This window comes from Phyllostomus hastatus, unplaced genomic scaffold (genome assembly GCF_019186645.2).
Source record: "Phyllostomus hastatus isolate PE091 unplaced genomic scaffold, TTU_PhHast_1.1 phas_contig_80, whole genome shotgun sequence".
Classification (NCBI taxonomy): domain Eukaryota; kingdom Metazoa; phylum Chordata; class Mammalia; order Chiroptera; family Phyllostomidae; genus Phyllostomus; species Phyllostomus hastatus.
In genome coordinates this window covers 29698443-29753010 of record NW_025333960.1, presented here as the reverse complement: position 1 = coordinate 29753010, position 54568 = coordinate 29698443, and the positions used below count along the sequence as shown (strand labels likewise).

The following is a 54568-nucleotide window of genomic DNA, read 5'->3' as shown; positions in this document are numbered from 1 at the left end:
ATAAGACATGGGGGAGAGCTGGCTTGCAAAATGAAAATCACCAATTTGATTCCAGGTCAGGGAACATGGTACATGGTCCCCAGCTGGGGGCATGAGAAGCAACAGATCAGAGATTGATGTTTCTCTCCCTCTTTTTCTCCCTCCACCCACTCTAAAAATAAATAAAATCTTTTTAAAAAGACATGGGGGAAAGAGGTTCATGAGTGTTCCTTATCTTCTGCTACTATACTTTTGATATATGTTTAACATTTCTTCATTAAAAAAAGTCTCTAATTTCAAACATTCTCAAATGTTACCAATAATCATTAGTCAACAGATAAAGCCAAAATACAAAGGCAACATATATACTTTACGAGGTGGCTAACCAGAGTAGATATCCACTAGCGAGAGGAACCAAAATCTGTCACCCCAAATATGACTTTTGGAATATTAATTTTAAGCTAGTTATTAAAAAGCCAAAAACTCAGAAAGAACATTTGATCCTCCACCCTTACCTGCCTAAAGGAATTCAGAAAAGGGAGGGGGCATCATCTAAATGCAGCAAATGGAGAATCGAGCAAAGCCCGTTTGTTGGACTCCCTGCTGTGTCCTATTATTTCAGGTGGCCCGACAAGAATTTGTGTACCACCTGTTTGTGCTTTCTCATTACCTGTGAACTTCCTACTTTACCTTGGAAGTCCCGGGCCCTGCCTCCCTTTCCTCTGTCTAGAAAAGCATATAAACCTCAACTGCCCAATCTGTCTTCCAGTGCCATGTTTTTAAGGAACCTCCACATGCATATATGTAATAAATTTGGACAGTCTTTTGTTAACCTGTCTCATGTTAATTTGACTATTAGTCCAGCCAGAAGAACTTGGAAAGATGGGAGGAAAATATTTTTCACTTCCACACCAGAAACTGGCCAACCACACTCAGAGGGAGCAGACAGTCACTATACTATAGCTACCAGCACCGCTACTGCCAGCTTGGATAACAAACAAGAATGTAAGATACCACAGTCTCTTGGCTCTGGGCTAGGGATAAGACCAAAAACAATCTGCAGACTAAATGGAAAACTCTGTTGTCATTCCCTTTTCCTTATTTTTCTTTCTCCTTGCATTCCCCAGAGTGCAGGGCCATACTTTTCCTCCTCCACAGCTGAATCATCTTAGAAGAGAGAAGAAAAATATCAAAGGACAATAGTATCCTAAGAGGAAGTTTACTTGTCTTTTACAGTTGCAAACTAGAAGGTTCTTTTGAGAACTACACTTCACTGAAAACACTGTGTGATGTTACTTGGATATTAACTGAAGCGACATTTTGAAATCTAAAAGTTTTAAATTTTGCTCAACAGACCAAATAAAAGCAGAAAGTTAGGATGGGGGTATATTTCTGGCCCTAGTAATAACCTGGAATATTTAATTACCATGTGAAACAAAACAAAACAAAACAAACCATTGTTCACTTATTAGTATATTCTGGAAAGATAGTGCTGTAGTTGATCATGAACTCCACTGCTTAGATTTATCACAGGTACCACACACTGCACAGCACTCGTCATTTTCTTGCCATAACTAGTCAGCAACTTGGTACATCCGCTTTTGTTTTCACCACCCCTCCTTTTGTTTTCACCACCCCTCCTTTTGTTTTCACCACCCCTCCCCCACCTCCAATTCGGTTTCTCTCTTTTTGGTTTCACCTTAATGCCACTCAACTTCTTTTCTTAGCTTATAATTTTAGAGGTTGTTCTGCATTCTGTCCTGCTGATCTTATTCAACCTTCTGGCTAGTTGCCTTTTATTTCTGCGGATGGCTTAAGCTTCATTTCCTAAATTCAGTTTTCCCCGGGTCTCAGAATGCCTCTGCATTAATAAGAGGTAAAATCCATACTAAATGATAACATCCTGAGTGCCTTTTCTGGGAATTTTTTATGCTCTTTAGGAGATTATAGGATTTGTTTCCAGCTCTCAGAATAAAAAAACACCACTGCAATTAGGATGTTAACAATGTAATGGAAAATTAGCAAGTAAATTGTTTAAAAAGTCCCTAAAATAATCCTGCTATTTAATTCACATCATCAATGCGAAACATTTCTTCTGCATTATTTTTTTAATTCCACCTAATTCTCAAAAATTGCAATCTGCTAAAACCTCTCAACACTGGGGTTATCCCTCCTTTCCTTCTCACTTGTGATAAACAGGGGCACGGTTGTCTTTATCACCAATGGAAACATAACCAAAAGAAAAATTGTTTTGCAAATGGTGTTTCTCCACTTCAGCTTTAGAGAATTTAAAAATTAAGTTCACAAGCAAATTATCCAACATACATACTACGTTACAGCCTAGATTTAGCTTCCTTTTTATAACCATAAATTCAAGAGGCATAATTATGAAATATTTAAGATACTACATTTTAACAGTATCAAAGAGCATATACTGTTTAAGAAATATCTAATTTTACAGCTCTAAGGAAAAGTCCTAACAGTACTGAAGGGGCAGTTTCATTTAACTGTAACTTTCAGTTTTGCATTTTGCTGTGCTGTTTGTAGTTCTGCCCTGTACACAGTATGTGCTGATTACCAAAAAAAAGAGCAAAGCAGTCTTAAAGGAGATGAAACCTTTATCTGACATAGCAAAGTTTATTGTTTTATTATAAAGAACCCTGATCTTCAGGGAGAGTTAAATTTTAAAAAATAGAAAGGGGGAAAAGGGAAAGAAATATAATAAAATCTAGCTATTGTTTTATTTCTTCATAAGAATAAATTTTTCATAGAAACCAAAGGTACTGTGTAGCTTTAAGTTTTGAATCTACAAGCCAATAAAAAAGATACTTCTGGGACCAAGGGGGAATCTGACTATGGACTGGGTATCAGATGATACTAAGGAATTATTGTTAGTTTTATCAGGAATTATAACAGCATTATGGCTGTGTGCTCATATTTAAGACTCATGCCGAAGAGTGTTAGAGGTAAAATGACATAATGTCTTGTGTTGCTTTAAAATACTTTGGCTTGGAGGTTGAGGAGGAGATGAAGTATGCATGCCAAATCTTAAACTTTGTTGAATCTGGAAGATGGATACAGGATTAAGAGGGCTGATTTTACCATTTCCTCTACTTTTATATATGTTAAACATTTTTGAAGTACAAAGTTAAGTTTCAGAGAGCTGAAAGCTAAATTAGAATTACAAATGACTTAAACATCCTTCTTTTGCAGGCCAAATATTGCAAACACTGGTGTTTTGTCAACAAAATCAAGGCATACATTCATTCACTTAATTTCAGTTTTGTAAGTAGACCTATTCACTATATGGCAAGCATTTCACCAGACCTTGGGGGAACAAAGATGAGTTCGGCAATGTCACTGGCCTTAGAGAGGACACAGATGATAATACAAATGTCTGTGCAAAGGAGCCTAGGTGGTCAGACAGAAAGGTACAGAGAACAGCAGACACAGCGGAAGATGCAGGAAGCAACTGCACAAAGTCTGTGATGTACCGCAGACATTACGTTCACGTACCACTGCTGCCCGGCGAAAGAGGAACTACTCATCAAGTTTCGTGGGGTTTTTCATCCAGACCCCACCCAGCATAAACAAATCACAATCTATGGATATGGGGTTCTTCCTTCTATGGATGAGTATGCATTAGAAAATTTTATCCTAACTGCCCTTTACAGTTTTTTCTTATCTTCCTTTCTCAGCTGAAGAAACTGAAGAGTCCTAAGTTTTAGAGGCGGCTGAACTTCAACATTTAGAGAACTGACAGGTCTTAGAAGTCAGAGAAGAATCTGGGGAATGGCACATAAGCCCAAAAGGGGACAAAGTGCTGAGAAAGAACCTCTCCACAATGCTAAAGGCTACAAAGAAAGGGTCAAGTGACCCTCAAAGCTACCTTAGACAAGCATTTGTAAGCCACAGTTGAGTCTGATGATTTACACATGGCACAGACATCAGGGCTCACGAAACTGTGCTAGGTAAAAGAAACTAAACATTACTCCAGACTTCAAGGTGAGGACATTTCTAGCCTTACTACTAGCCACATTAGCCATGTGCAATGCAAGGCCGGGTTTTAAAAACCCAGAGTTCTCAAAGCGGGAAAGCTATCCTTTTAGTAGGGATACAAATTAAAGGAGGAGAATGAAAGTGCAGCAACAACTACTGAGCCCTTACTATGTGCTAAGCACTTTTAGGGACACCACACAACATAATCCTCCCAATGAACCAATGAGCTGGGTAATATAATGTTCATCATCTTGCAGATAAGAAAACTGACACTTTAAAAAGTTGGTTGATTGGCCACACAGACTTTGTAAAGGCCAGAATTCAAAATTAGTCAAGTCCTAGTAACCTTGGTAAACACCCATAAATATGTATTCTCCTGCTATATTTTTAACTCAACATTATGTTTTTGAGACTCATCCATGTTGATGTATTAACATATGGTTTAAAACTATACTTGAGCTACAAAAGCAAAGTTGAGTAATTACCACAGGGACTGTATGGCTTGCAAAACCTAAAAAATTTACTATCTGGTCTTTCTCAGAAAGTTTGCTGACCACTGCCACAAAGTATTACAGTGGTATATTAGCATATGTTTGTCAAAGTAGTTTTAATTTGCATTTCCCTGTTGACTATTATTTAGTGGCTATTCATTTTTCTTCTGTGAAATGGCTTTTCCTTTCTATTGCCCATTTATCTTTTCCACACTGATGCATGTGTATTACTGACATATATACATATGCATATATATAACTGTGATTTAAAATCCTTTGCCAATTGTATGTGTTAAAAAGTATCTTCTCAGTTTCAGACTTCTAGCCAAGATGGAGGCGTAGGTAGACATGCTTTGCTTCCTCACACAACCGTAAATAAGAAGGATCATAACTAACATCAAAACAAAAAGTAATCAGGACTGCCAGAAAATCAAACTGTATGGAAGTCTGAAAACCAAGGATTTAAAGAAGAAGTATTTATCCACACTGGTAGGAGGGGCAGCGATGGGGGTGGAAAGGACAAGGTGTGGCAGTGGCGAGGCAGCCGCAAGGCAGCAGTGGTGGCCAGCAGAAAGGGCAGCCCCATATTCAAGTGTGGTGGATGAAAACTAAGAGGGACACCTGGGGAGCAAACAATCCCAGCCCCAGGCCAGACCACGCAGCCCAGGGTTCCTGTGCTGGGAAATAAAGCCTCATAACTTCTGGCTGCAAAAACCAGCAGGCGTTGGGGTGGTGGAAGAAACTGCCAGTCTCTCAGGAAGATCTGTTTAAAGGACCTGCACAGTCCTAGAACATACACAAACCCAGCTGCTCTGGGATTCAACACCAGGGCAGCAACAAGAAGGATACCAGTCACATACAGGAAGTGGGGGGAAGTGACTGGAAATGGGGCAAGAGCCAAGCAAGTGGAATTGTTTCCTCTCCAACCCCTCCCCCACACACAGAGCCACAAGGTGGTGAAGCAGGTTGCCACACCGTGGTGAATACCTAAGGCTCCACCCCTTACAATATAACAGGTGCCCCATGACAGGACATCAAAGGAGCTCTACCTAATAACACAGAAACACACACAGGAAGCTGCCAAACAGGAGACAAGGAAATAAGGCCCAAATGAAAGAACAGATCAAAACTCTAGAAAAAGAACTAAGCAAAATGAAGGTAGCCAACCTATCAGATGTAGAGTTCAAAACAGTGGTGATAAGGATGCTCAGGGAACTCATTAAGTATGGCAAATGCATAAGAGAAGAAATGAAGGCTACACTAAGTGAAATAAAAATTTATAGGGAACCGCCATTGAAGGGATGGAAGCTGGAGTTTGGATCAATGATTTGGAGCATAAGGACGAAATAAACAGTCAACCAGTACAGAATGAATAAACTAGAATTCAAAAAAACAAGGAGAGAATAAGAAGACTCTGGGGCATCTACAAACATGCCAACATACCAAAAATCAGAACAACAAGAACAAAAAAAAAGAACCCCCCAAAATGAGGGGAGTATAAGCAACCTCTGAGACAACTTCAAATGTACCAATATCCACAGCAAACGGATTCCAGAAGGAGAAGAGGGCAAAAAATTGTAAATCTATTTGAAAAAATAACGAAAGAAAACTTCCCTAATTTGGTGAAGGAAATAGACGTGCAAGTCCAGGAAGCACAGAGAGTCCCAATCCAGGTGGACCCGAAAAGGACCACAGCAGAACACATCATAATTAAAATGCCAAGGGTTAAACATAAAGAGAGAATCTTACAAGCAGCAAGAGAAAAGCAGAGAGTTACCTACAAAGGAGTTCCCATGAGACTGTCAGCTGATTTCTCAAAAGAAACTGTGCAGACTCGAAGGGACTGGCAATTAGTACACAAAGCAATGAAAAACAAGAACCTACAACCAAGATTACTCTATCCAGCAAAGCTATCATTTAGAATGGAAGAGCAGACAAAATGCTTCCCAGACAAGGTGAAACTAAAGGAGTTCATCATCACTAAGCCCTTACTATATGAAATGTTAAAGGGATTTATTTAAGAAAAAGATGATCAAAACTATGAACAATAAAATGACAACAAACTCACAACTACAACAACTGAATCTAAAAGAACAAAAACAAACTAAGCAAACAACTAGAACAGCATCAGAATCATAGAAATGGAAATCACATGGAAGGTTATCAGGAGGCAGGGGGAAGGAAGGAAATGGGGGGAAAGGCACAGGGAATAAGAAATAAGAAATGGTAGGTACAAAATAGACGGGGGGGGTGTTAAGAATAGTATGGGAAATGTAGTAGCCAAAGAACTTACATGCACAACCCATGGACATGAACTAAGTGCAGGGATTGCTGGAGGGAAGAGGGGCATCAGGCAGAGGGAGGCAAAAGGGAAAAAGATTGGATAACTGTAAAAGCATAATCAATAAAATATTCCTAAAAAAATCTTCTATGTGTGACTAGTCTCTACACTTTTTAAAAAATGTGTGAACAGTAATTTTTAAAATGTTTACTTACTGACTTTTAGAGAGAGACTGATTTGTTGTTCCACCCATCAACTCACTGGTATGCGTCCTGAGTGGGGATGGAAGCCACAACCTTAACATACAAGGACGATGCTCTAACCAACTGAGATAACTGGCCTGGGCTGTATACTTGCTTTTTGTTATAAACAACACACAAAATATCTTACTTTTAATATAGCCAAATTTATTAACCTTTTCATCAACAACTGCTTTTGGTATCTAGTTAAAAAACATAAGGTCAATAAAATACTCTAAAATTTATTACAAAGGCTTAAGTTTTGCCTTTTACAATTAAGTTTTTAATCCCTCTGGAATTATAAAGTGAGGTAAGAAACCATTTTTCTTTCAATTTGGTTAAATATTAATCTCAACACTTTACAGAGTATTCCATTCCCTTATTTAAATTATAACACTAGCTCTGTCATATGATCAGACTTTCATGTATATACAGTTGTTTTTCACCTCAATTTTCTTCCATTATCTATGTGTCTATTAAAGTTTTACATTAACTTAAAATCTGGTAGGACAGTCTTCAGAAATATCTTGGCTACTCTTGGCCTTTATCCTTTCCAAATAAATTTGAGAAGTAACTTGTCAAGTTCCACAAAAACAAACAAAATGATACCTTGTAGGGTTTTTACTGAAACAGCAATGAATTTGATAGGTTAATTGGCATAGTTACAAGAAATAGTCTTTCTCCCTTAAACATGGTATGTCCCTACATTTATTTAGGTCTTTAAGGTTTCCAAAACATTTTTATAACTTTTTATACAAAGATCCTGACATCTTTTTGCATTTTATTTAATTGTATTTTTTTCATTACCAATAATCCCCTTTATACGCTCTTTGACCTCCACCCATGTCCGCCCCCAATCACCACTGTCTGTGTCCATCAGTTCTTTCATTTTTGCAAGATCCCTCCACACTCAACCTCCCAGCAGGCACCTCTTTTCATATTTATTCATAGGCAGCATTTTTTTTTACTGTTGTGAAATATTTTTAATACATTTTTTATTGTGAGCTGCTAGGTTCGAGTAATGGGACTGATTTTACTACGTTTATCTTATATTCAGCAACTTACTATTATAAATCCTAAAACTGTATCTACAGGCTTGAATTTTATATGCAAATGTTAATACTGACTCTAAAGATAACCGTTTTGTTCACACCTTACAGCCTCATAACTTTTCTTCCCATATTGACCAACTAGTAGCTCCAGTGCAATGCTGGAGAGATGGGTTAAACAAGGAACATGCTGATATGGTTGCTAACTTTTTTTTTTTATCCTCAATTGAGGTTATGTTCACTGATTTTAGGGAGAGAGGAAAGGAGAGGGAGGAAGAGAGCGAGAGCGAGAGAGAGAGAGAAAAACATCAATAGGTTGCCTCCAGTATACATTCCCAACCCGACCGGGGATAGAACCTGAAACCTAGGCATGTGCACAATGAACTGGGAATTGAACCCTTGACCTTTTGGTATACAGAATGATGCTCCAAACAGCTGAGCCATCTGAACTGGGCTTGCTGCTGATTTTTAAAGGAATATTTTTAATGTGGAACTATTGAATATGATGTTTGCCATAGGTTTTTTGTAGATGTCCTTTATCAGGTTATAGAATTTCTCTCCTATCCTTAGTTTGGTATGAGTTTGTGTCCTAAAAGAGTGTTAAATTTAAATAAATGCTTTTTCTGTGTCTTTTAGATGATACAGGGTTTTTTTGTTTTGTGGTTTTAAGCTATTCATGTGGATAATTACATTAATAGATTTTCTAATGCAAACAAAGTTTGTCTGCCTAGAATAAACCCTTTGTTCAACATGTAGTATTTCCTTTACACATTGTTGAATTCAGCTTGCCTGCTTTGTTTTTTCCGGTTCTTCCCTCCCACCCCCAATTACAGTTGGCATTCAATATCAGCTTACCTAATTATTTGTGATAGCCTCTTTCTCCATTGACATATTTTATACTCTTTGAACATATTAAACACTTATTTTATATTCTGTATCTGGCAACTAGAATATTTGTAGTTTCTGAATGTCTGACCAAATGGTTTCCTAATTTTGCTGATTATCTCATTATGATTTATTTGAAGTGTTTTTGATTTTTTTTTAAGTGTGAGTTCATGTTCCTAGAAATTTTACCTGTGCCTATTCTCTAAGGTCCATGTTCCTGTATTTCCCCAGGAGGATTTGGTTTCTCAGTCCTAACAGCCTCGGGCCCCTTTTCACTCAATTTTTGTCTTGGGTTTTTTTTTGTGAATGTGCATACTATTCAGGTAGTATGATCCAGTGAGAGTAGACTTCTAGTTATAATTTCTCAGGAAAGATCATTTTACCTTTCCGTGAAAGACAAGCTGAGATGGGCAACCCTCCTTACCTCACTTCTACCCAGCCCACCCACCCCTGCACTGGGTAACAGGTTTACAGTTTTTTTCCTAGTCTGCCTACCGACCTCTTTGAAGCAGCTTCAGCTTTATCAAGGGTCTCTGGATCTTTTCATCTTGCTTGATCCCTAGGCTCAGTCTACTACTCCACAGTCACCCTACAAAATCCAAAGCCCTAGGATTCCAGAGATAGCAGCACCCCCAGCACAGCAACCAGTTTCACCATTAGCTCACCTCCCTGGATTCAATATAGCTTGTTTTTCAGCTCGGATAAGTGTCCTTACTTGCTTGTCAGCTCAACTAGGCACTTGAAAGATATTTTGACTATTTGGTCCAGTATTTTTAATGTTGATAAAGGAAGATTTAAAAAAAATTTCTAATCTGCCACACTGTCAGAAATGGAAGCCTCTTAACATTTAGAATAGTCTGTTAGGTAAGTATTTTTTCCCCAGAAGAAATGTACCTTGACTTCTAAAAGTCAAAAGAAAAATGGCTCATTTGGTCAACAAATATGTGCCAAACACATTCTAGGCTCTTGGTATAGATCACTAACTAAACAAGAATCAATGCATTCAAAGACCTTACATGGGAGGAGAGGTGCAGACAGCAAACAATAAACGTAGGTAAATTGAACTGTATCACAGAAGCTAGTAAGAGCAATGGAAGGAAAGAAGAAACAGTCAGGTAAAAAGACCAAGAATCGGGGCAAGGGATCTGCTATCTTAAGTAAGGTAGCTATTACTGAAACATTACGTATTTCCCCACAACATAATACAAGTTAATTTGTATTAAACATAAAATTATTAGAAAATATAAGTATTTTCCTTTTTTGGTGTGAAGTAGGATGCCCGGCAGTCTGCAGACATATTAACACTACGTGACTGCATTCACTTCAAAGAACAGGAGGAGCACACTCTAATAACTGAAGATGTTGCTCAAGAAGTTATGATGCTACCTATTCAAAAAGATAAAATGAATGAAATGTAAAGTTATGGTGAGATCAAAGTAGGCCTTTAAATATTTACTGGAAAAATGGTTAAATAAGAATTATCTATCCTACTTCTAAAAATAATTAGAAGTTAATTGGTATCACTATTAGGCAGATCTTTTGAATGTTAAACTTAATCAAGAAGGCAATTTGTCCAATTATATCTCATTCTATCTTTTATGAAGATATGCCCTATTTATAACTCTTTAAAATAGGTTGTTCTGTTTTTATAAGAAGAATCTTTTATGAAGTTGAGTTATTAAATCACACCTTAAAGTATGTAACTACAAATTTAAGATAATACTTTTCAGTCCTGTAATTATTTTCATTGCTTTTCTCTGTATCCCTCAATTTTTCCTTCCATCTCTTAAAAGGCAGACAATATAGCTAGTTTATAGTCTATATAAACACTGTTCTAATTACATAAATAGATGATCTTTTTAATGATACAGGTAATAAATAACGATGATAATTAATTAAAGTTCTAGCATAGCCACTTTACGATGTCTGTCAGATAAAAGTCCCAAAGGAAAGGGCCTACAAAACTTAGAGACAGGATTTACTTGTGAAAAACAATTAGAAACATGTAGGAACAAAATAAACCAACTAGGGAATGTTTCCTTAGGCAGACGATGGACTGTATTTTAACACAGCAGCATAACTGAAATCAGCTAGTGGATGATGCTTAGGAGCACTGTCTAAGCTCTAGTCTTACTCTTGCCAGCTACCATTCTCCTCCACTCTACAGACCCCGAGAACTCCTCCTGCACTTGACAAGTAGAATTAGACTGCTTCTCCCTCCTTACTTTTGCCTGATTACATATTGAGCCTTGACTGAATTTTATTTTGCATACTATCAGATGTGCAAAGAGAATGAACTGTCTTTTGAAAAAGCAAGTTAGGTAATGTTTAATGACAAAACTACAAGGTTCTATAAAGGTTGCCTCAAATTTCAGTAAATTTTCTTACATACAAAAGTGGAAAAGTATACCACAGGAACAAAATTAGGTCTCTGGTTGCAATGAAATCTTTTCTTTTTTAATGAAAGTAAAGCAGTAATCACACACTTAAGGGAAAATAGCCTTTAAAAAATACTAACATTAGTATTTCGATGCTTTAAATGTAGTAAACTTTAATACATTAAAAGGCCATTAAACAAAATACTGAAAGTTACAACTATGGTACAGACTGGAGAACCCCCACAAGATGCTCTCTCTCATACACAGTATTCCCAACTGTGGAAGTATTAATCCCTTGGCCAGTTTAGCAGCTTAATCAAAGGACTAAGAAAGGGTAAAAGCAGGGCTCGAGGGACCTAACCCCCAACACATACACACTTTAACCAAACAGCTCCACCTTTAACTGTTTTATAGATTGGAGCTTTGTAGAAAGTATTATTTGAAAACATTACTCCCGCTACTAAAAAGTTTGAAAACCATCCACCTATGATCTTAGAATGGTAGCACAGGGACCCCTTAAAAGCATCATGAGGACCTGAAAGGGTTCTTTTAAGGAGTCTGCAAGGGCAAAACTATTTTATACTAATACCAAGCCATTGTATGCCTTTTCACTTTCATTCCATCATGAGTGTTAGCTGAGTTCCAGAGGCTACATGTGATATAAAAGACTGAATACAAAAGATTTGAGAATCTAGCTAGAGAAAGCCACACATTAATAAAAACTGCACAAATGTAAAAATCAATGTCATTACTTACTAATTTTTTTGTTTTGGAAAGCAGTTATTTTTCATAAAATATATTTAAATTAACATATTATGGATTTATTACTATTAAGTAAATTAATTTTTTAAATGTCTAGGTTTTTATCTTTAATATGACAAATATCAATGGACATAAACCACAAAGCAAAAACTCTTGGAGGTTCAATAATTTTTAAGTATAAAGGGGCCTACAGAATAATAATATTGAGAACAACTGGCCTTTAAGATAAAATCAAAAATTCACAGTGAAAAAATCCACACTTACATTCATTCCACAAACATTTATTAAATGTCAGCTTTATGATAGATTCTAGTTACTGGGGACACAGCAATAAACATGACAGACCAGGTTCCTGCTCTCGCGGAACTGTAGTCAAGTGGTGGGATCTAGACAACACACAAAAATAAAGTGCCAGCTAGTAAGGAGCACTCCATAAATAAAGGAGAAGGAGAGGTGGAATGTCAGCAAAGGTCTGGGCAGTTCCTTTACTCTGCGTGATCGGGAAACTTGCTCTAAGGCAGGCTCACTGAGGAGGAGACTGGGAGGAGGGCCAGGAGCCAGCCTCAGAAGGATGCAATGGAAGAGCATTCCAGGCAGGGCCTTTGGGACTCTGCCGAGCATAACCCTGACCCCACTTCAGCTTCCACTCTGCACCTCCCTCAGGTGCCCTGCTCTTTAGTCGCATCCTACCACCCCTACTTTCCAACATGGCATGCTGTCTCTTGCTTCCATGTCTCCATGTGTTGTTCCCTCTGTCTGAAATGGCCTCTGCTTGTCCATCTGCCAAACTCATACAAGACAGACAAAAGCTCTGAGAAGGCAGAGGTCTTGCACCCCCAGAACCCAGGGTTGTGCCTGCTGTCACACTGCTGGGGCTCAAGAAACATTACCTCTCCTTAACTCCTTAGACACCTCCCTCTACACCATCCACCTCTCATGTCATCTTGCAGTTGTTTTTTTATGCCAAGTTTAGGCACTTGACCGTGAGTGCTGGAAGGCATTTTTGAATTCACACTGCCAAGCACAGTGCCGGTTCATAGCAGTAGGTGTTTAAAAATCATCACATGACTAAATCCTTGAACCACATTTTTTTTATTCTAACTATAATTACTTTTAATTTAATCTCTTTAACACAGAAATTATGTATAATTTTTCTATCACCCACTGAGTCTAACACCGAGACTTATCCACTACACATACTCCATACATGTTCATCAAATTACTGGGCTAAATTTCATCTGTAAAGCAATTTATAAGCATAAGAGTCATTTTGTAAAGGGTAACATTCTCACACAGGAATATGCCCTGTTGTTTCAATGCTAATGTACAAGAGGAGGCTAGCATTCACATTATTGTTCTCAGCTCCCAGGTCAGTATTTGAGGGAAGCAAAGACTCCTGGTTGGACGCTGGACTTTAGTAAAAGTCAGCCAAAACCTGAAAGTTAAGTAAAGTGGATTCAGCATCTAGCTGGCAACTCCACATACAAGCAAAATAGTAAAAGATGAGCCCCTAAATTATTTAATTTAGAAGAGGGTTAGCTCTTACTGTTTCTCATCAACTGAGCTGATTTCTGTTATGTGTGAGGCAGCTCTACTATATAGTAGCTCTACATTATAAACTCTCTTAACCCCATCTTGTTCTTAATTTTCACGTGCTTTGAATAGTTTGTTTACTCAAACTTTTGTAGTAGTTCTCTTCAGTTGGTTATCCAGTGTATCTACAATGCTAAAACAGCAGGTCTAATTTGCACCACATTGTCTGAGTTAAACTACCATACAAAATTGGGTAAGCTAACAAAACAAGACACAGAATGCCCCTCCCCTAAGCAGCTATCAGAAAGCCAACAGTCATGTTTTAAAGTGACTTAACCATGAATCATGTGTGGGTAACTAGCTGCTTCTGTTTATTTCTATCAGCAGTCATAATTAATTTTGAAAAAAAAAAAAACACCAAAAAACAAAAAACAAAAAATTACTAGATAATAAAAGTAATTACATTAATTTAAAAACTATCATGACAGGGGTGGATATATACAGCAGGTTTTCAATAATAAATGAAGAATGCCTGCTATTCTTCCATGTGCCTACCGGCAACAGGGTATCTTCCACACTCACACAGGCTCCATGCTCGGTTTGTAAAGGGCTTATTCTCTACACTGTAGATTATAAGGGCCCTTTGGTTCTCATCATTCCCCTTCCTCTTGGTCCTTTCAAGGTTCATTAGAGCTCTTAGAGAACTTAGGGAAAATTGTCCCGACCACCGACCAGCAGTGACCACGGAACGCTGCGGATGGCTCGTCGACACACAAGAAAAACATACAGAGACAACCAGGTCCTGTGGGGAAGTAGGAATGGAGAGGCCACTCTCTCTGGTGGGGAGAGCACTCCGTTCCCCCTCCAGAGAGGCTTTTTATTGGTTTCCTTTGCATAAGAATCCAGGTAAAGCTCATTACTCACTGCTAGAAAGTAAGGATCAAACAATAGATAACAAGGAAGTATGAGGGCCTATTTTGAGTCAGGGTCAAAGAGCTGTAAAACTTTAAGGAACAAACTTACTTCTTCCTTGGACTCTCATCATTCAACCGAGAGCATTCTAAACAAAGCAGGTTTCACAGGATTTTACATATTCTTTCTTAGGCCTGATCACCCAGGGAACCCGCCCTTTCCAGTACAGAGCTGCACCATCCTGTCATTGTTTCAGGCTTAGGTGGAGCACGGGAACTAAGGCAACCAAGAGATAAGGAGATTTTCTCCCAGGCGATGAGGACTCAGGCTATGTCAAAGCCGAGGGGCGAGGGTCCATCACCCCCTTTTGCTGTAGCCCCCAAAGTCCTTTCTTGGGGGCCTCCCACATGATCGTGCCTGTCTTAGGTTGTTCCCCCCTTGGGGAATCTTACCCGTCATTGGCTAACTGACCAGTGGTCAGTTAGCCAATTCAAGCACTGGGGGTCAGTTATGAATGAAGCAGCAGAAGCAGCGCTCCTGCCAGAGAGATAAGCTTTTGTCTCCTTGCTGGCTTACGGTCCAAGGCCACTCCCTCAGCCTTAGCCTTGGCGGGGGTTACAGCTTCTAATACCAAGCAGAGCGGTTCCCAACAGAAAACAAAGAAATTTAAACTGAAGCCAATAAACTTTGTAGCAGGACAGAAACTACAACAAAGTTTTTTTTTTTCAACCATTGTTAGAGGGAAAAGTGGGAAATAATTTGGATAAAATTCTTTGGGATTATTTCAACTACCCATGCCATTATTTTTATGACCACTAGGAATAACTAATAGTAATTTTAAATTACAAAGACTAAATACGCCTACAGATTTGTAGGTAGTAAAAATTAAAACCTTCCGAATGCCCCTTTTTAAAAAAGATTTTATTTTTTAGATAGAGGGAAAGGAATGGAGAAATAGAGGGAGAGAAACAGTGATCAGTTGTCTCTCACACACCCCCATCTAGGGACCTGGCCTGGAACCCAGGCATGCGTCCCACCCAGGAACTGAACTGGTCACCCTTTGGTTTGTAGGCCAGTGCTCACTGAGCCACATCAGCTAGGGCAGAATACCCACTTTTTTAATATTGAGGGCTTGGTCCTGCTTTACAGTAATAACTTATCAACATCTAGCTGCATGTAAATGTTACATATCCTCATCTGCAAATGGAAGGTCCTGTATTAAATGAACCAACCCTAAGATTTTTTCTGAAGGGCAGGTTTCATGGAACTGTGACCTGTGCAGTCACAAGACTCCACACTTAGAAGGGCCCCCCACTTGCTTAAATGCTCCACTGTCAGCATCATGAAATTCTCATTCGTTTTTAAATAAGAGGCCCCACATTTTCACTTTGCACTGAAATGACAATATACAGCTGGTCCTATTCCCTGAAACTCTGACATTCATAAGTCTATAAAAGCATACCTCCAGGGCTCCAGGCACAGTGAAGACTGAAAAACCAAAGCTGAGTTGACCAATGTTCCGTTAGTTTCAGAATGACTTCCAGAACAATTTTCTACCTCTATCAGAAAGTATCAAATGTACATTGAAAATAATTCAAATGTAAGGGACTGATTTCATTTTTAAATATAAAAAATATTAAGTATATGGGATGTCATTATTACAATTCATGTCTTCAAAGCAGAGAATCTAAAAGGATTAATACTAAGCAAAGAGAAAGCAGATGACTATAATCAGTATAAAAAAAAATAATTCACTTTGTCTCCTAGTCATGACTCTCAAATGCTCCTATGTGTCTTTCCCACCTTCCACTTCTTTAATAATTCTCTTAGAGGAAAACTTTTTTTTCCCTGAGAGCCTTAATAATATCTATGTTGTAAAGAATTAAAACAATATGTAGAGCTGTAATTAACCCAAATAAGCTTATGTGCAGCAATGCTTTCAACTCATACATTTAACACAGGGGTTCCCAACCCTTCCCACCAGGCCACACAGCTGGAGGTAAGTGGCTAGCAAGCAACTGAAACTTCATCTGTATTTACAGCCGCTCCCCATCGCTCACATTACCTCCTGAGCTCTGCTTCCTATCAGATCAGCAGCAGCATTAGAGTTTCACAGGAGTGGGAACCCTGCTGTTAACTGTGCAGGCGAGGGACCTAGGGTGCATGCTCCTTATGAGAATCTACTGCCTAGTGATCTGAGGTGGAGCTGAGGCGGTGGTGCTAGTGCTAGGGAGTGGCTGCAAATACAGATCACCATTAGCAGAGAGGTGTGATGCACAGAGACCATAATAAATCCATTGCTTGCAGACTGATGTCAAAACCCTATCAGAGTGGCAAGTGACAATTAAGCTGCATCTTGTGGCAGGCTTTATAGTGGCGAGTTGATGCACTTCAATTGTAGAGCTTTAAGTCAGGATCCAACGCTTATTTTAGTCCATGCATGGCCTGCCCATTATTTTATTTACCACTTCTATCTGTGCCTCTTTCTCTCACTGCGTACTTGTCTCAGGTATGGTTTTGGTAAGCCCACAAGATAACCCAAGCCAAAATCAGTAAAAAATGAACGTCACTGAAGAACTTTGAATATGGGGAAAGACCCAATGATGAGACAGCAGAAGACTCTAAGATTGCCACAAAAAAGGAGGCTGCATTTAAAATAAAATACCAAGAGTCCTACTTAAATTATGGGTTTGTTGCAACAGGTGATTCACATTCTCCAATCCCACTTCGTATAATATGTGGCGACCAGCTACCCAACGAAGCCATAAAAATTTCAAAACTGCTTCACCATATGGAGACCAAGCACCCTGCCTTAAAAGACAAGCCTTTGGAGTTTTTCAAAAGACAAAACAAAACAAAACAAAACAAAGACCAGAAGCAACTATTGAAGGCTACCAATTCATCAAATGTGTCTGCATTGAGAGCACCATTCTTAATGGCTAACCACATTGCTAAAGCTAAGAAGCCCTTTACTATTGGTGAAGAGTTGATTCTGTCTGCTGCTGAGGACGTTTGTCATGAACTTTGAGGACAGGCTGCAGTTCAAAAGATGGCACATGTTCCTCTTTCAGCTAGCACCATAACTGGACGAGCTGATGAAATAGCACAGGATATTGCAGCACAATTTTCAGGATTAATGGGTCACTATGGTCCACAATCCAGGTTCATGAGCCTACCGATGCTGACAACAGGGCATCAATGCTTGTTTTTGTGCGATAAGTTTTCAGGAGGATGTGCATGAGGATGTGTTATGTGCATGCACTTTTGTTGCCAGCAATACCACAGCTGCAGAACTATTCAAGTCTTCAAATGATTACGTATCAGGAAAACTAAATTGGTCATTTTGTGTTGGTACATGCACAGATGGAGTGGTTGCCATGACTGGACAGCTTTCTGGTTTCACTACTGGGGTCAAAGAGGTTGCTTCTGAATGGGAGTCCACACACTGTGTCATCCATAGAGAAACGCCGGCTAGCTGACAAATGTCACCTTAACTTAACAACATTTTGCAGGATGTGGTTAAAATTATCAACCATATTAAAGTACATGCCCTTCACTCACATCTGTTCCCGCAGCTCTGTGACGAGATGGACACAGAGCACACGCATCCTCTCTTACACACAGAAATGAGATGGCCTTCCAAAAGTGGATCACTGGCCAGAGTTTTTGAGTTCTGAGAGCCACTCCAGAGATTTCTTTTAGAAAAACAGTCACCACTGGCAGCACATTTCAGTGACACAGAATAGGTCACAAAACTTGCTTACTTGTGTGACATATTCAACCTGCTCAACGAACTCAACCTATCACTTCAGGGGAGAACGACAACTGTGCTCACGTCAGCAGACAAAGAGGCTGCATTCAAAGCCAAACTGGAATTATGGGGGTGATGAGTGATTTCTGGGATTTCTGACATGTTTCAAACAGCAGAGATTTCGAAAGAGGCTGAGCAAGGGCCTTCTTTCTCCCAGATGGTGCATAATCACCTGTCCTAGCTTTCAGAAGAGTCTGAGCATTACTTCCCCACCACAAAAGACTCCTGAACTGGAAAGGAATGGATCCACAACCCATCTGTGAATAAGCCAGGTGAACTGACTTTGTCTGCACTAGAAGAGGATCAATTGCTTAGTATCACAAATGACGGTGGCCTTAAAAGTATTTAAGACAACTTAAAATCTCTCTACATTCTGGATGGATTCAAGTCAAGCCAGAATATCCTGAGATTGCCACAAAAGTGCTGAAAAGCCTGCTTCCACTTCCAACATCCTATCTTTGTCAAGCAGAGTGTTCTGCAGTGACAGCAACCAAAACAAGATTACAGAGTAGACTGGACATAAGCAACACACTTCAGGAGTCACTGTCTCCCATCACCCCCAAGTGGGACCACCTAGTTGCAGGAAAACAAGCTCAGGGTTCCCACTGATTCTGCATTATGGTGAGTTGTATAATTATTTCATTATATATCATAACATAGTAATAATAGAAATAAAGTACACCATAAATATAATGTGACTGAATCATCCTGAAACCATTTCCCAAATCCCACCAGGTCCATGGAAAAACTGTCTTCCACAAAACCAATCCCTGGTGCCAAACAGGTTAGGGACTGCTGATTTAACACATGCTCTGACAGAGCAAAGAGAAAAGAGTCTCAATGGTAGCAACAGGCTCCAGGTAAAAATACCCAAAGAGAAAACCCCATTTCAAAGAAAAGTTATGAAAAACAAAGCCATTTCCACATCCCGAGACATGGGCCACAGGAACAATGCCTTATTAATCTCATGTTCCCCACATATATTCATACCGCCTTAACTGACCTGAATTTTACATAAAAATTCAATTTTGACCTAACCTTATTGTGTAGATATCCCCTAAAGTACCAAAGATCAGCTTTCTAAAGAAAGATGCAGGAAAAAATACATGAGGATAAAAGTTAAAAGTAAGACAAAACAGCACTGATTAAGTCAGTCAATGCACACAGACTACCACATAAAAAATATACAGCCCTGGCTGGTGTGGCTCAGTAGACTGAGCGAGCACTGGCCTGAGAACCAGAGGGTGGCTGGTTCAATTCCCAGTCAGGGCACACGCCTGGGTTGCACACTGGGTCCCTAGCTGGGGGGCACACAAGAGGCAACCACACATTGATGTTTCTCTCCCTCTCTTTCTCCCTTCTTTCCCCCTCTTTAAAAAATAAATAAAATCTTTTTTAAAGTGTACAAATGAAAGTCTTAGTTTTGATAAAAATAGGTAACTGGATTTTTGAGAAACTGGGGTTTGTAATGAGTAGACTGTTATATGACACAACATTATACATATAGTTATATGTTGTATATTCTATGTTATACATATACTGGGTTGGTCAAAAACTCCATTATTATCTTTCCCATAAAATAAAAGACACATTTTTCATTTTTATCAATAACTTTATTGACTGGGATATTTTGAGTATGTTGGCTATCTCCTATATGGCATAATTGATTTTTCTCAATTAATGTCTCAATTTGATCACTATCAACGTCAGCTGGTCTACCCAACTGTGGAGCATTATCCAGGGAGAAATCCCCAGCACAAAACCTCACAAACCACTTTTGACACATTTGGTCAGCCACAGCCCCTTCTCCATACTCTACACAAATTTTTTTTTTTTGCATTTCAGTTGCATTTTTACCTTTCTTGAAATAGTAAGGCATAATATGCTGAAAATGTTGCATATTTTCTTCCATTCTCAATATTAAAATGGCTACACAAAAATTCACCAGTTTTGATGTGTTTTTTTTAAATGCACGCTGATATGACAGCTATTACAATGCAATCTAACAAAATTGTTTCAATTGAAGTTTCAATTGAAGAAAGACAACTAAGCACTACTACAGCCATATTATGGAAAAAACAAAACAAAACTTGTTTTAACCAACCCAATATATTGCTCTTGAATGTGATAGGTACATTCAGGGATTTGCTTCTACAAAGCTTTTATTCTGTTTACTGACCAGAAGAACTGGGAAGTTCTTGTAAGAAAGACTACCTGAATCTGGACTGGCCATGCTCCTACCATGTTCAATGCGTCCTTTGGGCAGGGGCAGGGGCCTTCATCTCCTGTGTCTTGAAGATGCTGCCAGCATTCTTCTCTGTCATCCCTTGCAGCGCTGTTCTAGTTGATATGAGAGAAGACTTGTGCACAACTTCTAGGAGTACCTAAAAAAGGACCAGAGCATGTCCCTTCTTCCCTATGCTGCTGTGTACGTAGAATATGAATCTAAGGGTTTAAGCTCCCTTTTAGGCCACGAAGATGAAGACTAGAACCTGAGATGACAGATAAGAAGAAAGCTAGAACTACCAAGATTCTAGAAAATCATGGAGCCACCATACCAGCTATGAGCTTACACTTACTCCGAGTCTTGTAATCCTGTCCTATGTAACACATACAAGGAACCCAGGAATCCCAAGGCAAGGAGAGTAGAAATCACCACACAGTCAGGCCTCACAAAGGAAAGCAGAAATGCAAAGGCTCTGGGAAAAAAGGGACCCCAGCAGCAGGAACTAACAGGGCGTACTTCAGGGACTCTGTGATGACACAGAGGACACAGTTCTCCAGAAGCCTGCTTCTCCCTTCCAATGCCCAACCAACCCACTCTGCTCTGTCACTTTCACTGCCTCAGAAGTCCTCAGAATGCCTACGACTGATCACAACTTTTTACTCTTTCATGGCACTGTGTTCGACTCCATGCCCTGTCTCAGTCTTGGCAGTTAAATTCTTGGGAAGAGAGAAGAGCTAGTTAACCTTACTTATCTTTTCAAGCCAAGTCATATCCCAGTAGCTGCCACAGGCCTGCCTGGCTACCATAGGTCCTGTGCACACTTCTGAGGGGTACAAAATCTGACCAACCAAGAGTACAGAAACTGCTGGGGTCACGCAGTTTCCTCTGGAAGATGATATAAATATGGTCAGTGCTGTGACTGATCTCTCTCATACAGGGTGGTTAGAATCTGCTTAAACTGCAACTTCCAAATGCAAAAGACACAAACATATGTGATCCAAAATTCTGAACCCCACTTGATACGTTCCGAGGGTATGACCTGGGATTTTACCCATGTCAGAATTCAAATCCAAAACACTACTTTAAAAAGGATGAGGAGCCAAAATGAGGAAGGGCATCCTCTAATGGAAAGTAAAGAAGCTAAAGTTACCCTGCCCTCCCCTGGAGCACTGCATCACCTGAGAGAGAGAAGAAACATCTGTGTTCCAGAAGAAAACAGGGGTCCGATCCAGAAACTGGCATGTCCTCTCTTGAGAACCTTTTCTAATTAACTAGTCTAAAACAGAGCTAAGACAGTAACAAGATTCATTTTAACACTATTACCTCTATTTGTTCTATAAGAGTTAAAAAGTTTTGAAGCCTTAGCTGTTACACGTAAAGTTGAAAGGCAGATGAGACTTTATCACAATATTGTGATAGTCTCAGTGCTATCCACCAAATATTTCTGGTTCTCTTCACAGGCACATGGTAGATTTACACTTTTCCATCCCCTTGAAGAACGGCTTCACTATGTGACTTGCTTTGGCCAATGACGTGTGAACAAAACGACGCCTTATTCCACACAGAAGCTGTGAGAGACTGCATAATCTCCCCTGCTCTGTTTTTATCTCTGACAGTGCTGGCAACCTTCAGGACAGTAAATGCCCCCTCAGCGTGGGTCCCAGAGGGTCTGAGGCAGAGCAGATTCCACAGTCAACCAGTAACGTAGCCAACAAGTTGCGTGGTTTTAAGCCACTCGGATTCGGGGACTGCAAGTAGTACAGCATAACACATCCTGCCTTGACATGTACAAATATGAATGCCTAAATATTCACTATTGTTTGACCACAACTACTAATATAAATACTTGTTTTCAGTTTAACTTCTTTTGATGTTAACAAAAATAGCAGTAAACTGCAACCTTAAAACAAAGGAGACCTGATTTAGCTCTGCAGTTTAGCTGGAAAAAGTCTGTCTAGAAGAGCCAAATGTAAGCACTAAGAAACTACTTGTTTTAAGATTGCCAAAATGTGGATAAGCACTGAGGTGAGAAGGTGAGGATATGGGAGTTAATTACACAATTTTCTCTACTTCTATACATATTTGAAGCTTTCCACAACAAAAAGTTAAAGAAACAGAGAGACACACACACAAAGGACAATCTGAAAAATCTTAAAGAAACCAAAAGGTTTTTTTAAAGTGCGACTGGTTTTAAGCCCTCAGAAAGAAAAAAGTTTTAAAAACAGTTAAAACATTTTACCAGACTACTTACAGACAAGCTGTAGAGATGAAGTGTTTGGGGGCCATCAGAATACAGCAAAAATCTAAGACGGCTCACTGTTTTTCAAAAACCATCCCCTTAATTCCTGATTAGGTTTAACCAGATATTTTCCATGGGTTCTAAAAGTAAAGGGTATTTTAGAGGAAAGGTACGTTACAGCTCATTTGGGGCAACCTTGTTATTACTGGTAGGGACATTTAGGTCTGGTGACATAGGCAAAGTAGAAACTAAATCCCAGGTCCTCTGACTCTAATTCATGCGGCTTCTACCCTGCCAGGTTAGGCCACTAGCCTATTTAACAACACTGATTTTACTTTGAACATCCATCCAGCAGAAGGAAGTTCTCTCTTCTCACTGTAATTCTGCTTTACGACATCAGTTGGGATACTGTTAGCTGTAAGTGAAAAGAGATCACACATCAAACTCCTTAAGTATGTGGAAATTTTCTGACTCATACACCTGTTAGTCAAGCAGTACTGTGGAATTCAGGGTTGGCCCAACCTAGCAGCTCCAACTCCACCCCTCTGTAATTTTCTCAGCTCTGCCACCTTCCTGAGCTGGTCTCCTCCTTGGGTTTGATAACAAGATTACTGCCGCAGCTCAGAGCCTCACATTCACGTTCGACAATGTCTACACAAAAAGAGGTGGCCTCAGACAAGGAAAACAGTCTTTCCCTGAAACTTCTGCACACCTTCCTCAGCCTAAAATGGTAACATGTCTACTTCTAAATCAATCCTTAGCAAGGGGGATGAAACTACAATGATTCCCTTGGATGGTCCACCACTGACTGTCACACAGGAGGGAAGAAGAGAGGCCATGATTGGGAGGAACCACATGTCGCCACAAGGACAGGCAGTGTCCCTAAGCAACAGCCTAAAGAGCCTTGGGAAGTTGAGAAGTTACCTCACTAACTCTTTCTGAATAAATTACAGAATTGGTGTGTGTATGAGAGAGAAAGACATGGTGCTATCATTTAAAATATGCACAGATATTCTAAAATTAATAAAAGGCCAAACCTAGTTAAGAGTATTCTTAATAATTTTTATTTTTTAAGTATTTTTTATTGATTATGCTATTACAGTTTTCCCAACTTTTTCTCTCTTTATCCCCCCTCTACCATGGCCCCCCAACCCTCCAGCATTCCCCCCTTAGTTCATATCCATGGGCTGTACATATAAGTTCTTTGAGTCCTCTATTTCCTATACCATTTTTATCTCTTCCCATCTATATTATGCCTACTAATTATGCTTCTTCCCTGTACCTTTTCCCCCTTATTACTCCCTTCCCACTCCCCACTGAAGTCTCTCCACGTTCTCTCATTTCTCTCATTGTTTCTGTTCTAGTTGTTTGCTTAGTTTTTGTCTTGTTTTTCTTTACTTTTAGGTTCATTTGTTGATAGCTATGAGTTTGTTGTCATTTTACTGTTCACATTTTTTATTTTTAAGATAAGTCCCTTTAACATTTTATATAATAATGACTTGGTGATGATGAACTCCTTTAGCTTAACCTTATCTGGGAAGCGCTTTATCTGCCCTTCCATTCTAAATGATAGCTTTGCTGGATAGAGTAATCTTGGATGTAGGTCCTTGCCTTTCATGACTTCAAACTTCTTTCCAGCCCCTTCTTGCCTGTAAAGTTTCTTTTGAGAAATCAGCTGATAGCCTTATGGGAACTCCTTTGTAGGTAACTCTCTCCTTTTCTCTAGCTTCTTTTAGAATTTTCTCTTTATCTTTAATCTTGGGTAAGTTAATGATGATGTGCCTTGGTGTGTTCCTCTTTGGGTCCAACTTCTTTGGGACTCTCTGGGCTTCATGGACTTCCTGGAAGTCTATTTCCTTCGCCAAATTGGGAAGTTTTCCTTCATTATTTGTTCAAGTAAGTTTTCAATTTCTTGCTGTTGTTGTTCTTTTCCTTCGGGCATCCCTATAATTTGGATGTTGGAACAGTTCAGGTTGTCCCAGAGGTTTGTAAGACTCTCTTCACTTTTTTGAATTCTTGTTTCTTCATTCTGTTCCATTTGGATGTTTATTTTTTTCCTTTTGTTCCAAATCGTTGCTGTGAGTACTGGTTTCCTTCTGTCACTGTTGGTTCCCTGAATTTTTTGCTTTATTTCATTTTGGGTATCTTTCATTCATTTTTTTCATTTTTTGACCAAGCTCAATCAGATCTATGAGCATTTTGATTACCAGGACTTTAAATTCTCCATCAGATAGGTTGGCTATGTCCTCATCACTTAGGTCTCTTTGTGAGGTTTTGCTCCATTCTTTCATTTGGGCCATATTTCTTTGTCTTGGCACAGCTGGTGAGTTGTAAGGGGGCAGAGCTTTACATATTCACCTAGGCAGGGCAACCCTTTTTGCTGCGCTGCCTGTGGGGGAGGGGCGGAGAGGGAACAGTGCGTCTCACCTGCTGATCTCTAGTGCACTTTCACACAGACTCTTGTGTGCGACTCGGAGTTTCTCCCACCATGGCGACCGCCATAGTCCACTTTCCCCTTCAGTCAGCCTTGCCTGGGCAGCCTGCCACCTCGCAGTGGTTTTTCTCAGCTGGCCAGCCTGAGTGGGGCGCGGTCCACCGCCTTACTGGTCTGGTTGTTCTGACTGATTTTTTTCTTTAATTCCTTGGTTGTCAGAGTTCCATGCAGTTTGATTTTCTGGTGCTTCCGGTTGTTGATTGATTTTAGATTGGTTGTGCAAGGAAGCAAAGGGTTTCTACCTATGCCTCCATCTTGGCCAGAACTCTAATTCTTAATAATTTTTTAGAAGATTTCATTTTTAAAGAGAGGGGAAGAGAGGGAGAAAAAGAGAGAAAGAACCATCGATATGTGAGAGAAACACTGACCATTAATCATACGCCCCTCACACATCCCTAACCCAGGGCCTGGCCTGCAACCCAGGCATGTGCACCATCTGAGAATTGAACCAGTGACCCTTTGAGTTGCAGCATGATGCCCAACCCACTGAGCCACATTAGTCAGGGCTACTTCATAATAATTTTTTTAAACAGCATAGGGCAATGCAGTACCAGACTACCTGGGTTTGTTCTTGGCTTTGACACTTACTAGCAGGTAGAGGTTCATCCAAGTGGTTACCTATATCATGAGATAATTATCACAAATAGCATGTAAATGGATGAGATGAGACACAGTATAAATTGTATCGACTGGTTGAGTGAAGCACTAAATAAATTCCGGCTATTATTTGTCTCACACAAGTAAATTATGATGTGGAGAAATTTTTGATGTTGAAAAAAAATGACCTTTCTTTTTAGCTACCCAACAACCATCTATTCCTCCTTCCTAATTTCCTTTTAGGAAATTACCTCTCTCTTGCCTTATGTAATCTTGCTGCAACTGTAAACTGATGTATCTACCTTTGCACTATGGAGGCCAAAAGGATTCCTAGAGGTTCCTGAAACTAAATCCCTGGTACATGTACCATGACTCATGCTTACCCAGTCAGATGTGCTCTCCAGGAGTCTCCTGAGCAAGTAATTTGCAAAGATGAAAGAAATGGGAAGTCCATTCATTCCAATGGTGATATCCTGATCAGATCATTCTTATAATTCTGCTTTCCAGCTCCCCAAAGCTACCTTAAGTTTCCACCTATTTCCAAGCTTGGTTCCCTAATAGTTGGGATAGTTCTGTAAGTTTCCAATTCCTCTCCAATAAATTACCTCCTGCTTAAACTAAAAGAGCTGAATTCTACTACCTACAACCAAAGAACCAAATAAGAAGTAAACTAAGATCAGTCACTGAAGGTACTGTTCTGGGACTCGAGAATGAAACAGGGGCTCTGTGAAGATGAGAAAGGTAAGTCTTACAAAGACATTTAGCCCTGGCTGGCGTAGCTCAGTGGATTGAGCGTGGGCTGCGAACCAAAGTATCACAGGTTTGATTCCCAGTCAGGGTACATGCCTGGGTTGCAGGCCATGACCCCCAGCAACCGCACACTGATGTTTCTCTCTCTCCTTCTCCCTCCCTTCCTTCTCTAAAAATAAATAAAATAAAATCTTTAAAAAAAAGAAATTCCTTTGAAAAAAAAAGAAATTTTAGGAAGTACAGGGAAAAGCCAGAAGGCTAAAATGTGATAAGAAATGGGGTAAGGTTTATTATTCCAGTGTTTAGATTTAAATGAGCTGCCCCTCAAAGATCTGGGGAACCATGATATGAGGGGTAAGTTACATGGGAAGAAGACAGCCCACCTACTTCTCACTGAAACTTCTGCCTGGTGAAATTCTAGGGCAAGTGTTTTTATGAGACCTCTTTCAAAGAATTCTGTGACATAAAGGGTTCAACCTCAAGTTCACTACTGTGATCTATACAAGAGTACAAAAAGGCAGACCTTCCCCATCTTACTCTCAGTTTCTGATAGAAATCCTTTTACCTACTTCAGTAGCATATAGAAGGTACAAGTTCATAATGAAACTCTATTAGAGCTTGACAGTACTTAAGGGCAGAGATTAACCAGAGATGAGAGAACAGTATAAAAGTTATCAGATGGCTTGGTTCAGGTTTAAGGTCCTCAACAACTTTGTCCAGGAATTCTATTTTTACTACCCCAGTCCACATCACTAGATCCCAATCTAAGTTAACTTGTCTACCCATTTGCACCTTCCCACCCAGTCTGGATCAAGCTACTGTTTTTGTCTCTCACTTTGAGTCTGCAGAAAAGAAGTTTTTCCAGTTCAAAGCTCACATAAACGCATTACCTGATCTCATGCCTTTCTCTGCTCTGACATAACCTAACCTAACCTCTCTCTACATCTAACACCCAGTTTCCTAACTTCTTCCCAAACTCTCTCCTGTTTTCCCTGGTTGTCACAGTACCCTCTCTCTCCAAATACACATTCCCTAGCTTCTTCCATTTCTCAAAATGTACCAGAAAATTAACTTTTTAAAAATGCCTACCAGCAAATCACATGCAACTGGTGGTTTCTTTCCCTTCTAGCTTAGTAATTATAACCCTTCATAATATTTTTTAAAGATTTTATTTACTTATTTTTATATAAAGGGGGAAGAGGGAGAAAGGGGGAGGGGGAGCATCGATGTGAGAGAGAAGCATCGATTGGTTGCCTCCCATATGCACCCTGACCAAGGACTGAACCTGCAACCTAGGCATGTGCCCTGACCAGGAATCGAACTGGTGACCTTTCACTTTGCAGGACAATACCCAACCAACTAAGCCACACTGCTGGTCAGGGATTCCTTCATAATATTCTAATTCACACTCTCTCTCTCTCTCTCTCTCTCTCACACACACACACACACGTGCGCGCGCGCACATGCACACACGCACACACACCTGAAACTACTTTCTTCTGATCCAGAAATATCTGTGTCTCCATTTACATAAAAAAAAATACTGGGATGGAAGAATTACTTTTCACTGTATACTTTTTGGTATTGTCAGAATATGTTACCAAACACACATTTCTTTTTCTATTAAAAAAAATCCCACCATTACTCTACTTACTCTCTAGATAGTATTTTTTTTTTAATTTTAAGATTTTATTTTTAGAGAGGGTAAGAGAGAGAGGGAAATAAATATCAATGTGCAGTTGCCTCTCATGTGCCCCCTACTGGGGATGTGGCCTGCAACCCAGTCATGTGCCCTGACTGGGAATCAAACCAGTGACCCTTTGCTTTGCAGGCTGGTGCTCAATCCACTGAACCACACCAGCCAGGGCTGGATAGTATTTTTATGCATGTGAATATCAGATGGGAAGACAGCATCCCTAAATTCCAATTGTTTTTGTTTAGTTTTTTGGAAGACGGTGAACAGAAGGCAGTAGCTTGTTGCTGTAGGTTTATGGTCTGGTTACTACACAAAATGGTCTCTTCCACTGCTGAAAGCTTAAGGGAAATCTGAGGACCTTTTTCAAGCTACTGACCCCTCAAAAAGTGGTACCACACATACTTCTACATTCCCAGGTACAGCATGACTAGGTTAGTCACTGCCACTTCTAACAAGTCTGGGAGTTGCTGGTAAATCAGAGCAGAAAAGATCAGGACTGCAATTGAGCATCTCTGTGGGTGTGGGTGAAGTGAATCAATCCCAGGGGGGCTCCAGCCTGCCTGCTCTAAGCAAAATAGATCAGTCCAAATCTTTTTACATATTATTTTATTATTTGTTGCTAAATATGAAAGTGTTTTACATACGATATTTTCCGTAATATTATAATGTAATGTTGTAATAGTTAAATTTCAATTATGGATTAATCAAAATCTACTTCATTTAGGTCCCACACCCAAAAGATTTATCCTTATATTCTGAGACTGATGTTTAGGCACTTTCCAACCTTCTCCAGCATTGGATCCACCATCTCCCTCCTCACCTCCAACCCCCCTCAATCCCCTGTTGGCTGCAACTCTTAAGCTGCTTTCTAACACTGTTACTGTCTTCAGCAGCCCAGAACCTGGTGATCTGTCTTCTGTCTCAGGGCCCAGTACCAACTTGCCTACGGAGATACCTTAAACTGACACTTGAGTCCAAATCAAAGCCAGACGCAAACCAGCCATGATGCCTGACCATATGCTACTTGATTCCCTCATTCTGACAAACCTACTCTTTTCCACCTGTCTCCACGTCACCTTCTGTTCTCCCACCTAGGCACGTTTCTGCTTTCAAAGGCTTAGCTCCCAACCTAGAAATCACACACAAAAAAACCTCACCTATTGGACCTTTCAGCTTTTCAATCCCTTAACCCTAGACAAGTCCCATTATTCACTTTTTCTGCTTCAAGTTCCAGGACATTAACATTACAGAGAAAGTTCTGAAACAAGGCTGGCCGGAGTCCAATATAAACCTATGCTAACTGGCCTGACGGAGCCCTTACTATTCTTTACAGTTCTCCTTGGGTACCCCCCCTAAACTCCTCACTTCACACATACACACTCTCACTGACCACATGGCATAATCCTGTCCCCTGACTCCCAAAAGTCTCCCCTCCTCGAACACATGCTCCCTCCACCACATTCCCTTTGCTCCTCTCTCTGAGTCCTTCCTCCTGTTCAAGGAACATGCCCTCCACTTGTACATTTAATCGCATCCCTTTCTATAGCTTTGGAAGCCTTGTTCCACAAACACTCCTCTCCTCCCCTCCCTCACCGCCCAACGCCACCAGTCCTTCCTCCCAAAGTAACCTTCAAGTCAAACTGTGCCCAGAGATGAGGGTTTTGCCCCTCCTCTCTACACACAAAAACCCATAGAATTTGAACTGCCGACATTTAAAAAGTAGGATATTTCACTTGAATAATCACGATTTCTGATTAATCTAGTAAAACAGAATCCTTCTGCCATCAGCAAGTGAGCATACCCGAACAGCAAAATCCTAGGAGCTCATTATGGTCACCGCCTTTCAGGGGGGCATTCGCCATCACCAGGTTGCCACAACAGCCTCTCCTTGTCCCCTTTCAAACCCACACTGACTCTCATCCATCTGACAGCCCTGCCTCTCACTGGCCACATCCTACTGCTTAAAGATAAGAGGGTCTGCTCCTTCCTACTCTAAAACACACTTCCCTCAATTACCCCCAATGCAAGCTACACCCTTCTCCTTCCTCCTCTCCACAATACTTCAAGGAACAGTCTGCATTTACTGTCAGCACTTATCACCATGCACTCACTGCTGCCCCCCCGTAATATGATTTCTGCTGTTACCTCCCTGTTGAAAGTATAGAGAACAGAGATAGAAAAAAAATATAAAGGAAGAAATCTCCTCACACTCCTGCCTGCTCAGCAGCATTGGATATCAAAGCCTGTCATTCTTCATAAGGTTTCCTCCCTTGGGTTTCCTAACTTTACCCTCTTCTAATTCTCCTGCTGAGAAAATCACATAAACTCTCTCCAAAGGCTGGACACCTGCAAACACCTCTGAATACCATACAAGTCCCAAACAATCAGCATATCCTCCCTTCTAACACTGCTATCAGCCGACTCATGTCTTGGAGATTCTTCTGGGGGATGGCGGGGGGGCGGGGGAGGGGGCGCAGGGAGAAACAACAAGAAAAGATTCAGTCTAAAAAGTGACCAGAGTCTTGCACCTCTGAAGGTAAGTACACTGATTTATTCATTTACTGATCATTCCTCAGGTGGTAAGCACTGGAGCTTAAGAGGCCAGTAAGAGAAAGTCTCTACCCTGCCAAAGGCATCCAGTCTAGAAGGGACACAGGTGTATGAACTGACATGTCAACATGGTACCATGATCTGATAGAGAAAAAAAAAAGCTGCCTAAGGGGAAGACCAGGAACGATGGCACAGCGCGCCGTGAAACACCAGAGCTGTCCTCAGCCTCACACAGATGCACTGCCACCATGTTAGTCCAGACCTCCTGGAAGAGTCTCCTGGTTGGGCTCCATGTCTCCCTTTTACCCATCCTACTCTCACCGAAATCCATTCTCCACACTGCAGTAGGAGTGACCTGATCAAAATCTGAAACAGAGTTCTCTCTTGCTCAAAACCTTTCAATAGCCCTGAGAATAAGGTACTGCATCATCTGTGCCATAATGACTTTTCTTCCATCATCTCACTCCACTTGCCCTTGCACCATTGGTCTTTCAGCCACACTGATCTCTTATTTCCTTTAAGCAGAATGAGTTTTCTGCTACATGGCCCCTGCACATACTATTCTTTTTACCTGGAATCGTCTTGCCCCTATTCTTCGTAAAATGCTTTTGACCTCTCTAGGTCTCAGCTGAAATGTCATTTCCCCCATTTACTTATCTCTATTTTTGTCTGCCCCATTGGTTGTATCATTAACACAACAGGTACTATGTCTCTTTTGTTCACTTTGTATACACAGTACCTGGCACACAGCAGACACTCAAATATATTACTCAATGAGGATGTAAAAAATTACTTCCTCCTCTAGGGTCCTAACTGTAAATATCACCTCAGGTTTATTGTTCGATCCTCTTTACTACTCCCAGTTTTCATCATCTCACTGCTGACTCCCAAGATTGAGTTCCACAACGATGACACCTGCAGGTGAGTCAGCCGAACAGGTCCAAGACACACTCATTAACTATCCTTAAACAAACTCTTCTGTTTTTTTTCCATTGCTGTTAATGATGCATCTTCTTGGAGGTTGAGCAACTGATTTCCTTCTTTCCTTTATCCATTGAAAGAAATATGTGATTCCATCTTTAAAAACGCACCTGTATGTTTTTCAGTACACAGTCAACTGAACTAGTAGGTTAGCCTCATTTCCTACACGTAGTTTTTTAAAACAACAATCATCCACCTAGATGTGCACTAAAGCTTAATTCTGATCGTAACAATCAATACTCTTACCAAAATCCTTCAATGGGCCCTTGCCGGTGTGGCTCAGTTGACTGGAGTGTTGTCCTATAAACTGGAAGGTTGTGGGTTTGATTCCTGGTCAAGGCACATGCCTAGGTTGCAGGTTAGGTCCCTGGTCGGGGTGCATTCCAGAGACACGCAACTAACATTTCTCCGCCCCCCCCCCCAATATCAATAAGCATGTCCTCAGGTGAGGAGAAGGAAGAAGGGAGGGAGGAGAGGGGAGGGAAGAAGGATCCTTCAACAGCTGCCTACTGCCTTCCAAATAACATCCATAATCTTCTGTTTGTTATTCAAAGCCCTAGCAATCTTGCCAAAACTATCCTAGCAAGTCCATCTAATCTGGTGGTGAAGAACATAAACTCCGGAAACCAGACTGGCATGTTACATACACAGACAGGGACAGGCTTCACGTAGATCCATGCTTCACCACTTAACCTCTCTGTGCGCCAGTTCCCTCATGTGTACAATGAGGATCATGAAAAGAGAATATTGTTATAAAGATTAACTAACATACGTAGAATACTTAGAATAGTGTACTGGTCATTGCTATACACACTGTTTTGTAGCTCCATCCCCATTATCAATGGCCTATATCCCACCCAGTCTGTCAGAACCCCTCACTGTTCTGCTGAAACTCCTCAAACTTTCCCTTCTGATGCAAGAGCCCACAACAGGGGAAGCACGAGCTGATAAGCTGTCAATATTGCACTCCCGCCACCAACTCAAGGGTATTTCCAGCCAAAAGCTGTGCCATAAAGCTCCTTTTTCTCCAGGAGTGTTTTTATATCTTACGCACTAAAATGACCCAGAGGTTACTCGGCAAAGGATTCCCAGCCCTACTCAAAGATTCAGTCTACAAGTTACTACCTTCTTCTTCCCTGTACTTTCTCATTCCCTCTCAAGTTTCAGTTCAGAGACCATCATACCACTTTCTACACTGAGTTCTCCCATGCCTTTAATCTGGGTAAATGATGAAACTCTCATGGGAATTCTCCCTACAACAGCCCTATTATTTCAGATAATGTTCCCTTTGCATGGAAACACTTAAAAGAATTAAAATTAACTGTGCAGTCTTATTATAAACAGAATGTGGAATTCAATCTGTCAAGTGGTCGGGCCTCACACTATGACAACGCTACCTTTTCACCCTTTAGAAACCCCTGCTGCGCACAGGGACTTGTAAAAACTGTTATTAAAGTGTTTGTTTATTGAGAAACATACTAATTCATAGGGATGGAGAAATATGTTACAACATTCCCAGAAATTTTCACTCACTGGGAAGATAAATTATAAAACATAATGTGTAATTTTCAAAGAACAATCCAATCATTTAGCACGTGGCTCTACCAAAGCAATGCAAATTCTATTCCTTTTTATAACTGAACTGATACTTTTAAAAAACTTTTAATGGGAAACAAGTCATAACTATCAAAGACACAGAATTCTAGCAAGAACCATGACACTTAAATCTAAGGAACTGTCTTCAAGTCACCCCACGGCCCCAGAGGTTTTGCTCAGTGCCCCTCAGCATCTGCCCCGTAACCAAGGGTGCCCACCAAAGAATAGCATACCAGAGGCCTACACCTGCATGTCTTCACAGAACCAAAAGCAATTGTATGTTCTCCATGTAACGTTAGAAGTCACTCAAATACAAAGACTGTAAAGGACTCTTAGAAAAACCTGTAAGAATTTGTTTTATAATTTTTAACAATGTACAGAAATTCTAACACTTAAAGGAGAAATGAATCACAAAATCAGAGGTGCACTCTCAAATCTCATCACTGTTGCTGCAGCCTTAATAGATCAACAATGATATTAAATGTAAATGCTCTAAAAGCATCAATGAAAAGACACAGATTGGCAGAATGGATTTAAAAACATGACCCAACTATATGCTGTCTACAGGAAACTTACTTAAAATATAACAATATAGGCAGGTTGAAACTAAAGGGATAAAAAAGAATGTATTATACGAACAATTAAATGAGCAATCAAAGGGAAAAGAGAAGTAGCTATGTCAGTATCAGGTAAAGTAGACTTCAGAGCAAAATAAATTACGAGACAGAGGACATCCTATAATGATAGAAAGGGTCAATCTACCAAAACACAACCCTTAACCGTGTGTGTACCAAACAGAGAGCTGCAAACTACGTAAACCAAAAAATGGGTATATCAAAAGGAGAAACAGACGAATGCACAAACTAGCTGGAAACTTCAAAACCCTTCCTCAACAGCTGACAGGGTACCCAGGCAGAAAACAAGCAAGGGTACAGAAGCACTCAACACCATCAAGGATCTAATCAGCAGTTATAGAATACTCCACTCAACAACAGCAGAAAACGCATACTGTTCAAGTGTCCACAGAACATACACCAAGACAGACCATATACTGAACCATAAAGCAGGCTCAACCAATTTAAAGGAATTAAAATCATGCAGTGTGTCCTTCAAGCAGAATGAAATCAAACTAGAAACCAAAAACAGAAAGATAACAGGAATATCTTCAAACATCTGCAAACTAAACACAATTCTAATTATTCTATGGGTCCAAGTCTCAAGGGAGATAAAAATATACATTGAACTGAATGAAAATAAAAATACAGCATATCAAAATCTGTGGAACACAGCTGAAACAATGCTGAGAAGGAAATTTATAGTGCTAAATGCTCCCCTAAGTATAAATGCAAAAACTCCTTAACCAAACATTAATAAGTAGAATTCAGTAATATATAAAAAGAATTATATACCATGACCAAGTGAGGTTTACTTCACGGATGCAAGACTAGCTCAATTCAAAAATCAATCAGTATAATCCATCATATTAAATAGGCTAAAGCAGAAAAATCATGCCATTTCCATATGTTGAGAGCAACTGGGTCAAGGGTACACGGGATCTTGCTGAATTATTTCTTGTAACTCCATGTGAATCTACAATTATTTCACAAAAATGTTTTTGAAAAACGGGACTCTCACTGACTGCTGCTCTAAGTAAGGCTCATGGCCCAAATGTTAACATTTCAGAAGGGACTGGCCCTCTTCACAGCCCTTCACCAATCCTGGCTTTGTGCTGGGCTGATACACCCAGACAAACGGAACTTATCCCTACCCTCAAACACAATATGCCCAAGTGGACTGCCAAACACAAGCACAAATCAGCAGTGAAGGACTTCACAAAGGAGATGAGATTTGAGTAAATCCTTGAACAACAGGTAGCACTTCCACAAGGGGAGGTGAATGCATGGACATCTTGGGAAGAAATTATATACAAAGACAGCTAGAAATAAGCACACCGCCTATGGAGGAAGAGGCACCTGTGTGCTGTGAAACAACAGAAGTGTGGAGGATGCCCAAAAGCCAGAGATGAGTTCAAATGTCACTCACAGAAGCCTTCATCCACAATCCAGCCAACCAAAGGCAGCAGCTCCTCCCACTCACACTCTCTCCAGCACTCTTTATTTTTTCTTTATAGAGCTCATCACAATAACTATTATGTACTTATCTGCATGTTCATTTGTTTAGTGCTATCCCACCTCCCGTTATCTTGAGTATTTAGCACTGGGTCTGGCCCACCATAAGGACTCAATAAAGTATTAACTGAATAAATGAACAAATGATAAGTAACCACTCCTACTTCTCTTCTATGCAGCTGCCCCACTCCTCTTCCTCCATTATCTGTCACTCCATTCACCTTGGTCCCTCTCTGATCTACTGCCTGTTTTAGCTCATCTCTCCTTTTCCCTTGTTTCTCTACCTCAGCCCAGCTATTAACCCATCATAAAAATAAAAACTCTATTTTAAAGCAGTAGTTCACAGCTGGAATGTTGTAACACTTTTCTGAATCACAAGCAATTAGCAACTGTATCCCAAGAAATCAGTTACTACAAAGTATTAAAGTTGCATGTTATTCCATAAGCATAATAGATGTATACATTACATGAACAAACAGAAAATAGTTATTCCTGTTGCCTTACTTCCCTGAATACGAGCCTTTTCCCCTAACTGAAAGATCCTAGGTGGCTGTCTATCAAAGAGAGCCAGGAGAGTACTCAAGGCCACCAAAGTCATAGAAAACAAGGGAAGACTGAGAAACTGTCACAAAATAAAGACTTGGGAAGACACAATGACTAAATGCAATGTAATGCCTTGGATTGGATCCTGGGACACAAAAAACATATTGATGGCAAAACTGGTGAAATCTAAATAAAGTCTGTAATTTAGTTAAAAATATGTATGGCAGTAAAAATGATTATGATTAAAATTTATTAATATTTTATATTATTAAGAAGAGAAAGAGGGAGGACATGCACATGAGCCAGGAGTACAACTCAGGCCAGGGTAGCCGGGTGTGAAGATGAAAAGCACATAGAGATCTAACTTCCTTTTAGCTCTGTTCCATGTTCCTATCTAATGTCATGAGAATTACCTTGCCTACAACTGCTTGAGAATAAACAGCTTTGACTTCCTAGCATACTCATTTACACACAATCATGTGTTGACTAAGGATGGGGTCATGTTCTGAGAAACGTGTCCCTAGGGGATTTTGTCACATGTGAACATTATAGGGTACACTTGCACAAACCTACATGATAGAGCCTACTACACACCTAGGCTGTATAATAAAGCCCTCTGCTCCTAGGCTACATGCCTCTACAGCATGTTACTGCACAAAACATGAGATTAAATCAAGCACAAGAGAAAACGATGAACAAGAGGCTCAGTGAACACGAGATGTATGAGGCTGCTGCCAGCTTAATAGAGCACACTATCTTACAGCAGACTTTTTGTAACTAGAAAAAGTGCACTCTAAAATAACAATTAAAAAGTATAGTGCAGTAACTATATAGACCAGTAACACAGTTGTTTATTATCAAGTATTATGTGCTGTACATAATTGTATGTGCTGTACGTTGACACGACTGACAGCGGTTTCCTTACACCAGCAGCACCACAAACATATGAATAACACATTGTGCTATAATTTCCGAGGGCCACGACTTACGAGGGTTATGACTTCACTAAGCAATAGGAAGTTTTCTGCTCCATTATAATGTTACGGGATCACCACCACATACACGGTCCATTGTTGACTAAAACTTCATTATATGGCACATGACTGTACTCAACAAGCATTTATTGAACGCCTACTGCCTAACAGGCACTTTGAAGTTTTGGGGATACATGGCTAGAAAAGGAAGGCACAATCTCTGCTCTCATAAAGCTTACACACTGTTGGGGCAGCCAGGCATTTAACAAGCATTTGCACAAACGGTGAATGTCCCCCAAAGTTTTACTGCCTGCTTCATAAAAGCCCTACCCAACAACCCATCGGAACATTTATTAAATCTAATTACCACTGGTATTCTGAATAAGGTTTTCAATGTGAACACAAATGAGCTCAGTTGCATCTGTGATCCGTCACCTGCGATCTGTGAAGCCACTTGAACAGATACTAGTTCAGCTAACGTGGTCTGGAACCTGAGATTCTCCATTTCTTTGGAACTCCCAGATGACAGGGATGGCTGCTGCTAGTTCACAAACCACACTTTGAATCAGCAAGGCTCTGAAGTACCACGGAAACACCCTTCAAACTATCATGCAAAATGCAGGCTCCATAAAGATAAGGGCTTTTTGTCTCTCTTTTTCGCCATAGTACACCCAGGACTTAAAGCTGTGCCTCATCAACATAAGACACTCAATAAATACTTACGGAATAAATAAATGGACATGTGGTCTAGACAAGCACTGCTCAACAGTAAGCACTGATCACACTTGGCTACTGGACAATTGAAATATGGCTAGTTCAAGTAAGGAGCTCAATTTTTTTCAAATTTAATTTTAATTAATTTAAACAGCCATATATGATTAGTGCCTACAACAGACGATCCAGGTCTAGACGCAGATGTGATGTCAAGAGTGCCGGACTAACAAGGCCTAGGTTTGAATCCCAACTCTGTTGTTTAGCTTGTGACCTGTAAAGTTAAACTTCTTAGGACCCTGACTTCTGCTGCGAAAGGAGGACAAGATACCCTCCCCGCCTCCCACACCTCTCAGGATTCTTGACAGGAAGTTTCATAAATGTATGTATTAAGCATAAGGTATGATTAAGGTAACACTCTCTGCCCCCAAAAAACAACTCACAATCACCAAGACTACTCTGCCTATTGCCCACACTTGCCAGAAAATGCGAGGCGCGTTGTGTTGAAGGTTTGGTTAGCTCCATGGCTTTGAGAATCAGGCCAAGGTCATAACTTTGGAGGAGGGGGAACCCTCACTTAGCAAGGCTGACCAGGTAAGAGCGGCAGTGACAATGCAAATCATCACCATTCCTGGCAAATCTTTAGAAAGGCGATATATTGATTATGGATGAGTAAATGACATTTCATTCATTCATTCGTTCATTCGTTCGTTCATTCATTCTCCTAGGACGGACTGCCACATTACCTAAAGCCCACGACTTCCCATCCACAGACGTTTGCTAATCCAGAGCCGGGTCCTCTCCGCGCGCAGTGGGCTGGGAAGACCCTGACCGGCCGCCCGCGTGTTTCCCCTCCCCCGTCGCGCCGACCCGGCGAGGGTCAGTCTGACACCGGGCTGCGAGCACCACACGGCCGGGCCAAACCCAGGAGCCATATTTAGCTGTATTTTTGGTCAATAAAACAAACTTCCGTCTTCTAAAGAAAAACGGTTCTAACTCAATGTCAAACTAGGACGGAAACTCGCTGCTCGCCGCAGTTGCCAACCAGAGACGCCGCGTGTCCAGCAGCCTCGGACTCCCGGACCGTGACCCGGTGCCCAGAGCGCTCGCGCCTGGGTCACGGCAGCACCGGCCACAAAGGGCCGGGGAAGCGGACGCGGACGGGCCTCCTCCCCGTCCTCCTCCAGCCGCACGCACGCGAGCGGCCACGGCTCCGGGACGCCCGGGCGCGGGGGTGCACTCACCTCGGTCCGCGCGGCGCGGCGGCGGCAGCGGCGGCGGGAGCTCCAGGGGCCGCCCGGGCGGTCGCAGCGCGGTCCCGCGGGCCGCAGCGCGGGCACTCTTCTCGGGCCGCCGTCCGCCGCGCCGCCTCCTCGGCCACTGCCGGCGGCTCCCCTGGCGGGCGGGCGGGCGGGCGGGCGGGCCCGGAGTGGGCCCCGCCTCCGCCGCTCCCGCCCCCGCCTCCACGCCGGGCCTCGCGGGCTGGGCGCGCTACTCCGGGCCGCTCCGCATGCCGCTGTCGCCGCCGCTCGCTCGGGGCCGCCTCGGGGTGGCCGACCGGGGCGCAGGGCCGCCCGCGCAGACTCCCGGGCGTGGTCCTCGCAGCGCTCGGCGCAGTCGGCGGCGGAGGCGGCGGCCCGTGCGGCTGCGCGGGGGAGGCGGGGGCGCCGCGCGCTCACCCGGATGCGCCGCCCCCGCCCCCGCGGCGAGCCCACCTCGGGGCCGCGGCGCTTCCCTCGGGGCCCGGGCGGTTCCGGCGTCTCGGCGTCGCTCCCCCTGCCTCCCTGACCCGCGGAGTGGGGGGAGGGCCGCGGACAGGGGGCGCCAAGGCGAGGGCCCCAGGGCGGGAGGCTCCTGGTGCAACAGGCTCGGCCGTGCCGCCCGGGGCGGGTGGTCTCCACCTGACCCCCTGTGAGGACAAAGAGGCTGCCGCAGCCAGAAGAATGGAACTCGGGCGGCTCACGTCGAGCGGGTCGTGGGTTGGGAAGAAGTGGAAGTGCCCTCACCGCGCCGAGAAGGTCGCTCGGGTCGACCCCGGGCCGAGAACAGGGCTGCTCCGGACCCGGGAAGGACCGCCCGCAGCGGCCGAGGCGGATTGGAGCTGGAGGACTATCGGCGGCACCGCGGTCCGGCCCTGCCGAGCGGTGCGCCAGGCGAGGGGGGTGCGTGAGCACCAGCACCCAGGGTGGGCGGCGAGAGGGCAGTCCACGCCGGAAGACGCGGCCAGTCCTCGGGGGACTGAAATGCCTGGTCCCCTGCAGAGCAGGGGCAGTTTGGGGAGGTGTCTGTTGCTCCGAGAGTGGCACTTTGCCCACTTGGGAAACTCGCCTGCTTGGCACTGGTTCCAGCACCTATCTGGGTCTTACCTGATGAGACATAACGCTGCTCCTCCATCATGCACACTGGGCATAACCAACTCTTCTTCTAATAAGTTGTCTACTTAAAACATTAAGAAATGTATGCGTCTTGCTTGCCAGCCAAGAGTTGGAATAATAAAGAGACTAGTGTTTATAATGTTACTTATATTACCTCATTTTTATTTTTAAGTGAATACTATGTTCCCCAAAAGAACCAAAAGCCTGGCTGTAAGCAAAACATGTTATCAAAGATTATCTTACTACCTGGAATTTTACTATCCTGTTGTGTGCTTAATATATTTTTTTTAAGTTTTCTAAAATAAAAGTTAAACGTTGCTTTTTAAAAGTTCATATACAATATTTTGAAAGAAAGTGAATCATTGACCTGTTAATATACCACAAGAAAACTCCACTTTGAAATTTTGTATCTCTTAAAAGTGCCTATCAAAAAAAAGAAATACTGTATCGTGAGGAAAGACATTTACAAATTATATATCTGATAAAGGACTTGCATTCAGAATACGTTGAGAACTCTTTTAACAACTTCAGAATAAGACTAATTAATTTTAAAGGGCAAAAGATTTGACTTTTACCAGAGCAAATATTTAAAGGGTTGACAAAAGCATGAAAAGATGCTCAAGGTATTAGTCACTAGGAAAATGCAAATCAGAACCACAATGAGAAAGCTCTTCACGCCCACTACAATGGCTGGGGGAGAAAAGACTGACAACAAAAAGTACTGGTGAGGAAATAGAGAAATTAGAACCCTCATATGCTGCTGATGGAAATGTGAAGTGGTACAGCCATTTTGGAAAGTTTTGTTAGGTTCTTAAAAAGTTATACGTAGAAGCGCCATGTGATCAAACAATTCCATTCCTAAGTATATACCCTAGAAAATCGAAAACATCTATATAACAAGTCTGTGTATATATATTCAAAACAGCATTATTCAAAGTTCACCTAAAGTGGAAATAATCCAAATGTCCAGCACCTGGTGAGTGGATAGATAAAATGTGATATATCCATTCAATGGAATGCTATTCAGCAATAAAATGGAATGGAATATTCATAAAAAAGACAACATGGAGGAGCTTCAAAAACTAGGCTAACTGAAAGAAGCCAGATGCAAAAGAGCACATATTGTACGATTCTATTCATATAAAATGTCTAGAAAAAGCAAATCTGTACAGAGAGTTGACAGGGCTGATGGTGGGAATGGGGAGTGACCACAGAGGGCCACAAGAAGAGATCTTTCTGGAGTAACGGGAATGTTCTACAGTTAGATTGTGGCAATGGATATACAACTATAGATTTACTAAAATCATTGAAGTATGCGCTTGAAACTAGTGAATTTTATGGCATGCAAATTTTACCTCAATAAAATGTTTGAAAAAAATTCTGTGTACCATGAAGCAGCCCAGGATAATAGTACCTTATCTAGTTGCAACAAGTTCTTTGCAATAGAAAAAATAAATAAAAAATAAAACCTTTTAAAACAAATGGAAATTTGCATGCTGGTTGCGTAGCACAAGGTTAAAAAAATGTACTTTTTGCAACTGGTTGTCTAATCAGCTCATTTACTCTTCTGCATCTCAATCTACTTATTTATTCAAAACATCTTCACTTTACTAAAATACCTCAAAATGGGGTAGGAATGGCAAGCATGTTTGAGAACAGGAAAAGAACTGGATGCCTTACAGCAAAGGGGTACAAGGGCTCAATTGGGAAACCAAAACAAGGACAATGACATAATCTTCCCCAATGTTGTCCTTGTTTCCCGTTGGCCCTGCATCCTGGACGTGCGGGCTTCCTCTAGGCAAGCAGATGTGAGCTTCAGTGGGAACACTACCTTTGCCTGGACAATTGGGTGATTTATCGTTTGTTTTTCTGACTTCGGGATTTTTCATGATTTCTATGATTTTACCGTGGAAGAATTAAATCCCTCAAAGATCCATTAGTGGAGACACATTGAAAAAGTGGACTGTCTCCCAGGAAGTGGTCTGCCTGTCCTGACGTTTTCCCACCACAGCCCCTGAGAAGCACTCAAGCCCAAGTAGACCTGCTCTTTTGCGTGAATGATTCACTTCATTGCTTTTATCAGGCCCTCTCTGAAAATGATTGTTGTCTTAGTAGTACCAATATTGTTTTAACTTGCGAATAAGGACTGATTGTCCGCTATTAGCTAGAAAGCAAGAGGATGGCACCTGGGATGGGCTCATTGTAATGGGAGGGTGCAGGAGATTGCCTACCACAGGGTGAAACTGCCCTAGAATTACTGACCTGGGTGGTAGGCAGGAGGAAGAGAGAAGGCATCTGTGACACAGAATTGAGTGTCAAACACAACCGGATGAGGAAGAACAGAAGAGGCTGACAACGAAGGAGAAACAGGCAAACAAAAGCCCACACAGGAGTCAAATGACATGAGACAAGTAGTAATCATGCAGAACACATGAACGTTCTTATTCTATGACTTTTTGTTTTACTCCTTGTTTTTGCTTCTGCCAACCAAAAACCTGACAGCCCATATGCTTTGTTTCTGAAGCCTCAGGAACATGGGTGCCCCTCCTCTTCTCCCAGCTCCCCTGCCATAACAACATCATTGTCAGGAGTGCTGCACTGCTCTGACACCCAGGGACGAGAGGGGCAAATTGGATGGAGGCCTTGGTCCGCTCACCCACTGGGTGGTACCCACAGGTGAGGTCAGGCAGTGAGAGTGTATGGCATGGCCAGGGCAGTCCTGGGGGTGGGGAATGAAGGTGTATCAGAAACGGGAAGGCACCTTGCCCTGGATCTAGTGATAAGAGCAGTACATTGTAGGCATTTGTGAGAGAGGTGGGCAGGTAGTGGTGACTAATAGTTGTAGTACTACACTGGGTAGCTGTTATCTAAAAGCCCCAAACCCTGGGGCTTAAACCTACACGAGTTCCTTTCTGGCTCACACTCCATGTCCTTGGAAGGTGAGCAGGAGCTTCAGCCCAGGCTGAAGAAGGATCCAGGACAGCACATTGTTTGCCCTCAGCAGGGACAGTAGGAGGGCACATGGCAGGTTGCACATGGTCTCATAACACTTCCTCCCCCACCTGTCCCTTTTATTATGCATCGCAATGGCCAAATCAAACCATATGTCATATCTAACTTCCAAAAAAGCAGGGAAATGCAATCAATCCCAGCACTGTCCCCAGAAAGCAGAGGGCTTCAAAATTTGGATTATGATATTGATGACTATTACAAGTATCAAAATTAGATGCTCACTCTTTATTTTGAAATAATTATTATACTCATTGGAAGTTTTAAAAATTGTACACAGGTCCTTTGGACTCTTTACTCATTTCCTCCCAATGGTTATGAGGGGAACTCAGATTTTACCACTCCCAATTTTGCCTTTTGGGATATTAATTTTAAGCTAGTTGTTAAAAAACAACAGACTTACAAAGAATCTTTGACCTTCCCTTGCCTGCCTAGTGGAATTAAGGTAGAAAAACCTGCCTAAAGGAGGAGAGCTCTTCAGTGTAGCCATTCATATTGGAATGTATGAATTAAAAGTGGCAGACAGGAAGATACTGGTGAAGCTTGTTTGTTTGACTCCCCACTGTGTCCTGTTGTTTCAGGTGCCCCAGCAAGAACTTGTCTATCACATGCTTCCTCTTTCTCACTTACCTGTGAGTTACCTACCTTCCATTTGAAGTCCCAGGCTTCCTCTTCCTTAGTCTCTAAGAGCATATAAGCCTCAACTGCCCCATTTGTCTTTGGGTCTCATATTCTTATGGAACTTCCATATGTGTATATGTAATAATTTGGACAGTTTCTCCTGTTTACCTGTCTTTTGTTAATCTGATTATTACTGCAGCCAGAAGAACTTAGAAAGCTGGGAGGAAAATTATTTTTTGTACCCCAACAGTTGCATCTTACAACTATAACTTATAAAAAAGCTATAAACCTATAGCTGTAGTATAAGATCAAAACCAGGAAATTGACACTGGTGCAATGTGTGTATGTATTTGTGTCATTTATCACATGTGCAGCTCCTTACAACCACCAGAATCAAGATACAGAACTGTTCCACCATCACAAAGATTCCCCCTAGACTGCTCCTTCATAAACACTCCCATACTAGCCCCACCCCCAACTATCTCTAACCCTGAAAACCACTATCTGTTCTCCATCTCTATAATTTTGTCATTCCAGGAATGTTATTTAATGGAATCATACAGTATGTGACCTCTTGAGACTGCCTTTTTAAACTCAGTACAATACCCTTGCATCTATTGGATTGGTCAAAAAGTTCATTTGTTTTTTTCCGTACAATGGCTCTAGTAATACTTAGTTGTCTTTAACTTCATTTGAAACAATTTTGTTAGATTGCATCGTGACAGCTGTCATATCAGTGTGCATTTAAAAAAACAAACAAACATCAAGCCCTGGCTGGCATAGCTCAGTGGATTGAGCTCAGGCTGCGAACCAAAGCATCGCAGGTTCGATTCCCAGTCAGGGCACATGCCTGGGTTGCAGGCCATGGCCCCTGGCAACCACACATTGATGTTTCTCTCTCTCTCTCTTTCTCCCTCCCTTCCCTCTCTAAAAATAAATAAATAAAATCTTAAAAAATTAAAAAAGTAAATAAATAAAAAACACATCAAACCTGGTGAATTTTTGTGTAGCCATTTTAATATTGAAGATGGAAGAAAATACACAACATTTTCAGCATCATATGCTTTATTATTTCAAGAAAGGTGAAAATGCAAAAAAGATTTGTGCAGTGTATGGAGAAGGTACTGTGACTGATCAAATGTGTCAAAAGTGGTTTGAGAAGTTTTGTGCTGGAGATTTCTCGCTAGACGATGCTCCACAGTTGGGTAGACCAGTTGAAGTTGACAGCAATCAAATCGAGACATTCATTGAGAACAATCAACATTACGCTGTGCTGGAGACAGCTGACATACTCAGAATATCCAAATCAATAATGCTATTGGTGAAAATGAAAAATGTACCTTTTCTTTTATGGAAAAAACTAAATGGGCTTTTTGGTCAGCCCAACGCTTGGGTCATTTTGTTTTGTTTTGATTGTGCTAATCACTCTGTCCCCATTAGGTCTTCTCTGATACCACCCTAGCAGAGGTTAGGACAGTTACAAGGGATACCTTGTAACAACTGGGTGAAGGTGGAAATCTAGGCTCTCTCTGCAACCTCTCTGACTTGGACAGAGCTGATGTTGCTTTTTTATTTTTTTTATGTATGTATGTATGTATGTATTTTGCTTTTTCTGCAGTGTTTGGCAGGAACACTGTTCCCATGGTATTTCCAATGGCCAGCTCCTGCAGGTCTCAGTCCAGGATATATGAGGCAAAGAGAAAACTCAGGGAACTTGTTGCCTGTCATTCCACAATCCCAAGGTCCTTGTCAATTGCCTCCTCTACACCTTTTATAGTCTTAGGTTTGTTTTATTAGGTTGGCCAAAAAAGTCCATTTAGTTTTTTCCATAAAAGAAAAGACATTTTTCATTATCACCAGTAATGTTATTGACTTGGTTATTTTGAGTATGTTGCTATCTCCTGAGTGGTATAACGTTGATTGTTCTCAATTAATGTCTCGATTTGATCGCTGTCAACTTCAACTGGTCTACCCAACTGTGGAGCATCATCCAGCAAGAAACCTCCAGCATGAAACTTCTCAAACCAGTTTTGACACATTTGATCAGTCACAGTACCTTCCCCATACACTGCACAATTTTTTTTTGCATTTTAGTTGCATTTTTACCTTTCTTGAAATAATAAAGCATAAGATGCCAAAAATATTGCATATTCTCTTCCATCTTCAATATTAAAATGGCTACACAAAAATTCACCAATTTTTATGTTTTTTTAAAAAATGCACACTGATATGACAGCTGTCACAATACAATCTAAGAAAATTGTTTCAAATGAAGTTAAAGATAACTAAGCACTACTACAGCCACCATACAGAAAACAAACAAACAAACAAACTTTTTGGCCACCCCAGTATGTACCATGTCCAGACCTTTTAGCTGTTCTTAAAATTGAAGGGTACTCTATCCATTATTCCATCTTGGTCTGGAACCAGGAGCTGAGAATAAAGTTTTAAAACATAAATTAGAGCAGATTGCAGATTATGCCTTTGAAAATGTCACTCCCTGTTTCTTGCATTCCAATGGGGTTCCTTGAGTTAGAGAGGAAAGGGAAGACCTATTAGGGATTTCTTGGAAATTTCACACCTTTACTCTAAACATTTATATGGGTTACAATACTTATCAAATGGAAAAAAAATGGATGACATCCGGGAACTGCTAGATCCAGGCTCGGTGGAGTCTGAATCGGCAAGTATGGAGGGAGTGAAAAGCTGAGAAAGTGAGAGGAACGAGCCTGGGGCCATACAGGAGGAACTGGCCTTGACTGACAAGGCTCAGGGTATGCAGCTTGGACACTTGACCAATGAGTGAAGAAGGTAGTGCGCAGAAACGAACCTAAGAATCTGGAGATAAAAGAGTCAGAGAAGTCTCCAATATGATTTTTTTTTTAATTTCCAGGAAAGCAGGAGTCAGAATAGAAAGTAAAACTAAGCCAGGTACAAAAATCATCAAGGATACACCCCGGCCAGTGTGGCTCAGTTGGTTGGAGTATAGTCTGGAAACCAGAAGGTTGCAGGTAGGATTCCCGGTCAGAACACATGCCTAGGTTGCAGGTTCAGTATGATCTGAGCACGAGCGAACCCAGTTAGAGGGCATGTGGGAGGCACCAGTCCATGCTTCTCTGTTGCCTCAATGCTTCTTTCTCACATTGATGTTTCTCTCTCTCCCTTCCCCTCTCTCTAGTAGCAATGAAAAAATGTCCTTGGGTGAGGATTAAAAGAAATCATCAAGCACAGTGGAAGCAAGTGTTGGTGGACATTAGATTTGGGCAGTCATTACTTAAAAGGAAATCAAATGGTATGAATCTGAAGTAAAGAGAACTGGAGAGATGGTGGGTTCTTGGTTTAAAAGAGATTCTGTGGTGTAAGTAAGATGATCAAAATGTTAACTGTGAGTGCCCATGAGTTTATGCTATTGTTAGATGGCATTTAGAGAGACTCAAATTAAAAAAAAAAAAACATTCTGAGTATCACAGGGCTGGGGAAAAGGCTGCAGGTCTTTTCTAGCTAAGCGTGGCTTTTAGAGATTTATAAAATATGTTTGTTTGGCCTCTTCTTTCCCCAAGTCATATCTTTCCAGTCCTATAGTGCACCAGTATATCTAAACAATGATCTACATATTTCTTGTAAGGGAGTGAAGCTTTTTAATAAAACTTTTAAAATAAATTGAGGCCCACGGGATGTGGTAAGCTACCTGACTAATAGCAATACCTTAACATAGGCCACACTGAGCCTCAATGACCCTTGAGATAGTTTCTACTGTAGCTCTGAGGACTCTATTTAGTGCAATCCATTCTACACAGCCCTGTTATACTGGTCTTCCTACAACACCCAGTTCATGCAGCCACTCTATGTCTACACACCTTAGTCAAGCATTCCAGGCCCATCACAATCTGGTCCCATTCCCACCAGTCCCAGACCTCTTGCCTACCGCTCACCCAGAATTCTCTGCTCCAGAGACACCACCGCTTCACTGCTCTGCACTCTCCATGTTTGTTATGCGATTTGTTTTTTCTTTGTCTGTTTTTCACCCCCATCTTAATCCCTTAGGTTTTTGTTCCCATGTGATTTTTCTCTACCTTCTAAAACTTCTTCAGTCAAGTTAATCTTTTCTTTTTTCTGAATTCCTATAATTTAATTATCTGTAGCATTTCATTTTCCAACACAAAAGAGCTGTCTCATCATATTGTTGCTATAATGTTTCATGTGTTTAAGGCGTATGTTACCTCCTAGATGGTATGCACTATATTTGTACATTTTAAATGTAAACGTAACACATACATATGACAAAAAAATTCAAATGGGACAGGAGAATGTCCCATTTACAAACACTTTAGTTCTCTGCTCAAATGTATTACCAAAAAACTACCTTTAACTAATCCTGTTTCCTGGTTGCCATCCCTACATCTATTGATGGATATCTCCCCTAACTCTAAATAATACACTTACCGTTCCAATTCTTGGTTTATCAACTTTAGACAGTGTGTTTGTCAATTTTTGCTGCCATAAAACAATCCCCCAGTATGTGTTTATAAAAACAAACACGTATTGCAAGCTCACAAGCCACTGGCTGCCACTCTGCTGGCTCTAGCTAGGTGTGGCTCCATGTGTCCTCTCATTTTGGACTTGGCTGAAGAAGTATCCATTATTTGGGGCGTGTTCGTCCCATGGCAAAGGGCCATGGATGAAGAGAAGCGACTGAAACACATGATACTTCCGAAAGCCTCTGTTCAGAACCAGCCTCTGTCGCTTCCACCCACATTCCATTGTCCAAAATGATTCATGTAGCCAAGCCCAGAATCACTGCGGGTAGGGATGACACCAGGCATATATGCCCCACCAGGAGGCATAGCAGAGAGCACATGACAAAGAGTGTGCGTGTATAATCTATTGCAGAGAGGGGGCAAAGAGTTGGGAACAACGATCCAAACTATCTCCCATAAGTTTCTATTGATTCTGGTTTATCAAAGGTAAGAAATTAAGCCTATTAACTCTACCTCTATCTCCCTCTTCTTCTCAAAGCTTTGTTAGTTGTCTTGTAAGTGGTTCTTCTACTGCTTACTTTATAACTTCAAATTGTACAGAGAAAGTACTTTCTTGATCGTGCAACTTCAAATAGTATCCCTCTAACTTCACAAAGAAAAAATGAAGATACGTACACCCTTATACTTTCACTCCCTCTCTTCCCTTCCCATCTCGCAACTCATACTTTATGGAGGCTCACAACATTTCCCTTCTGTTTTGGAACTATAATTAAGACTTTTATGTGTTGTATATAAGTTGATTCAAAACACTAAATCTAATAAAGGACACTTAAAATACTATAATTATGTACATATTATTTTCTGCAGAATCAAATGTAGTTGGACTTGTACAGAAGGAAATGAAACCCTTTTCCTAAGTATATGTAGCTCCAAAACAAATGTTTCAAAAACCGAGTTTGAATGTTATGTCATTCATTACACTCCATGTGCTATTCTGAATCAGGCTATGTGTACTTTTTTTTAATATAGGCCATGATTTTGCTGGAGAGCCTTTTAGTTCTCATGGACTTTCTGTTTGCTTTACCTTTTTATTTTGTTGTTATTGACAATATATAATGGCCTTCACTTTATCATACTTATTTGAAGTGAATCCATTTTCTTATCAAACACATTTGTCTGAAAGTCTCTTGACTATGTGTTTTACTTTGAACCAATTGCCTTTTTCCTGCTACCCAGCCAACATCCTTGGAATTTAGTTTATTGCTATTATGAGTTGTGAACATTATCTCTTGGGTTCTATATCTTGATTTTTCTTGATTTCCATTTTCATTTTTTAAGTATATTTTATTGATTATGCTATTACAGTTGTCCCATTTTTTCTCCCCTTTATTCCCCTCTGCCCTGCACACCCCATCCCCACCAGCATTCCCCCACCTTAGTTCATGCCCATGGTTGTACATGTAAGTTCTTTGGCTTCTCCATTTCCTATACTATTCTTACCTTCCCCTGTCTTTTTTGTACCTACCATTTATGCTTCTTATTCCCTGTACCTTTTTCTCCATTCTTCCCCTTCCCTCTCCCCCTCCCCACTGATAACCCTCCATATGGCCTCTATTTCTGTGAATCTGTTCCTGTTCTAGTTGTTTGCTTAGTTTGTTTTTGTTTTTGTTTTAGGTTCAGTTGTTGATAGTTGAGAGTTTGTTGTCATTTTACTATTCATAGTTTTGGTCATCTTTTTCTAGATAAGTCCCTTTAATGTTTCATATAATAAGGGCTTGGTGAACTCCTTTAACTTTACCTTCTCTGGGAAGCACTTTATCTGCCCTTCTGTACTAAATGACAGCTTTGCTGGATAGAATAATCTTGGATGTAGGTCCTCACCTTTCATGCCTTCGAATACTTCTTTCTAGCCCCTTATTGCCTGAAAGGTTTCTTTTGAGAAATTAGCTGCTAGTCTTATGGAAACTCCTTTGTTTCCTTTTCTCTTGCTGCTTTTAAGAGTCTCTCCTTATTTTTAACCTTGGCTAATGTAATTACGATGTGTCTTGGTGTGTCCTTCTCTGGCTCCAACTTCTTTGGGACTCTCTGGGCTTCCTGGACTTCTTGGAAGTCTATTTCCTTTACCAGGTCAAAGAAGTTCTCCATTATTTTTCCAAATAAGTTTTCAATTTCTTGTTCCTCCTCTTCTCCTTCCAGCACCCCTATGATTCAGATGTTGGAACATTTAAAGTTATCCCAGAGGTTCCTAGGCCTCTCCTCATTTTTTTTTTTTTTTTTGGATTCTTGTTTCTTCATCTTGTTTCCGTTGAATGTTTATTTCTCCCTTCTGCTTTAAATCATTGATTTGAGTCCTGGTTTCCTTCCCTTTACTGTTGGTTCCCTGTATATTTTTCTTCATTTCACTTTGAATAGCTTTTACTTCTTCCTCTATTTTTCCACCCTTGTCATCCATATCTGTGAGCATCCTGATTACCAGTGTTTTGAACTCTGCGTCTGATAGGATGGCTCTCTCTTCATTGCTTAGTTCTATTTTTGGAGCTTTGGTTTGTTCTTTCACTTGGGCCATATTTCTTTGCTCAGCATGCATGTTACATTGTAAGGGGCAGAGCCTTAGGTATTTGCAAGGGGGAGGGGAACCCATGTTGCATTGTGGCACTGTATGTTGGGGAGGAGTCCCAGAGGGAACAATGTCACTTTCTTGGCTCTCAGCTGGGTTTCAGTCACTTCCCCCACTACCCAGAAGTAAATTGAGTCCTTCTGGTGCTGATTCTCTAGGACCCTATGGGTCTCTCCAACAAACTCTCCTGTGAAGTTTGGAGTTTCTCCTGCCACTTCAGCCCCCACAGGTTTTTACAGCCAGAGGGTTTGAGGCTTTCTTTTCTCATGCTGGAACCCTGGGCTGTGCAGTCAGTCTCACTACCTAGTTGTTCCTCCCAATTTATCCACACACAAATGTGGGACCGCCTGGTTTGCCAGCCACAGCTTCACCTGTCTGGTCCTTCAGCTGCTGCCGTGCCACGCTTCCTTTCCACCTCGGCTGCTCCTCCAGCCCTCCAGCCCTCCTGGCGGTCTGAATAAATGTTTCTTCTTTAACTCCTTGGTTGTCAGACTTCCATACAGTTTGATTTTCTGACGGTTCTGGTTATATTTTATTTCTAAATTTGTTGTTGTCCTTCTTTTGGTTGTGCGAGGAGGCAAAGTGTATCTATCTATGCCTCCATCTTGGCCAGAATTCCCATTTTCATTTTCTTAAAGCATATGCTCAAGTGATTTTTTTTCCAGAAAGGAAGGCAAATATTGAGTTCTTTTGTCTGACTTCCAGATTGATAAATTGGCTCGGTACAGAATTCTATTTTCCAAGCCACGTTCTGTTAGCATTTTGAAGCCATTATGTTCTAACCTAAAGATGGAAAATCTGGAAGCCAATATAATTCTCATCCCTTTGCAAATGAGTTGTCTTTGCTCTTGGGAAGATTTTAAGAATTCTATTTTTAACTTAGTATACTGAAATTTCATAAGGATGCATGAGTTCACAATGAGTGCTTTTGAAAGCAGTCATCACTTAACCAAATATGCATTTTGATATCCTGTATCATGGTCAGTAGTGTTGAAGGTATATGGGATGCATACAAAAGAAATACAATTATTTCTCAGAGAGCTTCAGTCTATAGGACATTTGCAGCCTAGCTTAAAGAATGAATTCCTAAATGGCTTTTACATAATAATTCTTTTTAAGATTTTATTTATTTATTTTAGAGAGGGGGAAGGGAGAGAGAAAGAGAGGGGAAGAAACATCAATTTGAGATAGGACAACCATCGGTTTCCTCTTGTATGCACCCCATCATGGGACGAACCCACACTCAGGCATGTGCCCTGGCCAGGAACTGAACTGATGACCTTTCACGTTGTGGGACAACACCCAACCAACTAAGCCACACCAGTCAGGGCTACATAATGATTCTTAATAAACCAGACTGAATTCTGTCATTCGTTCTGTGTCTGATGGGACTATGTATAGTAGAAGCTATTTATTTTTGCTCCTACTGGTAAAAGATTAAGTTCTATGACTGTGAAGAGGGAAGAAAATCAGCCATTTACTTGCTCTGTTGCCTCCTTAAAGTTAACTTTTCTCCTAACGCTTCTCCTGTCACTTAAAAACAATTTTAAAATAAATATTTCAAATTATATTATAAGAGGCCTTTGTTTAATAAATGACTATAGAAGTTGAAATTAATTATTTTCATTTCCTCTTTTTGGCCTGTCCTGTAACTTGATCACATGTACAATGAGCTACTTGGTGCCGTGGTTTGTCCTCTTGAGACCATTCCTACACTTTCCTTTAGGATCACAGAACTCACACCCCCTACCCCAGGTATCTACACCAGCAAAGAAAGGAAAAGCATGATTGTTTTTGTCTTTTTCTTGCATGCACACTCCTAGATCACCACTAAGGCCAGATTCCTGCTATCACAGTGAGTAATGACATAATCTTCTTTCAAAGTAGATGAGAATAAATGAGACATAATTGGAAATAAAAACTCAAAATGGTTTAAAAAATAATAAAGTGAGAATACCATCTCCAAATGTCTTTATAATCTCTACGTTTTCAATAAAATAAAATAAGGAATATTCTAGATAAATTAATATTTTAAAGCATAGAAAAAGAGGCCACTTCTTTTATACTACAACCTTGAGATACCTTAAATTCATGTTTCTCAGTCCTTAGTATGATTCAGAATTCTCTGGAGGTGCTTGTTAAAAATATGACTCTTTGAGCTCCACCCTTGAAGTGTGTTGAAGCAGGTAGAACTGGCTATATCAACTTCAGGTGCCAGCAATCTCCCAGGGAATTTTTTGAGATTTTTTTTTTTGATACATCTTGATCTATTAGTTAAAAACCTGAGTGTCTGAATTGCAGAAGAACAGCTGAATGCTATTGCCAAACAGTTGCCACCCACCCCACCCTCAAAAGCTGTTGCTCTACTCTCAAGGCCTTGCAATGTTTATCTTCCTTTGCATATTTGTTAGTAACTCAGACAACTAACTGTTATTGACTGAGTTGGATGAGAGAAGACATTACAATTTCCCTTTGGGAATTTTCTGAACACACCTTCTCCAAAAAGGGGTTTGGAGACAAATCTTAGAGCAGAGGAAAGTGAAGTCCTAACAATGGTTGTAATTTTGTACATATACACTCTAAACCATGCATGCATTCACACACACACACACACACACACACACACGTGTGTAGCAGACTTTTTACTTTAGAGGTGAAAAGTCTTAATCAGGTGGGAATGTCAGTGCTTTCCTTCTGGTACAGGCCTAATCAAGAAATCTAGCCATAGAAAATGCATAATCTGAAAGAAAATAATATAAAATAATAGGATTTTAGGAAAAGGAGAAACTGTATGTTCATTAAGTCCTGTCTTTTCTGTGGTGTTTTAATGTCCTCCCTAACACAAAGACCCATTTGGTCATGACCTCAGACTTGAGTTTCTCAGGGGATGGGAAATTCAGGGACTCCAGAGGTCACTCGTTGCACTTTTGCTATAGTTTCCTGAGAAGTTTCTCCCTTACATTGACAGGAAATCTGTATCCTTTAGTTTAATCTTAACATCTGTTTTATGTGATATTAATATAGCTATGTCACCAATTTTTTTTCTATCCTTTTACTTTCAACTCTCTGTGCCTTATGTTTGTCTCTTGAAAATGGCGTATAACTAGATTTTTAAAAATTTGTGCCCCAAAGTTTATCTTTGAAATTGAGTTTCTTCTACTTAGAATTATATTTTAATTTGTTTCTACTACTTACTTTATGCTTTCTATTTGTTCTATATTTCTGTTTTTGGTTCTTTTATCCTTTCTTGTCTTTTAAAAATTTATTCTGCTTCTTCATTTTATTTTTACTCTGTAGGAGTTTGTAGATTATATTCAGTATTTCTATTACTTCTAGAAAATTTAAGAGCATTTAGATTTACTGACAGCTTTATTGATTTCTTCTCTAACCCTATCTTCTTGCACACGAGCCCTTGTCTCTGAGATCTTGGGCTAACACCTGAAATACAACTTTCACTGTTAGCATTGAGGAGGATCGGTCGGTAACAAACTGTTTCTGTTTGTCAGATCACATCTTTATTTCATCTTGACCCTTGACAGAGTTTCAGTGGGAATCCAATCCTAGATTAATAGTCGTTTCACCACATGAAACATATCATTGTTCCTGGCTTCTATTGCCACTATTGAGAAATTAGCTTTAGGTCAAATTTCTGTTTATTAATA

General features: G+C 40.8%; 1 protein-coding gene across 1 annotated transcript; it reads right to left on the bottom strand.

The window, feature by feature from the left end:
• Nucleotides 1–20538: 20538 nt before the first annotated feature.
• On the bottom strand, nucleotides 20539–43109 carry LOC123826362 (translation initiation factor IF-2-like). The gene is made up of 3 exons (XM_045850305.1): nucleotides 43082–43109; nucleotides 39051–40144; nucleotides 20539–20703 (listed from the first exon to the last, which is right to left on the bottom strand). Exons 1-3 carry the CDS (start codon nucleotides 43107–43109, stop codon nucleotides 20566–20568), a joined length of 1260 nt encoding a protein of 419 aa, XP_045706261.1. The 3' UTR covers nucleotides 20539–20565.
• Between the last annotated feature and the right edge of the window lie 11459 nt (nucleotides 43110–54568).

Bases quoted from the DNA above. Each gene is read 5' to 3' on its own strand.
- LOC123826362 (XM_045850305.1), bottom strand. From the start codon at position 43,109: ATGGAGTGTGAGCCAGAAAGGAACTCGT. The intron at 40,145-43,081 runs GTAGGTTTAAGC...TGCTGGAACCAG, and splicing joins TGAGCCAGAAAGGAACTCGT to TGCCAAGCAGGCGAGTTTCC. The intron at 20,704-39,050 runs GTGAGTGCACCC...GTCCTTTTTTAG, and splicing joins GCCGCGCCGCGCGGACCGAG to GTACTCCTAGAAGTTGTGCA.